General features: G+C 42.9%; 2 protein-coding genes across 2 annotated transcripts; both read right to left on the minus strand.

The window, feature by feature from the left end:
* Nucleotides 1-30,855: 30,855 nt before the first annotated feature.
* On the minus strand, nucleotides 30,856-33,553 carry LOC101433104 (perforin-1-like). Its single transcript, XM_012529819.1, has 2 exons — nucleotides 33,549-33,553; nucleotides 30,856-31,504 (listed from the first exon to the last, which is right to left on the minus strand). Exons 1-2 carry the CDS (start codon nucleotides 33,551-33,553, stop codon nucleotides 30,856-30,858), a joined length of 654 nt encoding a protein of 217 aa, XP_012385273.1.
* Nucleotides 33,554-50,847: 17,294 nt separating this feature from the next.
* On the minus strand, nucleotides 50,848-55,763 carry LOC101411550 (perforin-1). The gene is made up of 3 exons (XM_004470563.3): nucleotides 55,675-55,763; nucleotides 54,111-54,676; nucleotides 50,848-52,971 (listed from the first exon to the last, which is right to left on the minus strand). Exons 2-3 carry the CDS (start codon nucleotides 54,647-54,649, stop codon nucleotides 51,843-51,845), a joined length of 1,668 nt encoding a protein of 555 aa, XP_004470620.1. The 5' UTR covers nucleotides 54,650-54,676; nucleotides 55,675-55,763; the 3' UTR covers nucleotides 50,848-51,842.
* Nucleotides 55,764-72,089: the final 16,326 nt, after the last annotated feature.

Raw genomic sequence — 72,089 nt, forward strand, 5'->3', positions numbered from 1 at the left:
TTTTTAGTAGAGAAATTTCCAGAAAAATCATGCAGAAAGTACAGAGTCTCCATATACCGTCTTCCCCCATTTTTCAGTATTATTAACTTTAGAGTAGTACCTTTATTACAATTGATATTATTAAAATATTATTAATTATAGTTCATAGTTTACATCAGGGTTCCTAATCTTGACAGCAAAGCTCCAGGGAGCCTCTATGCAGGCGGCGTAAGAGAGACATCGATGCTGTTTACAGCTACTTGAATAAATTGTATATACCACACAAACTGCAGACATGACCTGTAACCCAAGAGGTCCTTAAAGAAACGATTTCGTTTTTAATGGTTGTATATATTTAAAAGATCCAAAATGCAGTCACAGGTACTGTTCTCTTCATCCTGTGATGATTCTTTGCTCCCTTTTCTTTACAGCTTTGTGACACTTTGGGGATCTTCTTCCTCACCACACAAATGTGTTACCCTCAGTCTCATCAAATAAACTGAAGCGTGTTTCATCTTATGTATATTCTTATATGCCATTTTTGTAGCTGGGTAGAAATTCATGACTCTCTCTATTACTTCAGTGGTCTATGGCTCTATTTGGGTTTTCTTTTCTTACTTTTATTTTTTTCTGCAATGTTTTAGCAAGGTACCCTCTCCTAGGAAAGTTTCCAGTCTGCCTGGCTCTCTGGCATGAAGCCATTTACAATATTCTCTTTCATTTAAAAATTTTTCTGAATCAGTAGTTATATTTCTTCTTTGATCATGGATTTTAAAAATTATTATTATGGCTTTTCTCCTCATTCTTGATCAGTCTTGCCAAAGATTTTTATATTTTTTATTTATTTTTTTCAAAGAACATGCTTTTAGCTGTAGGGATCCCCTCTATTTTGTCATTTTTTTCTAGTTTATTAATTGATTTCTTATCCTTTCACTTCTTTCCCTCGTATCCTCTGGGTTCTTCTATTATTCTTTTTCTAATTTCTCAAGTTAGACCCTTAGTTCAATAATTTTCAGTTTTCTTTTTTTAAGGTAAGCATTTTTGACTCTACATTTTCCTCTAAAATCTTGTAAATTCTCTCTCTTATTTTGGTATGTAGTAATTTCATTACTGCCTACTTTTCTAAATTTACTAAATTTTATTGTGGTTTCTTCTATGACCTATGAATTATTTAAAAGCATGTTTTTAAAGCTTTTAAGCATAGGGGGTTTTAAATGCTACTTTGTGAATATTAATTTCTTAGCTGTGTTGTTGTCAAAATGTGGTCTAGGATACCCATCTTTGAACTGTTTTGAAATTTTTCAGTTTTTGTATTTGTTCCTGTGTGCTCTAGAAGAATGTGCATTTGGATGCAGTGTTCTTGTTCAAATCTATGGTCCCTTGATGTATTAATTACTGAGAATCATTGTGAAATTCCACAGCATGAAGATAAGCTGTTCAATTTCTCTGTCCAGTTTTGCTTTGTTTATTTTTAAGTTCTTTCATTAAAGAAGTTTAGCATTGTGTTGTCTTTCACATTAATTGAACTTTATCATTATAAGGGGGTTTCCTTTTTTTTTTTTTTGGTGCCTAATAATGCTTTGTCGCAGTCTGTTCTGTCTGATATTATCAGAGCTATCCCAATTTTCTGTAGATAGTGCTCAGCAAGGAGACCTTCCTCTACCATACTTTTTAAAAAAAATTTTTTTGTCTTCTATTTATATTTAATGTTACATTAAAAAAATATGACGTCCCCATATACCGCCCCCCATCCCCCTCACCCCACTCCTCCCATAACCACAACCTCCTCCATCATCATGGGACATTCATTGCACTTGGCGACTACATCTTTGAGCACTGCTGCACCACATGGTCAATGGTCCACATTATAGTTTACACTCTCTCCCGGGCCACCCAGTGGGCCATGGGAGGACATACAATGTCCAGTAACTGTCTCTGAAGTACCACACAGGACAACTCCAAGTCCTGAAAATGCCCCCACGTCACATCTCTTCTTCCCACTCCCCATCATCAGTAGGTACCATGGCCACTTTTTCCATCTCAATGCTACATTTACTTCCATTCCTAATCACAATAGTTCAAGAATAGAATATCAGTAAGTCCACTCTAATCCATACTCTATTCCTCCATTCTGTGGACCCTGGGATGGTTATGTCTGCTCCACCTCTGTATTGAGAGGGTGCTTAGATTCCACTTGGATGATGGACGCAATTCTCCTGTTTGAAGTTGTAGGCGCTCTTGGCTCTGTGATTTGATGGTTGACCTTGTTCACCTCCCTGTTAGCTGGCTGGGGTAAGTCCAGTAAAGCAGAGGGCAGCAGTTTCAAGTCTGTTGAGGCTCAGGGCCTGGCTATCACATGGACAGTCCAGAGATTCAGGTCCCCTGAGTATACACTAAACCCCAGCGGCAAACACATGTCCGGTAAAAGTGACAGGAGAGGCTTGTGAACAAAGATCACATCTGAGTCCAACTCCATCACACTCAAGGACACAAACTCCAAAGTAGGGCCAACTGACATGGCACTGAAGTCCATCTGCCATGATCATACAACCTGTGGGTCCCTTAGCCCTCAGAAGAACCAATACCTTGGGTTGTATCTACTTTAGCTGTCTCTGGGACTCTGCTGAGGTGACGTAAGGGCGACCCCTCTGATGATCTCCCAGCTCTTTTTTGGAGACTCATAGTCATATAAACTCATTTATCCTTTCCATTTCCCCCTTTTATTCAAGGTCAAAAGGAATTTTTAACTCCTGATATTACAAGTAGGCTGAGATATTCTGCTGGTCTGAGTTGACCCTTTTACTCAAGGTCATTTTCCAGTCACAACATCAGCTGGTACTTGGTAGTAATCCCTTGGTGCCAGGGAGGCTCATCCCTGGAAGTCATGTCCCACACTGGGGGGAAGGCAATGCATTTACATGCTGAGTTTGGCTTCGAGACTGGCCACATTTGAGCAACACGGAGCCTCTCAGGAGGTAACTGTTAGTCACCCTGCAGCTCTAGGCCTAGTTCTTATTTCAGCAGCAAAGTCATTAGCATCAAGGGCTCATTGTTGAACCATCCTTCCTTATTGGTCTTAGCCATTGCACTCAGGGGATTGTTACTATTCCATTAGGGAATGTGACAGAGCTCTCCTGGCCAGGAACTCAGCCCTCCCCCAGCCGTCGTTCCCAACTATGACCACTATGAATATATCCAAACATTTTTATGCACCCCGCATATATGTCCTGGAGAACTCCCTCCCAACCATGCACCCCCCACCAATAACACCCCTCTCTAGTATTCCTCCCCCACCACCATCGAACCCCTCTGTGGTCCAAAACCTTCCCGAAAATGAAGCTCGATATATTGCCAGGTTCCATTAATAGTAAAATGATTATAGTGATGGGTTTAGAGGGTAGATATAGAATACAAACTAATTTAGAAAACTTAAAGTAAAAATAAATTGGGGTATCAAAAAATTAAAAAATGAAAAAGTTTTGTTTTTGATATTTTGCCTTCCATCACTGCAATAAGAGTTGCCCTGTGTGCACATTGGCAAGGCAACTTCTTCCATCTCTTCCTCAGTGTCTATGTCCTTTCTTTTTCCTTTTTTTTTCTTCTAATTATTAAGCTTGTCTTCACAAAATTTTTAGACCACAGTAATTCATATATACAATATACAGTACTCCCACATATTCAACATCAGACACTTTGTCCCTTCCCCAGCAATAATCTTTTTACATGTTCATACTGTATTTATTGCAACTGATGTACAGATTTTGAGACAATAGCGTTCAAACAAGGTTACACTTGGGTTTACATTGTGGTTTATATTTTAGACTATACAATTTTCTAAATGTTTAGGTATCTTATGTTTTACATTATGATTTACATTTTTGTCTATACGGCCCTATACATTTTTGGTGTAATTTAACATGTCCTATATCCATCCTTGCATAATCTTGTGGAACACTTCCATTGCCCCACAGTTACACTGATTCCACCTATTCAATACCTCTATCCCTCTCCCCTCAGAGCCCACAGTGACAATGACTCTTCATTGCTTGAAGGGCCATGTTCAAAGATACTTGCAACACTGTTGAAGGCTTGACATGCTCGACTGCCCTAATGCATTGGGAGCCACCATTTCTCTTGAGAGATACAATTCCCTCTATTTGAGAACATGAGTCCTCCCCGGGATGTGCATATACCTTCACTCCCATTGTATGGGTCTCTATCCAATGACACAACCCACTATGACAAAATGAGCACTCACACACTCCCTAGAAGCCTGTCCTGTCAGATTCTCCCCTTTAAGCATCTTAAACAGGTAACCTTCCTTATTATATTTTTGAAACAATTTTCTCAACATTATACTCTCAACCACATACCTGACCATCTCCTATGTTCATATGTTCCCCCACCCTCCCCTCAATTTCTTGGGTCATCCCATCCTCCCATCCCTAGCCCCCTCAAGCCCACAAAGCCCCACCCAAAGGTATCCCTATGCCCCCATTTTATCCCTTCCCTGTACAAATACTTACCTCCAGCTTATTAGAGATTTCACCTGGGTAGGTGTCAGCTCGCAACCTTTCTTTACCCCCTAAATTCCTTTAAGCCTATCATCTGGTCTTAAGCTTGGTTTACTTATTTCATATCATTGAGGTCATGTAGTGTTTGACCTTCAATGCCTGGGTTGCTTCACTCAACATAAGATTCTCAAGATTCATCTATGTTATCACATGCGTTTGTCCTGTATTCATTCTTAAAGCTGAGTAGTATTCCACTGTATGTATATACCACATTTTATTTATCCATTCATCTGTTGATGGGCACTTGGGTTGATTCCAACTTTTGGCAATAGGGAACAATGCTGCTATGAACATTGGTGTGCATATATCGGTTTGTGTCCTTGTTTTCAGTTCTACTGGGTATATACCCAGCAGTGGAATTGCTGGGTCATATGGCAAATCTATAGCTAGTTTTTTGAGAAACTGCCAAACTGTACTCCAGAATGGCTGGATTCTTCTGCATTCCCACTAGCAGTGGATGAGTGTTCCTATTCCTCCACATCCTCTCCAGCACTTGTAGTCTTCTGTATTTTTCTTTTTTCTTTTTTTTTTTAATATTTACTTTTTATTTATTTCTCTCCTCTTCCCCCCCCCCACCCTAGTTGTCTGTTCTCTGTGTCTATTTGCTGCGTCTTCTTTGTCTGCTTCTATTGTTGTCAATGGCATAGGAATCTGTGTTTCTTTTTGTTGCATCTTCTTGTTGTGTCAGCTCTCCGTGTGGGCGGTGCCATTCTTGGGCAGGCTGCACTTTCTTTCGCACTGGGTGGCTCTCCTTATGGGGCGCACTCCTTGCACGTGGGGCTCCCCTATGCGGGGGACACCCCTGCATGGCATGGCACTCCTTGCGCGCATCAGCACTGCGCATGGGCCAGCTCCACATAGGTCAAGGAGGCCCGGGGTTTGAACCTTGGACCTCCCATGTGGTAGACGGATGCCCTAATCACTGGGCCAAGTCTGCCGCCTGTATTTTTCATAGCTGCCAATCTTATGGGAGTAAGATGGTATCTCATTGTATTTATTTATTTATTTATATTATTAAATTTTCACCCCCGCCCCGGTCTGTTTTCTGCGTCTATTTGCTGCGTGTTCTTCTTTGTCCGCTTCTGTTGTTGTCAATGGCATGGGAATCTGTGTTTCTTTTTGTTGCATCATCTTGTTGTGTCAGCTCTCCGTGTGTGCGGCACCATTCCTGGGAAGGCTGAACATTCTTTTGTGCTGGGCGGCTCTCCTTATGGGGTGCACTCTTTGCACGTGGGGCTCCCCTACGCAGGGACACCCCTGCGTGGCAGGGCACTCCTTGAACGCATCAGCACTGCGTGTGAGCCAGCACCACACAGGTCAAGGAGACCTGGGGTTTGAACCGTGGACCTCCCATGTGGTAAACGGATACCCTAACCACTGGGCCAAGTCCACTTCCCTCATTGTAGTTTTGATTTGCCTTTCCCTAATAGCTAGAGATTTGGAACATTTTTTCATATGGTCTTCAGCCATTTGTGTTTCTTCTTTGGAGAAGTATCTGTTTAAATCTTTTTCCCATTTTTAAAATGGGTTGTTTTTCTTTTTATTTTCAAGATATAGGAGTTCTTTATACATGCAGGACATACGTCTCCTATCAGATATATGGTTACCAAATATTTTCTCCCATTGTGTGGGTTCTCTTTTAACTTTCTTGACAAACTCCTTTGAGGTGCAGAAGGCTTTAGTTTTGAGGAAATCCCACTTATCTATTTGTTCTTTTGCTGCTTGTGCTTTCGGTGTGAAGTTCATGAAGCCATTTCCTATTACAAGGTCCTGTAGATGCTTCCCTACACTGCTTTTGAAAGTCTTTATGGTCTTGGCTCTTATATTTAGGTCTTTGATCTGTCTTGAGTTGATTTTTGTATAAGGTGTGAGTTGGTAAGCCTCTTTTATTCTTTTACATATGGATATCCAGTTCTCCAGGCACCATTTGTTGAAGAGGCCATTCTCTCTCAGTTGAGAGGGTTTGGTGGCTTTATTAAATATTATATGACTATATATATGAGGATCTACATCAGAACTCTCAATTCAGTTCCATTGGTCAGTGTGTCTATCCTTGTGCCAATACCATGCTGTTTTCACTACTGTAGCTTTGTAGTATGTTTTGAAGTCAGGTAGTGTGATTCCTCCAATTTCATTTTCCTTTTTCAATATATCTTTGGCTATTCAGGGCCTTTTTCCCTTCCAAATAAATTTCATAGCTAGTTTTTCTAGTTCCTTAAAGAATGCTGTGTTGATTTTTATTGGGATTGCATTGAATGTGTAGATCAGTTTTGGTAGGATAGACATCTTAATATTTAGTCTTCCTATCCATGAACAGGGAATATTCTTCCATTTATTTAAGTCTTCTTTGATTTCCTTGAACAGTATTGTGTAGTTCTCTGTGTATAAGTTTTTTACATCTTTAGTTAAATTTATTCCTAGGTATTTGATTTTTAAATTTACTATTGTAAATGGTATTTGTTTCTTGATTTCCTCCTGAGCTTGCTCATTATCGGTGTACAGAAATGCTACTGATTTTTACAAATTGATCTTATAACCTGTGACTGTACTGAACTCATTTATGCGTTCTAGAAGCTTTCTTACAGACTTCTCTGGATTTTCTATGTATTGGATCATGTCATCTGCAAATAATGAAATTTTGACTTATTCCTTTCCAATTTGGATGCCTTTTATATCTGGGTCTTGCCTCAGTGCTTGAGCAAGTACTTCTAAGACAATGTTAAATGGAAGGGGTAATAGTGGGCATCCTTGTCTTGTTCCTGATCTTAAAGGGGAAGATTTTAGGATTTCACCATTGTAAATGATATTGGCTGTGGGTTTTTCATATATACCCTTTATCATGTTTAGAAAATTTCCTTGCATTCCAATCTTTTGCAGTGTTTTTATCAAGAAAGGGTGCTGTATTTTGTCAAATGCTTTTTCTGCATCTATAGATATGATCATGTGATTTTTTTCCCTTTAATCTGTTTATATGGTGTATTACATTGATTGATTTTCTTATGTTGAACCATCCTTGCATACCCAGAATGAATCCCCCTTGGTCATAGTGTGTAATTCATTTAATGTGATGTTGAATATGGGTAGCAAGTATTTTGTTGAGGATTTTTGCATCTAGGTTCATTAGAGAAATTGGTCTGTAATTTTCCTTTCTTGTGGTGTCTTTGTTTGACTTTGGTACCAGGGTAATGTTGGCATCATAGAATGAGTTAGGCAATGTTCCTTCTGTTTCAATTTTTTGGAAGAGTTTCAGCAAGATTGGCATTAGTTCTTTCCAGCATGTTTTGTAGAATTCACCTGTGAAGCTGTCTGGTCCTGGGCTCTTCTTAGTTGGGAGGTTTTTAATGACTGATTCTATCTCTTTACTTGTGATTGGTTTGTTGAGATCATCAATTTCTTCTTTTATGAATAGCGGCTGCTTATATGTTTCTAGGAATTTGTCCATTTCCTCTAAATTGTCCTTCTTGTTGGAATATAGTTTTTCAAAGTATCCTCTTATGATAGTCTTTATTTCTGTGGGTTCAGTGGTGATATCTCCTTTCTCATTCCTTATTTTGTGTATTTGTATCTTCTCTCTTTTTTTCTTTGTTAGTCTAGCTAAGGATTTATCAATTTTATTGATCTTCTCAAAGAACAGCTCTTGGTTTTGTTTATCTTTTCAAGTGCTTTCTTATTTTCTATTTCTTTTAGTTCTGCTCTTATCTTTGTTATTTCTTTCTTCTTCCTTTGAGGTTAATCTGTTCTTTTTTTACTAATTCCTCCAAGTGTGCATTTAGTACTTCAATTTTAGCTCTTTCTTCTTTTTTGATGTATGAATTTATGGCTATAAATTTCCCTCTCAGTACTGCTTTTGCTGCATCCTATAAGTTTTGTATGTTGTATTATTATTTTTATTAGTTTCAAGGTAGTTATTAATTTATTTTGAGCTTTCCTCCTTGACCCACTGTTCGTCTAAGAGTGTGCTGTTTAATTTCCATATCTTGTTGTGAAATCTGGGCCTTTGGCCCTTGCAGATATCCAGCTTCACTCCCCTCTGGTCAGAGAAATTATTATGTATGATTTTGATCTTTCTGAATTCATTGAGTCTTTCTTTGTCGCCTAGCATATAGTCTATCTTGGAGAATGATCCATGTGCATTTGAGAAAAATGTATATCCTGCTGTATTTGGATGTAATGTTCTGTATATGTCGATTAGGTCCAGCTCCACTAATATACTGTTCAAAGTTTTTGTTTCTTTATTGATTCTCTTTTGAGATGTTCTGTCCAAAGTTGATAGTGGTGTATTAAAGTCCCCCACTATAATTGTAGAGGCATCTATACTTTCACTTAGTTTTTCTAGTGTTTGCCTCACGTATTTGGAGGCACAGTTGTTAGGAGCGTAAATATTTATGATTGTTCGTTCTTCTTGAAAGATTATCCCTTTCACTAATATGTAGTGTCCATCTTTGTCTCTCACAATTGTTTTGCATTTAAAGTCTATTTTTTCTGATATTAATATAGCTACTCCTGCCCTTTTTTGGTTATTGTTTGCTTGTAAGAATTTTTTCCAGCCAATCACTTTCAATCTCCTTGAATCCCTGGGTCTAAGATGAGTTTCTTGTCGACAACATATAGATGGGACATATTTGCTTATCCAATCTTCCAATCTGTGTCTCTTAACAGGTGAGTTTAATCCATTGACATGTAGTGTTATTACTTTCAAGGAATTACTTATATTAGCCATATTTTCTTTGGATTTGTGTTTGTCTTATGTTGTTTGATCCCCCCCCCCTTATTTTTTTTGTAATTTTAGTTGTTCTTATACTGTCCTCCAACTCTGTCTTTCCTGTTTGTTTCTTTCCTCATGCAGAACTCTCTTTAGTATTTCTTGAAGGGCAGATTTCTTGTTGGCATACTCTTTTAGTTTCTGTTTATCTGTGAATATTTTGAGCTCTCCATCATTTTTGAATGCTAGCTTTGCTGGATAGAGTATTCTTGGTTGGAAATTCTTTTCTTTTAGTACCTTGACTATGTCATACCACTGCCTTCTTGCCTCCATGGTTTCAGATGAGAGATCAGCACTTAATCTTATGGAGCCTCCCTTGTATCTGATGGTTCTCTTTTCTCTGGCTGCTTTTAGTATTTTCTCTTTGTCTTGTGCATTGGATAATTTGACAAGTATATGTCTTGGGGTAGGCCTGTTGGGATTTATGCTGTTCAGGGTGCATTGTGCTTCCTGGACATGTACATCCATCTCCCTCAATAGGTTTGGGAAGTTTTCAGCCATTATTTCCTCCAACACCCCTTCTGTCCCCTTTCCCTTCTCTTCCCCTTCTGGGATGCCTATAATGCATATGTTCGTGCGTTTTGCATTGTCATTCAGGTCCCTAAGTCCCTGCTGGATTTTTTCTATCTTTTTATTGATTAATTCTACTGTTTGATTTCAGATGTACTGTCTTCCACATCACTAATTCTTTCCTCTGCCTCTTCAAATGTGCTGTTATTTGCTAAGAGTGTATTTTTGATTTCTTCATTGTGCTATTGATGCCCATCACCTCTGTGATCTTTTTGTGCATGATCACAATTTCTTCTGTATGCTCTCCAAGTGTTTTCTTAATACACTTAATCTCTTCCTTCACTTCATTGAATTGGTCCATGATACATGGTTTGAGAGCTTTAATTACTTGTTTAGTGTTCCATTTCTCTTGCTGGTTTTTAGTTTGTTCATTGTATCAGGCCATGTTTTCCTGGTTATTGGTATGGTCTGTAATTTTTTGTTGCTATCTGGTCATCATTTTATCATGTTGGGTTTGTTCTGTTGATTCTCTTCTTATTCCAGCCTTGGGCTTTAATTAGTTGTTGTTTTTGCATGCATGTTTAGTCTTCTCTGTCACTTTTTTCTTCTTATTCAATTTCCTTGTTGTTGACTAAGTTCCCTCGAAGGAAAATTTTATGTCCAGAGAAAGCAAAAAGGGTAAGAAAAGAAAAATATAATAGTAGTATTGATAAGGAGTGTTAGCAGAAGAACCATGTAAGATCTAGGAGAATGGATATAGAACTCATGGAAGCTGTGTAAAGTTATAACCATAAAAAAGTAGAGTACCTATAATGAGATATTAAACTGAACATGGGGAGGAATATACTGTGAATTAAAAGGTCACTGTGATCAGGAGAGAGGGAAAAAGAAAAGAGAGGACAATAACATAAAGAGTGAATAGCCACACCCTGAACCTCAACAGACTTCAGCTCCTACACTCTGATTTATTGGACTTACCCCACTCAGCTAACATGGAGTTGAAGAATGTCAACCACCACACCATGGAGCCTAGAGTGCCTACAACTGAAAGCAGGAGGATTGCATCCAGTATCCATGTGGAATCTAAGCCCTCTCTTGACATAGATGTGCAATGGACACAACCAATCCAATGTCCACAGAGAAAATGTGGCATTGGTGTGGGAAGGGTGGCCATGGTGGCTGCTGGGTGCAGGGAATGGGAGGAAGAGATGAGATGTGGAGGCGTTTTCGGGACTTGGAGTTGTCCTGGGTGGTGCTTCACGGACAATTACGGGACATTGTAGATTCCCCCATGGCCCACTGGATGGAACGTGTGAGAGTGTGGGCTATGATGTGGACCATTAACTATGAGGTGCAGCGATGCCCAGAGATGTACTTGCCGGATGCAGTGGATGTGTCATGATGATGGGAGGGAGTATTGCTGTGGGGGGAGTGGGGGGTGGGGGCGGTGGGGTTGAATGGGACTTCATATTTTTTTAATGTAATATTTAAAAAAAAATGAATAAAAAAAAGAAAAAAACCTATAGCAATAAAATAATACTATTAAACATATTAAAAAAAGAGTGAATAAACGATAGGAAACAGATTAGAGGTATTAGAGATAAAATGTCAGAAATATTGGGGGCTAAACAGAGAGAGGTGGAATGTAAGAGAAACAATACATGATGGAGGAGAGAATGATGTAAAGGAAAGGGATAGCGTTGGTAACCAAAATCAGTACGCAAAGAAAAGAGAAAATTAAAGATGAGGAAGCACAGCAAATAAGAAATGTTGCCTGCAGCACTAATATAAAAAAAGGAAAAAAGGGGGAAAAAGAAGAAAGAAAGAGAGAAGGAAAAAAAAGCAGAAAGAGGGGAGAAAAAAGAAAAAGAAAAAAAGGGGTGATGGGGGGGATAAAGAGGAAGAAAAAACAAGAAATCAGACCAACAAAAAAGAGCAGACAAAGCCTCAGGCAAAGAATCCTCTTTGCAATTGAAGAAATTGCTTAGGAGTCTGACCTTCCCCCTTTCTCCCTTCCTCACTTCCTTCTCTCCCAAGGCAGCAGGAAGGCTGCATGAGGGCTCCTGTAGGAAATTCAAAAGGATCCCTGGTGAACCAACTCACCTGAGAAAATAATGACTTAATTTCTTGAGAGAGCACCCACCCCTTGCCAGGAACCCTAAATATGCTACTGGAAGCCTGTAAAGCACGTCCTACTGTCCCTCTCCCTTAGGTGTGCTACAAGGGGGCTGGTTAATTTTCTGACTCCGCCTTCTCTCAGACCAAGTTTCCTATTCCAGGGCATTTAGGTAAATTGGGCTCTCTCACCGTATTTGCCTCTTCTCTATTCCTAGGCTCTCCCCACGTCAGCTAATATCTCCTCCAAACTCAATGAAAAGGGGCGGGGGGGGGGGGGGCCGGAAAATTGAACCTGCACTCCATGGCCGCTCTGCACCTCCCACCTAAACTCTGCCACTCACTCCTGCAGTTAGTCTGCTTCTGGACGGGAAAGGGCAATGCCGGATTTCCGGGAGTGCTGGGCTCGGGAAACAGAGGCCCGGGAGATGTGGACTCGGGGTATTTAGTGTGGGCCCTGGGGGTTCAGGGGACACAGGCTTGGGGTTCACGCATTTGGGGGACACGGGGCTTGGAAACTCCGCCCCACGACCGGCAGTTCTAAGTGAACGCCACGGCTCTTAGCCCTAGGGGGGAGGGATTTACCTTCCCATGGCTTCCTCGTTCAGTGTTAGAGACCCGCAGTTCCACCTTGAGCAAACACCAATTCAGCTGCAGTCTCTCCAGGTCTATGTCCAGACACCTCCCGCCATGCAGGTTCCTGAAACAGCCTGCTCCGGCAGGACTCACTTCGTCACCACACAGCCGGTCTTTTGTAAGAGATGACGCCGGTGTCCTCCCTCCCACGCCATCTTGCCCCGCCCCCTACCTTACTTTCAAAGTCTCCATGTTCTTATGGTTTAGGTGGGTCTCCATTAAACATCATTTAGCTGCATTTTGTTTTGTCATCCAATCTGAGTAACTCGACCTTTTCAGCTTTGAGTTCAGTCCATTTGTATTTATTGTGATTATTGTTTTATTAGTTTTCTCCTACCATCATATTTTATGTTTTCTCTCTGTATTGCTTTTTCTGCACTTTCTTCCCCCTCCATTCTAGCTTCTTTTATTTTATTTTTAAAGATTTATTTATTTATTTCTCTCTGCCCCCCCCCCCCCCCGTTGTCTGTTCTCTGTCCATTTGCTGCGTCTTCTTTGTCTGCTTCTGTTGTCAGTGGCACAGGAATCTGTGTTTCTTTTTGTTCCATCACCTTGTTGTGTCAGCTCTCCGTGTGTGCGGCACCATTCCTGGGCAGGCTGCACTTTCTTTCACGCTGGGTGGCTCTCCTTACGGGACATACTCCTTGCGTGTGGGGCTCCCCTACACGGGGACACCCCTGGGTGGCAGGGCACTCCTTGCGCGCATCAACATTGCGCATGGGCCAGCTCCACACAGGTCAAGGAGGCCCCAGGTTTGAACCGCAGACTTTCCATGTGGTAGATGGACACCCTAACCACTGGGCCAAGTCCGCCGCCCCTAGCTTCTTTTAGATTAATCGATTTTAAAGAAATTAACATTGTGTTCTCTCTACCAGTTTAGAATGTTATACCCTCTACTTTCTAATTGTTTAGTGGCTCCCCATATAAGTGTTAAGATGCAGTCTTACCAAAGTCTAAATTTATTTGCTCTCTCTCTCCTTTGTAGGAATACAAGGACTTTTGAAGGCTTTTAAGTAAAATAACACATTCTCATTCTGAGTGCTATTTTGGTCCAGCGATTGAGTTTTAATTATTTTTTCTCTCCTGGATTGGTTATTGGTACTATTATTCAATGCAGTCCAGGTTTGTTTATATTTAGCCACATGCTTACCAATTTCTATGCTCGTCTTTCTCTTATCTCAGGGCTTCTTGTTTCTCTCCTTAGAGTGCCCCCTTTAGACGCCTCCAGCAAATAGATCTGGTGGTGTGCACCCTCTTGAACCATAATTTTTGCTGGCTGGAACTTTGAATTGTTGCTGGTTGACACCTCTAGCCCTTTGCTGTTTCTATTCCACTGTTTCTGGTTTCCAGGGTTCCTGTTGTTTAATCGTAATTCCTCTCTAGAGAATGTGTTTTTCTTTTTTGGGAGCTCTTAGGAGTTTTTCAGTTTTGGTTTTCTGAGATTTTACACAAAGTATCTGTCTAATATTTATGTGTGTTTAATTGCTCCTGTTTGGGACTGATGGTGCTCCCTGAACTGAATGAGTCACACATTTCATCAGTCTGAAAAAAATCTTGGCCTTCAACTATCTCATCTCCCTCATTCTCCTTTCCTCCTTGGAATGCCAAATGGACATGTAACAGACTGCTTCATTCTCTCCTCCGTGTCTGCTAGACTTCGTTACTTTCCACTTTTTGTCTCTCTGCACTGCATTCTCATTATTTTTGTCCCCAACTTTGCCCTAAATTCCTAATTATTGCTTCTGCTGGGTCTACCCTCCTATTTTACCTATCGAGTTTTTAAATTAGGTAATATATTTACATTTATCAAAGTGTAAAACTTAAAACAATATTAAAAATATAGTAAAATAAAAAAAGGTGGAGTGTATAATCTCTTTCCTGCCCTTTCCCCATTTGCTCTGTTTCACAGGTACCGCTACTGGTTTTTTTAAAACTTGCTTCAGCATCTTCTCAGATTTCTTCACACAAATACAAGGAAATGCTAATACAAATATTTTGTTTTCTCCCCTTTCTCATCCAAGAGGAAAAATATTCTGCATCTTACTCTATACTTTGATTTAAGTATTCTCAATAATATAGTTTGGAGGTTTCCCCAAGTCATAATTTCCTTTTTTTTTTTTAACCTTTCTTTTTTTGTTTTCAGGAGGTACCAGAAATTGAACCCAGGACCTCCAACCTGGGACCATGCTCACTAATGAGAGTTGTTTGTTTGTTTGTTTGTTATGTTTTTAGGTGGTACTGGTGACTGAACCTGTGACCTTGCACCTGGGATACAGGTGCTCAACTAGTTGAGCTATATCCACTCTCCTCCTTATTCTTTTTTTTGCTGTATTGTGACATAGCATTCCATTGTATGGGCAGACTACATGGTGGATTCAATCACTTACTCAAATTTGGACATGTTCTTCATCTTGATCTGTATTCCTGTGGTGTGAACCCATTATCAACAGTCTCTGTTGATTTTTTAAAAAAGATTTATATATTTATTTCTCTTTCCCCATCCCCCCTTTGTCTGCTCTCTTTGTCCATTCTCTGTGTGTTCTTCTGTGTCTGCTTGTATTCTTATTAGGTGGCACTGGGAACTGATCCTGGGACCTTCTGGAGTGGGAGAGAGGCGAGCATTCTCTTGTATCACCTCAGCTCTCTGGTTTGCTGCATCTCCTGTTGTCTCTCCTCTGTGTCTCTTTTTGTTGTGTCATCTTGCTGCACCACCTCTTCACATAGGCCAGCACTCCTGCACGGGGTGGCACTCCCACGTGGGCCGGCACTCCGCACAGGCCAGCCTGCCTTCACCAGGAGACCCGGGGCATCGAAACCTGGACCTCCTGTATGGTAGATGGGAGTCCAAGTACTTGAGCCGCATCCACTTCCCTCTGTTGATTATTTTAATTAAGGTTTGGCCCTCACTGTATGAAGGCCTTAATCCAGATTAGTGAAGTCCTTTATAAGCAGAAGAAATTCAGAGAGAGAGAGAAAGTCACTGGGAGGAGCTGGAAGCCACAAGGCAGTGGAACTCGGAAGAGAAAAGACAACCATGTGAAGGATGGAAAAGCCAGGCCACCACGAGGATGCTGCCAGCAGAAGTCCCCTGACCCCTGAACTGTGAGCCAAGAAGCTCCTGTTGTTAAGCCCAAAGCAGCTTGTGGACTCTGCCATTTCAGCTCAGGGACACTAATAAAGACATATCATAATTTATTGGAAGTGTAGCTTATGGATGGACCGTTGGGTTTATAATCTTTTGTTCTTACAAACAATGTTGCGATGAGGAAGCTCGTACATACCTCATTTTGGATATGTGCAAGTGTATTTGTAGAATATATTCCCAGAAGTTGTATTAGGGGGTCAGACCTTTATGCATGTCAATTTTCTTATAAATTACATATATAGAGCCTCCATAGGACTAGCACCAGTTTTCATGCCTATCAGCAATGTATGGTTGGGCCTGTTTTCCCTCAATCTTACCTACAGAATGTGTGGTCAAGCTTTGAGATTTTTGTCTAGCTAATTTTTCCTTTCAATGAATTTTTCCTTTCAATTACTTACTTTTTATTTTATAAACTCTATTTCATTCTTTTCCAAAAGTTGTGATTGTACTGGCGAGTCTGCACTCTTGGTGGCTTGTTTCCCTTAGTGTTTTGTTTTCATTTAAAAAAAAATTTATTGAAATATATCATTCGTACATGAACATAGAGAAACAATAATCATATAATAGAAGTTGTGAACTTACAAACAAACATGCATAACCTCATACATGGCTCACTTATCTGACCCCACCAAAAATACCTTGCCTTGTTGTGAAACATTTGTAAAATTTATGAAAGAGCATCAGCAAATTATTGCTATTAACTATAGTCCATATCTTACAGTTGGTTTATTTTTCACCCAACCTACACTATTTTTTTTTGTTCATAAACAGTATAATTTATCTAAAGTGGACAATGAACAGCATTTGATATAATCACTGATTTGTGCTCTCATCACTTCAATGTTAGAGCATTCTCATTACTCCAAAAAAGAAAAACCACACCCCAAACCACTAAGCTACCCATGTATTAGCACTACTAATTACAAATCTTATGCTGTGTTTTCGCTATTTCTGTTCATTTGCAAACATTTACAAACAACTCTCTACCAATTCTGCACAGATTAAACCTTAGCTTTTCATTTTTCTAACCCCATTCTACTCTCTTGTGACTTATATTCTAGCTATTGACTCCATGAGCTTGCTCATCATATTTAGCTTTTAATAGCTAAATCGTACAATATTTGTCCTTTTATGTCCAGCTTGCTTCACTCAACAAAATGTCCTTCAGGTTCATCCATGTTGTCGTAACTTCACGACTTCATTTCTTCTTACAGCTGAATAGTATTCTATCGTGTGTATGTGTCACAGTTGTTTTTTGCATTTATCGGTTGATGGACAGTTGGGTTCTTTCCATTTTTCGACAATTATGAATGTTGGTGTGCAGATGTATGTTCATGTCACTGCTCTCAGTTCTTCTGGGTATATGGCTAGTAGTGGTATTGCTGGGTCACCTGGTAGATTTATATTTAGCTTCCTTAGGAACGGCCAAGGAGATTTTCACAGTGGCTATACTCTTCTACATTCCCCTCAACAGTGAATAAGTATTCTTGTCTCTCTACATCCTCTCTAAACTTGTAGTTTTCTGTTGTGTTAATAGTGTCCATTCTAGTAGGTGTGAAATGCTATCTCATTGTAGCTTTGATTTGCATTTCCCTAATAGGCATGATGTTGGACATGTGTTTTTTGTGGGTTTTTTTTTTTTTTTTACCATTTGTATTTCTTTTTTGTAAAAATGTCTATTGAGGTCTTCTGCCCATTTTTGATCGGGACATTTGTGCTTTTATAGTTGTCATAGGATATTGTTATATATCATGGTATTAGACACTTGTTGGATGTGTGATTTCCAAATATTTCTTTCCAGTAGGTTGTCTTTTTACCCTCCGCATAAAGTCCTTTGAGGTGCTCCTTACTAGTGCATAGAAATGCTACTAATTTTTGCATGTTGATCTCATATCCTGCCATTTTGCTGAACTCACTTATTTGCTCTCATAGCTTTGTTGCAGACTTAGGGATTTTCTAAATATAGGATCATGTAATCTGCAAAAAGTGAGTGTTTGACTTCCTCCTTCCAATTTGGATGCCTTTTATTTCTTTGTCTTGCCTAATCGCTCTAGCTAGAACTTCTAGCACAATGCTAAGTAATAGTGGTGACAGTGGGCATCCTAGTCTTGTTCCTAATATTAGAGGGAAAGCTCTCAATTTCTTCCATTGAGTACTATTAATATGTTGACTGTGGGATTTTCATATATTCCCTTTATTTATGATGAGGAAGTATCCCCGATACCTATCTTTTAAATGTTTTTATCAAGAAAAGATGCTGGATTTTGTCAAATGCCTTTTCTGCATCAATTGAGATGAGCAAGTCATTTTTTTCCCTTGGATTTGTTAAGGTGGTGTATTACAGTAATTGATTTTCATATGGTGAAGCACTCTTTTATACCAGGAATAAAACTTATTTGATTGTGATATATAATTAATTTTATATCTTCTTGTATTTGATTTGCATCATTTTTTGGCTCATTTTTGCATCTATGTTCATTAGAGGGATTGGTCTGTAATTTTCTTTTCTTGTAGTATCTTTATCTGGCTTTGCTATTAGGGTGATGTTCGCTTTGTAAAATGTGTTAGGTAATTTCCCCTCCTTTTTAATTTTTGGAAGAATTTAAACAGGATTGGTATTAATTCTTCTCAAAATGTCTGGTAGAATTCAGCTGTAAAGCCATGTGGTCTTGGACTTTTCTTGGAAGCTTTTTGATGACTGATTCAATCCCTTTACTTGTGATTGGTTTGTTGAGTTCCTGTATTTATTGTGGGAGTCAGTGTAGGTTGTCTGTGCATTTCTAGGACTTTGTCCATTTCATGTAGGTTGTCTATTTTGTTGGCATACAGTTACTCATACTATTCTCTTATGATCGTTTTCATTTCAATGGGGTTAGTTGTAATGTCACCCCTCTCATTCCTGATTTTATTTATTGGCATTTCTCTCTTTTATTCTTTGTTAGTCTTGCTAAGAATTTGTGGATTTTATTGTTTTTCTCAAAAGAATCAGGGTTTGGGTTTGTTGATTTTCTCTATTGTTTTTTTTTGTTCTCAATTTCACTTATTTAACTCTAATCTTTATTATTTTATACTTTCTGCTTGCTTTCAGTTTCTTTGTTTCTCCTGTTCAATTAGACCTTTGATTTTAGATCTTTTTTCTTTTTTAATATAGGCGTTTGAGGCTCTAAATATCCCTCTCAGCTCTACTTTAGTGTTATTGCATAAGTCTTGATAAGTTGTGTCCTTCTTGTCATTCGTCTCTCCTTATCTATTAATTTCTCTTGCAATTTTTCTCTGATCTGATGATTGTTTAGGAGTGTATTATTTACCCTCCATATATTTGCAAATTACCTCTTTCTTATCCGATTTCCAGGTTCATACCATTATTATCAGAGAAGGAGCTTCGTATAATTTCAATCTTTTTATACTTATTGAGAGCCATATTGTGTCTCAACATGTGGCCTATCCTGGAGAAAGATCTATGAGTCCTTGAGAAGAATGTAAAACCAGCTGATGTGGGGTGCAATGCTCTGTATGTGTCTGTCAAGTCCAGCTCACTTATCATATTGTTCAAGTTCTCTGTTTTCTTGTTGATCTTCTGTCTAGTTGTTCTATCTGCTGATGTGAGTGGCATGTGGAAGTCTCCGACTATTATTGTAGAGATGCCTATTTCACCTTTCAGTTTTGCCAGAGTTTTTCTCTTGTATTTTGGGGCACCCTGGTTAGGGCTTTAGATATTTATTACTGTTACTTCTTCCTGGTGGATTGTCCCTTTTATTAATATTTAATGGCCTTCTACATCTCTTATCACTTTTTTTTTGTATTTAAAATATATATTTTTTCTGATTCCTGTATAGCTAGCCCTTCTTTCTTTTGGTTACAGTTTGGGACAAACATCTTTTTCCAGCCTTTCACTTTTAGTCTATTTGCATCCTTGCGTGTAAGGTGGGTCTCCTGCAGTAAGCATGTGGATGGCTCATGTGCTTTTATCCATTCTATTAACTTATGTCTTTTGATTGGGGAGTTGATCCATTAGCTTTCAATGTTATTATTGTAAAAGCCTTACTTACTTCAATCATTTTATCCTTTAACTTGTATATGTCATATATTTTTTGTTTCCATCATTTCTCCCTTTTGGTTAACCTTTCTGATAGTCTTCATTTCTACTCTCTCTCCAGTCCTTTCTCTTTTTTCTTTTCTGGCTGCAGAACTCCCTTTAGTGTTTGCTGCAGAGCTGGATTTGTGTTTATGAATTCTCTTAGTATCTGTTCATCTGTGAATATTTTAAGCTCACCGTCATGTTTGAAGGACAGTTTTACTGGTTAAAGAATCTTGGCTGGCTGCTTTTGTCTTACAGTAGCTTAATTATATCATACCACTGCCTTCTTACTTCCATGGTTTCTGAGGAGAAATTCGCAGTAAGTATTAATGGACAACCCTTGTATGTGATGTTTCACTTTTCCCTTGCTCCTTTCAGAATTTTCTCTTTATCTTTGGCATTCTGCATATTATGTGTCTTGGTGTAGGTGTATTTGCATTTATTCTAATTGGTGTACGCTATTATTCCTGGACACATGTATTTATGTCTTCCATGAGAGTTGGGAATTTTTTGGCCATTATTTCCTCGAATAGTCTTTCTGCCCTTTCCCCTTCTCTTCTCCTCCTGAAACTGCCGTAACACGTGTGTTGGTGCACTTTGTGCTATCATTCAACTCCCTGAGCACCTGCCGAATTTTTTCCCTCTTTTCTCTGTTCTTCTTTCCTTTCCATTTAGTTGTTCTTTCTCTACATTATTGATATTCCATTATTTCAAATCTGTTGTTGTGTGCCTCTATTGTCTTTTTAATTGCACATATTGTGTCTTTAATTCACATAACCACTGTTATTTTTATTATTTCAAATTTTTCTTTGTTCTCACCCAGTGACTTTTTTAAAAAAGTTTTATTTATTTATTTATTTATTTTTAATTTCTCTCCTCTCCCCCTGCCTCCACCCCCACTGCCACCTCCGCTCCCCATTGCCTGCTCTCTGTGTCCATTCGCTGTGCATTCTTCTGTGACCGCTTCTATCCTTATCATTGGCACTGGGAATCTGTGTTTCTTTTTTGGCGTCATCTTGTTGTGTCAGCTCTCTGTGTGTGTGGTGCCATTCTTGGGCAGGCTGCACTTTCTTTTGCACTGGGCGGCTCTCCTTACGGGGTACACTCCTTGCGTATGGGGCTCCCCTACACAGAGGACACCCTTGCATGGCATGGCACTCCTTGTGTGCAGCAGCACTGCACATGGGCCAGCTTCACACTGGTCAAGGAGGCCTGGGGTTTGAACTGCAGACTTCCCATGTGGTAGGTGGACACCCTATCCATTGGGCAAAGTCTGCTTCCCCCAGTGTCTTCTTAATATCTTTTATTTCTCTAGCTATGTTGCCCTTCAGTGCCATGATTTGATTCAGGAAATTTGTATGACCTTTACTGATTAGTTGTTTCCAGTCCTGTTTCTCAGCTGGAGCTTTGATTTGTTCCTTTACCTGGCTTATACCTTCATTTTCATAGTATGACTTGTACTTTTTGCAGATGTCCAGGCATCTGGTTTTGATTCTGAGTTTACTCTTGTTCTTAGTTTCTCTCTCTTGCCTAGGGATTTATTGCTAAGTAGTGTGTACTACCACTGCTCTTTGATACTGGTTCAACTTGTTCTAGATATTTAGGACTGCCCCTGTTCAACTGCTCAAACCAGGTCTTAGGACCTAGTAACTGGGTGTAGGCCAGTTTCCAGGGGCTTTGGAGAGGGGGGCAGTAATGGCACCTGCCTGCCTCTTGTATTTATTATTTTTCCCTTTTCATGCACTTTTCTGGTCTGCCAGCTGCTGGTGCTCTTTGGCAGACCTCTCAGCTCAGACCCCAGGTGCTGGGGGGAAGGTCTTCAGTGAACTTCCAGTGGTGGAAAGTGAAGAACGACGTGCTCAGGGTGAGCCAAGCCTCACGATGAAACTTTCTCAGAAGCTTCTCCCTGCTTGGCTGGCTCCACCCTCCGTGCCTCTATCTCCTCAGCAACCAGCCCAGGGCAGTGGGGAGGGTGTTTGAGAAGGCACACGATCTTTAGCTTCCTGCTGGCTGTCTGCAACCATTGTCACAGCCCCACATTGCGTGGAAGTGTGGGACCCCTCCAATGCAGCAGACCAAGTTTGCTGGCCCAAATCTGAATTTGCTGTAGGCTATGTCCCTCCACCTCCCCTTTCTTGGGGAAAAGGACCCCAATAACCCCCTCAGTCTGCAGCCAATGCATTCCATAGCTGCTACAGGCTGCAGACTGTTGTCTGTGCCAAAGATGGTGGTATGGGCACCAGTTGCTCCTTCTGCATCTCATGGGAATTCTCAGTCAGCTGAGACGTGTCTCCTTCATCCCTCTCTCTTCCGGGTGGTGTCTCACCTGCCCCAGGTTCCCTGACCCCAGCCAGTCCTGCAGACAGTCTCCAACTGTTCTCTAGCTATTTTTTCTAGGAGAGATGTGATCCCTCTGCTTCTTTAACCCTCTGTCTTCCTGGAAGTCCCTGGAGTGTTGTAGTTTTCGGTTGGGAGCTCATGCTTGCTGGGCTTCTCTATGTGGGAATCCTGCAGAGCCTGGGCTGAGAGCTTTCCTGCAAACCAGGTTTGCACTTACCGTGTGAGGATCCCCACGTTTTACCAGGTCAGCTCTCTTTATGTTTATTTTTTGGCTTGGCATGCCCTGACCCAGGCAGGTGGTATAAATTTGAATTACAAATGTATGAGAATTAGGTCAGTGGTTATGATGTTTTAGGAGAGACTCTGTCCATCCACCCAGCCGAGAGGCTGAGACACATTTCTTTCTTGGATTCCTTTCCCAGTAAATAGATCCTTTCTCTAGTTTACCCTTTCATTGATGTGGCTAGCCCTTTCAGTATTTATTTAGATTTTATTGGGGGCAATCTATGCTTTAATTCCCCTATTCCTTGCCCCTAAAAACTACCCCCGCCATTTCTTGCTGCTCAGGATCACATGAGGCTCTGACTTCCCTGACTTTCGCATGCCATCAGGGCATCTGTGGGCGGTCTAATTCATTTAGTCATTAGTGTTTGTTTCTTTGGATTCTGGCTCCTTGGGAGGCCCATTCTATTCTGTTTTTAAAATTTTTTTTAATTAGAGAAGTTGTATATTTACAGAAATTCATGTAAAAAATTCAGTGTTCTCATATACTACCCTATTATTAACAGCTTGTATTAGTGTGGTATATTTGTTTCTATTCATGAAAGAACATTTTTATAATTGGACTATAAACTATAGTTCATTGTTTGCAATAGGGTTCACTGTGCTATATCATCCTTTGATTTCTTTTAATTTTTATTCCAGTAACATATATATAACCTAAAATTTCCCCCTCTAACCACATTCCCATATATAATTCAGTTCTGTCAATTATACTTTTAAAGTTTAAAAACCTACTTTAAAATTTTTATGGTTTTTTATATATGTTATCTTTAATTCAGCCTGACTAGGTGTTTCGTAGCAGAGGAACTTTGAAGGATAACTATTCTATTATATTTGAAATCTCTTCTTTCAATTAATATTTATTGATTTTTTCCTATGTGCTAGACTCTCTTCCAGTCTATCCCATTCTATTGTATTCTATTCTATTCCAAAAAACTCAAAAGACTGTGAAATATAGCAACCACCAGTTATTTCATGCTATTAAATAGAAGAGGGAAAAGTTCCTACTTTAAACGAAGTGATCTAAGCTGATGGTAGATGATAGCTATGAACAGGTTTATGGTGGTTGCAAACCCATTTTGACAATATTTTCATATGAGATCACCCGCAACTATCACACTTGTGATACCCTTGTTTGAGGCTTACTTCTACCATATTAATGTCTATTGGTTAATAAAATATTAATCTAGAATGCTAATGAGTATATCATAGAAGTGAGGAGTAGAAGGAGAATCTCATGCTCTGTTGTTTTGAATCAATGAAAAAAATGAGTCGCTCCAAGGATATGGCAAAATCTCTCTGAATACAGCTGTTACTTACGGAACTAGAAGGACATCAGGCCCCACTCCTTCACCTGCCTCTCTTTTCTGTATTTCTCTTTCAGATTTCAGTCTTTCTGCTGCTCTTCTTTCTCTGCTTCCTTCTTCACTTCCGCTGAGTTCCTTCTTGGCTCCCTGACCTGCTCTGACGGCCCCATCAGTGCCGTTTACAGATGGCAGCCCCAGCTCCCCATTTGGCCCCCATGGCTTACACTTGATCCGGGATAACACAGACTTCATAGTTCACAACGACCTTTACATACATTATTTCATCGAAGCTTAACAAATTTCTACCATAATGACGTTCAGTGCGATTTTAAATGAAAAACGAACAAATGAACAGAGACCCAGCAAGAAGTACTTCCCCGACATTTCAAGGCCAACAAAGGCAGAGCAGGGAGCAGACCCAGGTTTGTTGGTTTTTTTCTTCCCCGCCCCCTCCCCACCCTGCTGAGGTCCATTCACTGTGTGATCTTCTGTACTTATTTCTCTTTTTATCTTCTTGTTTTTCTCCTCTAGGATTCACTTGGATTCTGTCCAGGGGACCTCTGATGTGGAGAGAGGTTTCCTGTCAATTGCACCACCTCAGTTCCTGGTCTCTGCTGTGCTTCACCTTGGCTCTCCCCTTTGTCTTTGGTTTGTTGTGTCATCATCTTGTTGCATGACTCACTTGGACGGGCACAGCTTACCCCGCGGGTTCCTGGCTTTGCTGCGTGGGCCCTGGCTCACCTCGCAGGCACTCACGCGGGCACTTGGCTCACCATGTGGGCACTTGCTTTGCTGCACGGGCACTTGACTCACTGTGGGGGCACTTGGCTCACCACGTGGGCACTGGCTTGCCAAGTAGGCACACTTTCCCTTCTTCTTTTCCACCAGGAGCCCCAGGGATCGACCTCGGGTCCCCCCATATGGAAGGTGGAGACCCCATCAGTGCAGCCACATCTACCTCCACATACCCAGGTTTTTTGACTTGAGGCCAGAGACTTGAGGAGCCCAGCTGACACACGGCTGCCTAGTAATTTCACATTCATTTAAAATTCCAATGTCTGGAAATTGGATTTTCACCTGAGTGAGCTTTCAGTTTTCTGATTTTTCTATTAAAGGACAGTAGGTGTAGGATTTTTTAGCTGTAAGAGAGTGTGACCTCATAGTGCACCACTTAATAAAATGAGTGTAGGTTTTGTGAATGTTCTAAGGGTCTACCTGCCGTGTGTGGCCGTGCCTGGGTGTTTTGTGATGGATTAGAAGAGGCCAATGGCTTGTGAAAGTAGAAATGTCTTACGGAGCTCAAACCAGAAGGGAAAGAAAATGTTGAGTAAGAGTGTGACTAATGACTCTTTGGAAGAAAATGAGCAGTGTCTGAGACTTTTCCATCTGTCTTTCAGGTAGAAAGGTTTCTTCCTGAAACCCCACAGCCCTGTGTGTTGGACCAGCACGGTTCACTGGGCACGTGCATCTATTACGTGGCTCATTGATGACGTCGTTACTGAACACCTACTGTGCGACTGGGGCTCTTAGCTCCTGCTGGTCAGAGCAGGCTACAAAGACACAGAGGACAGGGCTCCCTCCTTGACAGCACTTACCATCCAGTTAGAGGTGTCGCACCACCATGATTCGGTGATGGCATCTGGAGCCAGACCCCCTGGTCAAAATCCCTTCTCCACTCACAACTAACGAGCAACCTGGGATAAATTATCTGATCTCGTTAAGCTTCAGTGTCCCCATCTATAAAATAAGCCAGTCGATGTACCTACCTGATTATAATTCAAGAGTGCTGTTCTGGAGATTTAATGCAATGATGCGTGTAAAGGGACCAAGTAAAAGATTTAAATAAAAAGTTACAGCCCATAATGAGGAGAGGTCCTGACATCCAGTCGTAAAGGTGGTTGAGGTTGTGTGGCTCAGAACTGAGAAGTTTAGTGGTCCATAGAGGGCAGCAATGATTTTGGGCTGGGTAAGTCCGTCGGTCCCACCAGACTACGATGCCCTGGCAGGGCAGGGAGATGACAGAGGCTGGGCAGAGGTCTCTAGGGAGAGGGCCAGCAGGAACAAGGGTGTGGAGGCAAAAAAGGGATTCGCATGAAGGAAATAGCAGGTGTTTATTGGTAGGGCTAGAATGGAAGGTATAGGTAGTGGGGTATTGTAATTATAGGTATTGTAACTACCCCATAGTTAATACTATCTACAGGGTACCTTACAAAATGCTTTATAATTATGACATAATTCCAACAACACATGAAAACTACCTAAGAAATCTCAAAACTAACCAGCCAATATCCATTCCAAGAGGAGAGGAGAAATTGCAGGGAGTAGAATTAAAGTGAGCAGGACAGTGAGGAGCCAAGTAAAGAGAAGGTCCAGATAAAAGTGGAGAAGGGCAAGCAAGGAAACAATTCTGAAACTCCTCTGAGCCACATTTTAAAAGCGTTTTCAGTCTAACAGAAAAGCAAGTCCTAGAGGCATGAATCTGGGCCAAGATATACTTGCCCATTCTCTCCTTTGAAGAGTGCTGGAAAAACGATCCCACTTAAACATGGACAAGAAAGAAAGAATTGCAGAGGAGGAACCTGGTCCCGTTCAGAGGTATTATGAGAAAAGTGAGACAAATGACCACAATGCAAGTCTACAGGCAAGGAAAATCTCTAGAAAGACTTGTCATAAAACAAATGAATGATTTCATTTAATATTTCAAAATAAGCCTGAAGAATTTAAGAAATGACAGAGCTACAAAATTAAAGCAAAAGTCAGATTAAAGAAATTCAGAGGGAAGCGGATGTGGCTCACGGGATTGGGCTCCCGTCTACCATATGGGAGGCTCCAGGTTCAATTCCCGGGGCCTCCTGGTGAAGGCGACCTGGCCTGTGCTGATGACACCTGCACTGCCGTGGAGACCTGAGAGCAGACAGTGAGTGCAAGCAACAAGGGGAGGGGTGATAAACAAATAAAGTAAAATAAATATTAAAAAAAAAGGAATTCAGAGAGGAGATAAATGAACGAAAGGAAGATTTGAAAAGAGCTCATATGGAATTTTCTCTATAGAAAATCTATTTCATAAAGGAAAACAAAACTAGCATGACTACAAGAGTATGTGAGCAGCGCAAATAATGTCAAGAGAAATAGAAGGTTAAAAGGAGAAAAATTAAAAAGCAGTTAACGGGGAGCGGATGTAGCTAAAGTGGTTGAGCACCTGGTTCCCATGTATAAGGTCCTGGGTTCAATCCCCAGTGCCTCCTAAAACAAAACAAAACAAAAACAGCCAAGGAGCAGTGTGAAGAAGAGGTGAGAACGACCCCCAGACCAACCAAACCCACTGCATCCCTGCATCCACCGCTCAAGTCTCACTGCCGCCACCTCGCCCAAGAGAAAGCTGAAGAGGACATTGAAGGAGAGAAACTCAAGGTAAAGTACAAACCACAGAGAAGATCTGTACGTTTATCTGCTAAACCTGCTCCTCCAAAACCAGAACCCAAGCCTAAAAAGGCTCCTGCAATTAAAGGAGAGAAGCTACCCAAAGGGAAAAAGGGGGAAGCTGATGCTGGCGAGGATGGGAATAACCCTGCAGGAGATGGAGATGACAAAACAGACCAGGCACAGAAAGCCGAAGGTGCTGGAGATGCCAAGTGAAGTGTGTGTGTTTTTGATAACTGTGTACTTTGGGTGAGTGTACAGTTTGAAATGCTATTTTTTTAAATCAAGATTTCTAAAAATGCAGAATTTTGTTTTCTTTTTTTGTAATGTGTGAAATTGACACATATTAGCCATCTAGATACAAATGCCTTGTGGTGTGGAAAAACTAAAATTGGTTTTTATGCTCTCATGTCCTCGTCTCCCTCTCTGCCGTCAGCACAGACTTGGTTCCCTTAAACCCAGAGACCTGTTGAGGCCTGACCCAAATAAATTGGTGACCAGGATGTCAGGGAATCTGGACTTTCCAATGATGCCAAGGAGATGGCATCCCTCAAAAGAGAAGAGATTCCTTTTTTAGATTGTGGTTCTTCAGATTGATAATTCTGCCATTTTCATTTCATTCCCTGAAAGTCAGGGTGGGTTTGTGAAAAGTTGTTAAACAACATATTAAATATGAAATGTCAACCCTCACTCTAAACTTCCTTGTTTAGAGCATCAAATGAAGACTTCATTGGGTTTTGTAGTGGCTTTCTGATTTTGGTAGTCCCTTGAAGAAGGAAGTTTGAAAGTTGTTCTTTACTATTAATGATTCTCTGCCATGGTAGTTTATGCAAATTATCTTTAATAAAACTGATACAGGGAAGCAGATGTGGCTTAAGTGATAGGGACTCGGCCTACCGTATGGGACGACCCAGGTTCGATCCCTGGGGCCTTGTGATGAAAAAGAGGAAGAGAAAGTGTGCCTGCATGGCGAGCCAGTGCCCACGTGGTCAGTCGAGTGCTTGCATGGTGAGCCGAGTGCCTGTGTGGCGAGCCAAATGCCTGCATGGCGAGCCGAGTGTCCACATGACAAGCCAAGTGCCCACACGGTGAGGCGAGTGCCTGCGTGGCGAGCCGAGCGCCCGCACGGTGAGCCAAGGGCCCGTGCGACAAGCCGAGTGCCTGCACGATGAGCCAGTGCCCGTGCAAGTGAATCACACAGGAAGAAGATGATGAAGAGAGATGAAGGGGAGAGTCAAGATGAAGTGACCAGGAACTGAGGTGGCCCAATTGACAGGGAACCTCTCTCTACATCAGAGGTGCCCAGGATCGAATCCTGGTGAATCCTAGAGGAGAAAGATGAGAAGACAAAAAGAGAAATAGATGCAGAAGATCACATAGTGAATGGACACAGACAGCAAAAAATGCAAGGCAGAAAAAAAATAAAGCTCAATACAGTTTGTCATGGGAAAAAAATTCCAAAATAAAATGGAGAATTGTTAAAAAAAAAGTTACATGAGAAAGTGGCTATGGAAGATAGAAGAGAAGATCTAACCTGTGTATAAAGAGAATCCAAAGAAGAAAACAATGGAACACAATAAATATACAATCATAATGAAAGATTTTAATTTACCTCTCCCTGTAACTGTTAAAATAAGTAGGCAAAAATAAAATCAGTAAAGATACAGAAGATTGATTTGAACCACACAGTTGATAAGCTTGAGCTAATTGACATATACAAGACACTGCACCCATGCAGTTGAAGACTACATCTTCTTTTCAAGCACATTTAGAACATTTATCTGAACTGATCACACATTGAGCCATAAAATAAGTCATAGCACATTTCAGTGGATTGGAATTTATAGAAAGTATTCTATAAGTTAGTGGATTAAGGTAGAAATCAATTTTTTAAAAAAGGAAAATAAAATCTCGAAATGTTTGGAAATTAACCACTACCCTTCAAAATTACCCCCAAGTCAAAGAAGAAATTAGGAAATACTTTCAACTGAATGATAATGAAAATACGAACTACTAAAATGTGTGGAATGTAACTATAGTTGTGTTAAGAGAGAAATACATAGTTTTAAATGCATATATTAGAGGTAAATGGATGTGGCTCAACCAAGTGGGCTCCCGTCTACCATACTGAAGGTCCAGGGCTCGATGCCCAGTGCCTCCTGGTGAGGGCAAGCTGGCCCATGAGGAGTGCCGGCCCATGCGGGAAAAGCCGCCCCATGCAGGAGTGCGGTCTGACGTGGAGAGCTGGCACAGCAAGATGACGCACCAAGAGACACAGAGGAGAGAAAATAAGAAAATGTAGCAGATCAGGTAGCTGAGGTGGTGCAAGAGAGTAATCGCCTCTCTCCCACTACGGAGGGTCCCAGGATCAGTTCCTGGAGCTGCCTAATGAGGATAAGAGCAGACACAGAAGAATACACACGAATAGACAGAGAGGGTAGAAAAAGGGGGGAATGTGGGCAGGGAGAAATAAATAAAATAAATCTTAAAAATTAAAACCTAAAAAAAAATGCATACATTAGAAAAGAAGACTATCAATAAAAGTATCCATTTGAGGATATTAGAAAAAGAACAAAAAAAATAAAGAAATCCAAACAGCAGAAATAATTAAAGTCCAGAAATTACTGAATAGTAAACAAATATATAATTCAGAAAATCCATAAACCCATAAATTGTTTTCGAAATGAATAAAATTTTTTAACTTTTAGGAAGGCAGATAAAGAAAAACGAGAAGGCGTACATTATCAATGTCAACAAAAATCAAAAGAAAATATTTTGAACAATTTTATATCAATAAATCTAATAGTTTACATGGAAACAATAAATTTTCTAAAAACAATAACTTATCAAAACTGACGTGAAAGGAAGTAGAAAATCTGGATAATCCCATATCCAGAAAAGGACCCACTGGGGAGGCTTATTAGGACCTAGGGGAGACGGGGATGGGGAGGCAGGGGCAGGGAGGCTGACGCAAACCTGTGTGGTTCCCAATCCAGGATGAGGTGGAAGGACAGAAGGACAGTAAGTGGGTTTGAGCAGTTCCCTGGAGCCGCTCCATGCCTCGGGCAGCGAGGGGCTCAGTGCAGGCCAAGCAGGGCCAGAGAGCTGCCCAAAGTCCAGGGTGCAAAGCTCCACAGTGACAGCTGCCGTCCTCACTCCCAGAGCCCAACAACTCTGTGCACCTGGTATTGGAGAGTCCAGTTAAGAATGTTGTAAAAATTATGCATTCATTTCACAGCCAGGATTTCTGAGCAAGGTGCATTTGCAGATAGCACCTGGTGGAATGAAAAGTGGGGGAGGTCCCATTCCTGTCCCCTCCGCTTCCCAGGGCCCTTGGTCTGCCCTGTAACAACTTTCGTCAGCACCTACAGCCAGGTGGCCTGCCCAGGACCTGGCATCTGGGAGCAGCCTGGTGCCCTGCTTCCAGCTTCCCAGGAACCCAGACATCCCCGGGGCTCTTGGAGAAGCCAGGGGCCAGGCTTCTGGGCCAGGCAGCACGGCCTCCGGCCGCTGTCACACGGCCCCACTGCTGTTCCCCGGGGGCTCCCCAATGCTCCCTGGGGATGTACTGTAGGCACTTGGCCCCTCTCAGGTGTGGGGTGCACGTCACCTTGTATGTGAATGCCAGAACCCCATGACTGAGGAAACAGGTGTCTTTAACCTCCGAGTTCTGGGCCGTAAGCTTTCTGTCACAGGTGCTGAGGAGGTCATCGTCTCAGCCAGAGTCCATGTCCCAGACCTGCACCCTCAGGACAGGGCCGGCTGCAGTCCCTCGAGCATTCCCTGTCCGTCACATACTTGCTCACGGCCCACCTCAGCGCCTCCTGCCGCGGGTCCTGGCTGTCCAGGAGCAGGTGCAGAGGCTGCAGGCTGTAGTCCACCAGGCCGGGGCTGTCCTGCAGCGAGCTGACCCAGGCCGAGAACTGCTTGCGCCCTGCCTGGCTCCCGAACAGCAGGTTGTGCATGGAGGCGAGCCCGCCGCCCACCACTTCAGAGTAGCGTTCCCAGTAGGCCTGGTGGAAGGTGGTTGTCATCTTGTGCTGCTTCTTCTTCTCCTGGCAGTGCTTGTACTGTGCCGAGGAGCTGGCATGACCTCCTATGCTGAGCGCTGCCTCGACGGCCAGGCAGTCGCCCACTTCGTCGGCCGTGAGCCCATCCAGGGCCAGCTGGCAGGTGTGAAGAGCAGTGACGGTCCACGCCCGGCCCCCCAGATGCACGGCCTGGGTGAAGTGGGTGCTGTAGCTGGAGATGAGCTGGACATAGTGGGGCTTGGTGGAGGTGTTGAAGTGGGGGGGCAGGGCCTGAACAGCCCGCCTGAAATCAGGGTGGCGGGGGGGAATGTGTACCAGGGGAGAACTTCAAGGGGAGAAAAGAACAGATTTTAATTCATTTGCACAAATTTGAGCACCAATTCTGTGCAATTTAGCAAGATATGGACAATACTGAACCTATTTTCCAATGGACTCAAGGGAGGAGATGAGCAAATGCCTGTGTCACCTTAAGAGTGACATGGGGAGCGGATATGGCTCAGTGGTTGAGCATGTACTTCCCATGTAGGAGGTCCAGGGCTCAATTCCTGGTACATCCTTAAAAAAAAAAGTGACAAATGCTACAACGGAGGAAGTCACACATTGTTAGGGATTGCCATCTGCTATCAAGTGTGACTGGCAAATCTCCATGGAAGAGGTAGCAGTTTAATATGGTTTTGATGGGCGTATAGCCTTGATTTGGTTCATTCCTTATCAAATTTATGCCTAGGGATGGACTAGTTGATTCAACCATGAATAAGGTAGAAATGGCCCCTGACTTCACAGCACTGTCATGGGGAAGTACTGGGGAATGTGTTTGTGTGTGTGTGTGTGTGTGTGTGTAGATGAATAATTTAGACCTGGCAGCTGGGGAAGTCTTCCTGGAGGAAGTCACCTCTGAAGCTGAAAGCTGAAGGCTGAGGAGAACTTAGGGTGGAGGAGAAAATTGTTCCAGAAAGAGTAACGTGTGAAAGGTCAGAGGGAGAAAGCATGGCCAATAGAGCACCCAGGAAGTGCAGAGAGCTAGGGCTTAGTGAGATGGGGGCAGAGTTGAGAGAGGTAAACATGTACAGCCATGTGGGTGAGACTAGGGAGATTGCACTTTATCCCAAAGGCTGCAAAGAACTGATGAAGAATTTTAAGCAAGACAATGACATGATCAGGTGTGTATGTCTTACCTGGGCTTCTCTAGAGGCAGACCCCAAAATAAGGATCTATAAGTAGTTTATGAGGGAGATGATACCAGAAAATACCAGCAGGGAAGTGTGGAAGTGAGACAGGGAAGGGAGGCAGCCAAAAATGCCTGTGTGGGACCCTGGCCTGATCAAGATGGTGGAGTGAGATGCTTCAGAATTCAGAAGTTTTAAACACCCAGGCAGATCTGGCAGAAGCATATTTCTTAAAGCTCCAGAAAAACAGTTAAAGGGCTGTAGCAACAAAGCGAGTGCTGAATCAAGAAAAAGGCCAGTTACAAGCAGTAGGATCCCCTGGCACCGGCCTGGCTCCTCCCATATCTCTTATTGTGTTCCCAGTGTGGATGCCTGGTCCTGGTTAGGAGGAAGTGCTAGAGGCCTCGTGCACATAGTGGGAGCTTGTGTGTCTTGCCCAATCTGCATGCTGGTGGCCTGAGGTATTTGCCATCTCAGAACTCACCCTCCATGTATGAGCAGCTCACTGAGCCCTCCTACAGAATGCTGTGGAAAAGCAGTCAAGTGGCCGCCTGGGGAAAAGGATTGCTGGTTGTCGGACTTAGAGTGCAGTGCTCAGGACTGTGAGGAAACTGTTTCCTAAGAAAAGGAGACCCTTGGAATCATATAAATGGGGTAGGGTCAGGATTCCTAGGGCCAAAAGCATATACCCAAGAGAAGACACATGTGCAGAAAGAACTAGGGAGGCCCTGACACCTTGGTCAGCAGCTATTCTCTAAACTCACTGTATGGATTAGCCCTGAAGGAGTGCTCTCCCACAGCTCAATCTGCAAAGACTGGGAAAGGTGTTTTCTTTTTTTTCTTTTTTTTTCTTAGCTCCTCCTGCCATTCAAGGAAAGTTCTGTATAACACTAGCTGGATACAAGCTTAAGAAAAAGAGTCTCAATTCCAGTGATAACACATTAAAATATCAAAATATCCAGGTTTCAACAAAAGATCATGAAACACACAAAGAATCAGAAATAATGGTCCAGGCAAAGGAGATTAAACCATTAGAGACTATCCTTGACTAGGATCAGATCTGGGATATTCCAGAATAAGACTTTTAAAAAGTGGTCCTAGGGGTAAGCGGCCATGGCTCAATCAGTTGGGCTCCCGACTACTGTATGGGAGGCCCTGAGTTGACGTCCCAGGTCCTCCCTGTGAAGGCAGACTCTCCCGCACTCCATGGCGAGCCACAAGCTCACAAGTGTTGTGAAGTGCCAACTCAGCAAGGTGACACAACAAAAAGGGAGACAAACAGAAACACAGGAGAGCATGCAGCAAGTGGACAGAGAGCAGCAAGCAAAATCCGCAAGTGGGGCGGATTTAAAATTAAAAGTGGTTGTAGGGAAGTAGATGTTGTTCAAGTGATTGAGTGCCTGCTTCCCACATGAAAGTTCCTGGGTTCACTTCCCAGTGCTTCTTAAAAAAGCAAAAAACAAAAACAAAAACAAAACAAAGAAACAACAAGCAAAACAAATGAGAAAACCAACTCAGGCGAACAAATGTGACTCAGAGGTTGAGTGCCATTTTCCCACATATGAGGTTGCAAGTCCATTCCCCAGACCCTGGCACATCAGAAAAAAAAAAAAATGTCCTAAATATGCTCTAAGAGTTCAAAGGAAACATGAACATAAAGGAAATCAAGAAAATGATGAAGAAACACAAAGAGAATATCAATATCTTTGGAAATGGTGTTTATGTGTGATGAATCTGGACTCAGATGGGATCTCTCTTCATAAGACTTTCATGCTAATGTGCTGGAGGTGCAGTTAGTGTTGGGGTTTAAGATATATTTAGGGGATTTGAATCTCTGGACTGACAATGTGATAGCCAGGTCCTGAGCCTCAACAGACTCCAGCACCTACAATCTGATTCATTGGACTCACCACACTCAGCTAAGATGGAGTTAAAGAAGGACAACCACCACACCATGGAGCCTAGAGTGATTACAACTGAAAGTGGGAGGATTGCATCCAGCATCCATGTGGAATCTGAGCCTCCTCTTGACATAGAGGTGCAATGGACACAACCAATCCAATGTCCACATAGAAAAGGTGGCATTGGATTGGGAAAAGTGGACATGGTGGCTGATGGGTATGGGGAAGGGCAGGAAGAGATGAGAGGGGGAGGCGTCTTTGGGACATGGAGCTGCCCTGGATGGTGCTTCAGGGGCAATCACCGGACATTGTAAATCCTCACAGGGCCCACTGGATGGAATGGCGGAGAGTATGGGCCATGATGTGGACCATTGACCATGAGGTGCAGAGGTGCCCAAAGATGTACTAACCAAATGCAATAGATGTGTCATGATGATGGGAATGAGTGTTGCTGGGGTGGGGAGAGGTGGGGTGGGGGTGGTGGGGTTGAATGGGACCTCATATATATATTTTTTTAATGTAATACTATTACAAAGTCAATAAAAAAAAAAGGGCTAGGAAAAAAAATAAATCAGATCATTGTCCATGTTTATGGCAAAAAAAAAAAAAAAAAGAATATCAATAGAAAGATGGAAATTATGAAAAAGAACCAAAGCTGAAGACAACAGTAAAAGAAATTAAAAATTCCCTAGATGGGGTTCAACAGGAAATTGGAACTTGAAGATAAGACAATAAGATCATCCCGTATGAGAAGCAGAAGGAAAAAGAGTGAAGAGAAGTGAACAGGACCTGAGGATTCTGTGGGACAGCATCACAGTTTCCAATATACTCATTATGGGAGTCTCAAAAGGCTAAGGAAGGGAGAAAGGGGCAGAGAGAATATCCAAAGAAATAATGGCTGAGAAATCCCCAAATTTAATGAAAGACATGAATGTGCATATCTAAGCTGCTGAACACACTCCAAACAGTACAAACCCAAATAGACCCACACTGTGGCATATTATAATCAGACTGCCAAATGCCAAAGATATAGAACTCTGAAAGCTCAGAGAGAAGGAACATGTCATTTACAAGAATGCCTCCATAAGTTTAAGTGTCAATTTCTTATTGGAAACCACAGAGGCAAGAAAGCAGTGGGAGGACATATTTAAAATACTGAAAGCAAGAAACTGTCAGCTGAGAATTGTGTATCGGGCAAAGTTGTCTTTCAAAACGGAAAGGGAGATTAAGACATTCCCACATAAACAAAAGCAGAGAAACTTTGTTACCACTAGACTGGCTCTATAGGAGATGCCAAAGAGAGCTCTGCAGGTTGAAAAGGAAAGAACAGTGTAAAACAGAGCAAAGCCACATGAAGGAGCTTGAAGAAATAAAGATCTCTGGTGAGGGTAATGACAGGAAAATGCCAGTATTATTGTATATTTGGTTTGTAACTCCACTTTTTACTTTGTATGGATCTAAAAAGCAAACTCTCAAAATATGAGAGAAAACAGTGAATTTGGACTCATAATATATAAAGTGTACAAACAAGTAATTTATGATAAGAAATATGTAAGAGTGGTTGGAGGAGAAAAGAGGTATAGGAATGTAGTTTGCATAGACTATTGAAGTTAAGTTGCTAGCAAAGCAAACAAGACTGTTAGGGATTTAGGATGTTAAATTATACAAAGAAAATAAGGAAAACATGCAAGCTGATAGAGACAGAAATTAGAGTACAGGCTTGTATATGTGTGTGGTGGGGGGAGCGGGAATGGGGAATTAATGCAAAATGAATGTGTGGTTTCTTTTTGGGGGGATAGGAAAGTTTTAGTAGGAGAAAGATGTGAAGGTAGAACAACATAGTGAATGAGATCAAACACACTCAGTGGTATGCTGGGAGGACTGGAGAAGGGAAAATTCATTTTACATAAATGTTCCCCCAATTAAAAAAAAAAAGAGACAAGTAAAGAGACAATGGCAATGAAAGGCAATGCATGATCCTGGAAAGGATCTGTTAGGGAAGAGAGAAGGTTCAAAAGGACTTAATGGGATATATGAAAAAAAAAAAAAGAAATATAGACTTTAAACTTTATTGCTATCCATGCTAAATTTCTTGAACTTGATAACTGCACTTAAGGCAGTTACATAAGTGGATATCCTTGTTCTTAGGAAATGTACATGGAAGTATTAGGTGTTCAAGAAGTACGATGTGTACAACATACACTTAAGTGTTCAGGAGATGGATTGATTGAATAGACAGATAGATGGGTAGACAGAATTATATGGCAAATGTGGCAAAATGTTAAAATTGGGGAATCTGGTTCATTTGGAAAAAGACCTTGACCAAAAGGGGGAAATATTAAGTACAAATGAGTGTTTATGGCCCAGAGATTTCAAAGTGAGTCAGGAGGTCATTCCAGAGGTTATGCTTATGCACGTCTCGGCAGGATCTCACTGAGTGCCACAGTGAACAGGGCCTCAAGCAGAGGACCTCCTGAGGGCTCTAGAGACACCTGGACACTATAGGCAGGGCAGACAATTTCAGGAATTCGACACCCTGTCAGTGGTCCTCACTTTGGAATATATCATATCCTATACACCCAATGTATAGGAGTTAGATTCATCTATAATTTTCCTGTGCTTGGCTCTTAGGCCCTTTTATTTGAACCTATAATTAGCACTATAACCATTAAATATATGTTCCAGAGACTTAAATCTTCCTACTGTTCCCATGCTGGTTGAGCCCTGAATCTCAGCAGAGTTGCAGCCAACACCTATTCTCTAGTTCATTGGACTTGCCCAGGACAACTAACAAAAGGCTGATGATGGGCAATGCCCATCCTTAAAAACAGTATCTATAACTGCAAGCAAGACAGTTCCACCCATCTGCCCCATGGGATCTAAGAGCTCTCTCAACTGGAAGCAGAGTGGGCGTCACCATCCCCAAATCCTCAAGAGTGAGGGGTGAACAAACGTAAGGGGGGAATGCCACTATGGATAAAGTAGACTCATTATTATCCGAGTAATGGAAGAACTTGTAGCATTGATATAAAGGTAGTGGTCACCAGAGGTTCTAAGGGGAGAGAGAGGGAAGAATGGGTGTAATATGGGGCATTTCTGGGCCATTGAAATTGTTTTGCAAGACATTGCAATGACGAATATGGCCGTTATACATTTTGTCAAAATCTTTAAAATTGGGTGGCACAAAGTATAAACCATAATATAAGCTATAAACCCTGGTTAGTAGCAATGCTTCAGTATGCGTTCATCAATTGTAACAAATGTAGCACACTAATGAAAATGTTAATGGGGGAGAGTGGGGGAGGGGTAGGGTGGGGTATATGGGGATCCTGTATCAGTTATGAGGTAACAGTTATGTAATCTAAAGATTTTGTATTTTTTAAAAATATTTTTTATTATTTTTAAAAGATTCATAGACCACACAAAATGTTACATTAAAAAATATAGCATGGGGAAATGGATTTGGCTCAATGGATAGAGTGTCCACCTACGATATGGGAGGTTCAGGGTTCAAACCCAGGGCTTCCTGACACGAGTGGCAAGTTGGCCTACTGCAAGGAAAGCTGTGCCACGCAGGGGTGCCCCCCACATAGGGTAGCCCCATGCTCAAGTAGTGCGCACCTCAAGGAGATCATCCCTGTGAGAAAAAGGTGCAGCCTGCCCAGCAGTGGTGCCGCACACACGGAGAGCTGACGCAGCGAGATGATGCAGCAAAAAGAGACACAGGTTCCTAGTGCCGCTGACAAGAATGTGAGCTGACACAGAAGAACACACAGCAAATGGACACAGAGAGTAGACAACTGAGGGGCAGGGGGAGGGAAAGAAAGAAATAAAAAATAAATAAATAAAAAAGAAGAGGTTCCCATGTACCCCACTACCCACAACCCCTACATTTCCCACATAAAAACTTCTTTCATTAGTGTGGCACATCCATTGCATTTGATGAATACATTTTGGACGACTGGTACACAGGATGGATTATAGTTTACATTGTAGTTTATACTCTCTCCCAGTCCATTCAGTGGGTTATGGCAGAATATATGATATCCTGCATCTGTCCCTGTGATATCATTCAGGACAACTCCAAGTATGGAAAATGGCTTCATATCACACCTTGTTTTCCCTCAGCAACAGCGGTGGCCACTGTCTCCACATCAACGATATAATTTCTTCCATTGCTAGAGTCACAATAATTCTGTAGTAGAATACCAGTACGTCCATTCTAGTCCATGTTTTATTCTGCCATTCTGAGGACCCTGAGATAGTGATGCCCACTGCACCTCTAATTGAGAGGGGGCTTCAACCTCCCATGGCCACACTCTCGGTTCCCTGGTGTGGTGGTTGTCCATCCTCAGCTCCCTGTCAGCTGACCTGGGTAAGCCCAACGAACTGGGGAATAGGTGCTGTAATACTGCTGAGTTCAGGGCACAGCTGGCAATGGACAGCCCAGAGATTCAAGTCTCCTGGGCATACACCAAACCCCAGTACCCCAATACCAACCACAGGTTCAATAGAAGTGAGAGAAGAGGTGTGTGTAGAGATGTCAATCTGAGAGCAACTCCATCACAGTCAGGAGCACAAATTCCAAAGTAGGTCCCACCAACAAGACACAGAACTCCGGAGCCATCTGCCATGACTGTAGGACCTGGGTGTCTCCGTGGCCTTCAGGGGCACCACTACCTGGGGTTGGATCTACTTTGGCTGTCTCTGAGATCCTGCTGAGAAGTGCATAAGTGCGACCTCTCTGATGACCTCCCGACTCAAATTGGTGGATCTGGGTATCTAGAGGGTAGAAGTATATTGGAGTTCTCTGTAGGGTTTGTATTATTTTGTAACTGTCCTGAAAGTCTGAAAGTATTTCAAAACAAAAAGTTTAAAATTACAAAAAACAAAACAAAACAGGTCATCACTGTGGGCAGCTGGGGCCTGATCTTTGTGGAGAGCCCTGGGAGCTGCACCTCTGAGCTCTTTCACCCCAAGGACGCCACCTGGTGTTTCCTGGATCACCTCCCACTGCAATCACTTGTCTCAGGGCCTGGTCCTCAAGGGTCCCCAGGCCTGGGGTGGGGCCTTTCCTAGTTACAGGGGAGGTTGGCGAAGCAAGAATCGGGCACTGATCTACCGGGCAAGATGGTGTCTGAGTGAGTGCACCTTATAATCTCTCCTGCAAAGAAGCGGCTAAATAGGGTTGGAATCCTGCTGGACCGGGCTGTTTCGGGTGTTTGCAGGGCAGGAGGTGTCTGTACATTGATTTGGTGGGACAGTGACAGAGAGATTCTTGTAAGAGGTAGAATTTTGGGTCTCTTTCATGGAGGTCGGGGTCGTGCACAGGTCCCTTCTCCCTGGGGCTGGCGGCCCGGCGGCGGCAATTCCTGGAGACTTTGCTGTGCTGGGGAGTTCCCAAGCTCTGAGTGGGCTGTTTCATGGGCCTGCAGGGTGGGAGGTGTCTGGAAGTCGATTTGGTGAGACAGTGATGGAGGAGATTCTTGTGAGAGGTGGAATTTTGGGTTTCTGCCTCAGAGGTCAGAGGTTCTGGCTGGAGCCCCTCCCCCTAGGGCTGGCAGCCGGGCCACCGCAATCCCTGGGATCTTTGTCCTGTGGGGGGTCCCCAAAGCCTGAGCGGGCTGCTTTGGGGGCTTCCAGGGCAGGAGGAGACTGGATGATGATTTGGTCAGACAGTGACAGAAGAGATTCTTGCAAGAGGTGGAACTTTTGGTTTCTGACACGGAGGTCAGAGGTCGATGGAACCCTTCTACCTCGGGCTGCCAGCCTGTCAGTGGCGGTCCCTGAACTATTTGAAGTGCAGCGGTGCCCTAAACAGGCTGTTTCGGGAACTTGCAGGGCAGGAGGTGTCTAGATGTTGAGTTGGTGAGACAGTGACAGAAGAGATTCTTGTGAGATGTGGAATTTTGGGTTTCTGACACAGAAGTCAGAGTTTGTAGGCAGGACCCCATACCCTAGAGCTGGCACCCAGCTGCGGGGATCCCTGAAGGCTGTGTTGCGTTACGGTGCTCCCAGACCCCCTGTTAACTGGATGCGTGGTTCCCAGGTCTGTGTCCCCTAAACCCTGGTGGCCCATGCTCGAGACACTCACACACCTTGAGTCTGCAATATCACAGACTTCCCATCCCTGAATCCACCATGCCCTGAGGTGCACCTGAGGTCCTTGATTATCCTAGCCCTCGGCGTTTGCATTTTTTTTTTCCTTTCTTTTTTTTTGGTCTTGGATGCTAATATTGCATTATATCCTGATCTTTTCTCCCATTTTATGCCTCAAGGTCCTTTTTCATTTAATTAGTTTTTCTTCTCCTTTTCTTTCTCTTGCTTGTTTCCCTCTCTTTTCTTTGCCCACCCCCTTTTCTTCTTCTCTCTCTTTTTCTTTTCTCTCCTTTTCTACTTATTTTATTTTATTTATATAATAGGTGCTGCAGGGAGCACTTCACGTTTGCTGTGTTTCCTCATCCTCCATTTCCTATTGTCTGTGTGAATTGATTTTGACCACCTACATTATCCCTGTTCCCCCACATCTTACTATCCTTCATCATCCACTGTCTCTCTCACATTCTACCTCCCTTTCTTTGGCCTCCAAATTGTCTGACTTTTAATTTCTAATACCTTTGTTCTGTTTTCTGTCTTTCATCCACTCTTGATATTATTGTTTTTCTTTGCTCTTTCCCTCTCTCATGAAAACACTGGCTTTCTAATTCATACTATATTCCTCCCCATATTCAGTTGACTGTCTCATTATAGGTACTCTACTTACTGCTATAACTCTATACAACTTACATGAGTCTAATATCCATTCTCCCAGATCTCACATTGTTGCTCTGTTAACATTTATTACCAATATTACTTTACACATTTGCTTTTCTTACTCATTTTGCTTCCCCTGGCCCTAATATTTTCCTTCAAAATGAACTTAGCCAGCAACAAGAGAATAGAGTAAGAAGAACAAAGTGATAAAGAGAAGACCTAACACTTATGCAAGAACAACAACTAATTAATCCCCAAGACTAGACAAAAAAGCTAAGGAACTGATTAAACCCATCAAGACAAAATGATGACCAGACAGAAACAAAAAACTACAAACCAAACCAATAATCAGGAAAACATGGCTGAATCCAATGAACAAACTGAAAACCAGGAAGGGGAGCAGAACATCGGACAAGTAATTAAAGATCCCAAAACATATATTAGAGACCAACTTAATGAAGTAAAGGAAGAGATTAACACTATGAAGAAATCACTTGGAGAGGAAATTGCAGACATACGCAAAAAGATAACAGATATGATGGTGATGAACACCGCAGTTCAAGAAATCAAAAATACACTCTCAGCAAAGAGTAGCAGATTAGGGGAGGCAGAGGACAGAATTAGCGATGTGGAAGACAGTACATCTGAAATCGAACAGATAGTAGAACTGATTGATAAAAAGATACAAAAAACCTAGCTAGGACTTAGGGACCTGAATGACAATGAAAAATGCACAAACATGCGTATTATAGGCATCCCAGAAGGAGAAGAGAAGGGGAAGGGTACAGAAGGGGTATTGGAGGAAATAATGGCTGAAAACTCCCCAAATCTACTGAGAGAAATCAATGTACATGTCCAGGAAGCACAACACACCCCAAACATCACAAATCCCAACAGGCCCATCCTAAGACATATACTTGTTAAATTATCCAATGCTCAAGACAAGGAGAAAATTCTAAAAGCAGCAAGAGAAAAGAAAACCATCACATACAAGGGAGGCTCCATAAGATTAATTGGTGATTTCTCATCTGAAACCATGGAGGCAAGAAGGCAGTGGTATGATATAGTCAAGGTACTAAAAGTAAAAAACTTCCAACCAAGAATACTCTACCCATCTAAATTAGCATTCAAAAATGATGGAGCATTCAAAATATTCACAGATAAACAGAAATTGAAAGAGTATGCCAACAAGAACCCTGCCCTTCAAGAAATACTAAAGGGAGTTCTGCAGGAAGAAAGGAAAAAACAGAAGAGGCAGAGTTGGAGGAGAGTGTAAGACCAACAAAAAAGACAAAAAGAGAAGGAAAAACAAACAAACAAAATATGACAAACACAACTCCAATCAAAATATGGCTAACGTAAATAATTCCTTGAAAGTAATAACATTGAATGTCAATGGATTAAACTCACCTATCAAAAGATTCAGACTGGGAGATTGGATAAGGAAATATGACCCATCTATATGCTGTCTATAAGAAACACATCTTAAACCCAGGGATTCATGGAGGTTGAAAGTGAATGGTTGGAAAACAATCTTACAAGCAAACAATAACCAAAAAAAGGCAGGAGTAGCTATATTAATATCAGACAAAATAGACTTTAAATGCAAAACAATTGTGAGAGACAAAGAAGGATACTGCATATTAGGAAAGGGACAATCTGTCAGGAAGAATGAACAATCATAGATATTCAAGCTCCTAAGAAAGGCACCTCCATATATGTGAGGCAAACACTGGGAAAACTAAGTGAAAGAATAGATGCTTCCACAATTACAATGGGAGACTTTAATACACCACTATCAACTTTGGACAGAACATCTCAAAAGAGAATGAATAAAGAAACAAAAACTTTGAAAAGTATATTAGAGGAGCTGGATCTAATAGACATATACAGATCATTATACCTGAATACAGCAGGACATACATTTTTCTCAAGTGCACATGGATCATTCTCCAAGACAGACCATATGCTTGGCCACAAAGAAAGGCTCAATGAATTCAGAAAGATCAAAATCATACAAAATAATATCTCTGACCACAGTGGAGTGAAGTTGGAAATCTGCAAGGGCCAGAGGGCCAGATGTCACATCAGGATATGGAAATTAAACAGCACACTCTTAGAAAAACAGTGGGTTAAAGAGAAAATCCCAAAAGAAATTAATAAATACCTTGAAACTAATGAAAATGATAGCACAACATACCAAAACTTATGGGATGAAGCAAAAGTAGTACCAAGAGGGAAATTTATAGCCATAAATTCATACATCAAAAAAGAAGAAAGAGTAAAAATTGAAGAACTAGTTGCCCATTTGGAGGAATTAGTAAAAAAAAAAAAAAATGTAACCCCATAGAAAGAAGGAAGAAAGAAATAACAAAGGTAAGAGCAGAACTAAATGAAATAGAAAATAAGAAAGCACTTGAAAAGATAAACAAAACCAAGAGCTGGTTCTTTGAGAAGATCAAGAAAATTGACAAACCCTTAGCTCGACTAACAAAGAAAAAGAGAGAGAAGATGCAAATACACAAAATAAGAAATGAGAAAGGAGATATCACCACTGACCCCACAGAAATAAAAACTATCATAAGAGGATACTTTGAAAAACAATATTCCAACAAAAATGACAATTCAGAGGAAATGGACAATTTCCTAGAAGCACATAGGCAGCCTATTTTGACGAGAGAAGATATTGAGGATCTCAACAAACCAATCACAAGTAAAGAGATAGAATCAGTTATGAAAAACCTCCCAACTAAGAAGAGCCCAGGGTCAGATGGTTTCACAGGTGAATTTTAAAACATTCTGGAAAGAACTAACACCATTCCTGTTGAAACTCTTCCAAAAAATCAAAAGAGAAGGAGCATTACCTAACTCCTTCTATGATGCCAACATTACCCTAATACCAAAGCCAAACAAAGATACCACAAGAAAGGAAATTACAGACCAATTTATCTAATGAACCTAGATGCAAAAATCCTCAACAAAATACTTGCTAACGATATTCAAAAAAACATTAAATGAATTATACACCATGACCAAGTAGGATTCATACTGGGTATGCAAGGATGGTTCAACATAAGAAAATCAAGCAATGTAACGCACCATATAAACAGATTGAAGGGGAAAAATCTCATAATTATATCCATAGATGAAGAAAAAGCATTTGACAAAATACAGCACCCTTTCTTGATAAAAACACTGCAAAAGATTGGAATACAAGGAAATTTTCTCAACATGATAAAGAGTATATATGAAAAACCCACAGACAACATCAGTTACAATGGTGAAGTCCTAAAATCTTTCCCTCTAAGATCAGGAAAAAAGACAAGGATGCCCACTATCACCTCTTCTACTTAACATTGTCTAAGAAGTACTTGCTCGAGCACTGAGGCAAAAACCAGATATAAAAGGCATTCAAATTGGAAAGGAAGAAGTCAAAATTTCATTATTTGCAGATGACATGATCCTATACATAGAAAACCCTGAGACGTCTACAACAAAGCTTCTAGAACTCATAAATGAGTTTAGTAAAGTCGCAGGTTATAAGATCAATGCGCAAAAATCAGTAGCATTTCTGTACACCAATAATGAGCAAACTTAGGAGGAAATCAAGAAACAAATACCATTCACAGTAGTCAATAAAAAAATCCAATGCCTAGGAATAAATTTAACTAAGGATGTAAAAAACTTATACACAGAGAACTACACAAGACTGTTGAAGGAAATCAAAGAAGACCTAAATAAATGGAAGAATATTCCGTGTTCATGGATAGGAAGATTAAATATGATTAAGCTGTCTATCCTACCAAAAACTGATCTAAACATTCAATGCAATCCCAATAAAAATCAACACAGTATTCTTTAAGGAACTAGAAAAACTAGCTATGAAATTTATTTGGAAGGGAAAGAGGCCCCGAATAGTCAAAGACATATTGAAAAAGAAAAAGAAAATGGGAGGAATCACACTACCTGACTTCAAAACATACTACAAAGCTACAGTAGTGAAAACAGCATGGTATTGGCACGAGGAGAGACACACAGACCAATGGAACCGAATTGAGAGTTCTGATATAGATCCTCATTTATATAGTCATATAATATTCGATAAAGCCACCAAAACCTCTCAACTGGGAGAGAATGGCCTATTCAACAAATGGTGCCTGGAGAACTGGATATCCATATGTAAAAGAATGAAAGAGGATTACCATCTCACACCTGATACAAAAATCAACTCAAGATGGATCGAAGACCTAAATATAAGAGCCAAGACCATAAAGACTTTGGAAAGCAGTGTAGGGAAGCATATACAAGACTTGTAATAGGAAATGGCTTCATGAACTTCACACCAAAAGCACGAGCAGTGAAAGAACAAATAGATAAATGGGACCTCCTGAAAATTAAAGCCTTCTGCACCTCAAAGGAGTTTGTCAAGAAAGTAAAAAGGGAGCCTACACAATGGGAGAAAATATTTGGTAACCATATATCGGATAGGAGACTTATAACCTGAATATGTAAAGAACTCCTATATCTTGAAAATAAAAAGACAAACAACCCATTTAAAAAATGATAAAAAGATTTAAACAGACACTTCTCCAAAGAAGAAATACAAATGGCTAAAAAGCACATGAAAAAATGCCCCAAATTTTTAGCTATCAGGGAAATGCAAATCAAAACTACAATGAGATACCATCTTACTCCCATAAGATTGGCAGCTATGGAAAAAACAGAAGACTACAAATGCTGGAGAGGATGTGGAGGAATGGGAACACTCATCCACTGCTGGTGGGAATGCAGAAGGATCCAACCATTCTGGAGGACGGTTTGGGGGTTTCTCAAAAAACGAACCATAGATTTGCCATATGACCCAGCAATTCCACTGCTGGGTATATACCCAATAGAACTGAAAACAAGGACATGAACCGATATATGCACACCAATGTTCATAACAGCATTGTTCACTATTGCCAAAAGTTGGAATCAACCCAAAAGCCCATCAACAGAAAATGGATAAATAAAATGTGGTATATACATACAATGGACTACTACTTGGCTTTAAGAACAAATACACTACAAACACACGTGATAGCATGGATGAATCTTGAGAACCTTATGTTGAGTGACAATCCAGGCATTGAAGGACAAATACTACATGACCTCAATGATATGAAATAAGTAAACCAAGCTGCCTCAGAGAGCTAGAGGCTGGATGATAGGCTTACAGGAAACTGGGGGGTAGAGGAAGGATGTAAACTGACACCTACATTGGTGAAATCTATGATAAGCTGGAGGTAAGTGTTTGTACAAGGAAGGGATAAAATGGGGGCATAGGGTTACCTTTGGATGGGGCTTTGTGGGCTTGAAGGGGGGCTAGGGATGGGAGGATGGGTAATATTGCCCAAGAATTTGGGGGGAGGGTGGGGCAACATACTAACATAGAAGATTGTCAGGTGTTTGGTTGAGAGTATAATGCTGAGAAAACCTTTTCAAAAATATAATAAGGGAAGTTACCTGTTTAAGATTCTTAAAGGGGATAATCTGATGCAGAACAGGTTCCTAGGGAATATGTGAATGCTCACTTTGCCATAGTGGGTTATACCATTGGATAGAGACCCATATAATGAGAGTGAAGGTATACCCACATCCTGGGGAGGACTGTGCCATCAAATAGAGGAAACTGTATCTCTCAAGAGAAACGGTGGCTCCCAGTGCATTAGGGCAGTTGAGCATGTCAAGCTCTCAACACTGTTGCAAGTATCTCTGAACATGGCCCTTTAAGCAATGAAGATTGACTGTCACTGTGGGCTCTAAGGGGAGGGGGAAACAGGTATTTAATAGATGGAACCAATGTAACTGTGTGGGCAATAGAAGTGTTTCACAAGAGTACACCAGGATGGGCATAAGACATGTAATATTACACCACAAATATATAGGGGCTGATAGGCTAAAATGTAAATCATAATGTAAAACATAAGACAACTAAAAATTTAGAAAATTGTATAGTCTAAAATAGAAACCACAATGTAAACACAAATGTTACCTTGTTTGAAAACTATTGTCTCAATATTGTACATCAGTTCCAGTAAATATAGTATGACTATACAAAAAGACTATTGCTGTGAAAGGGAAAAGGTTTTATGTTGGATATGTGGGGGTACTGTATATTGTATTTATGAATTACTGTAATCTAAAACTCTTGTGAAGACAAGCTTAGTAATTAGAAAAAAGAAAAGAAAAGGACATAGACACTGAGGAAAAGACGCAAGTAGTTGTCTTGCCAATTTGCATACAGGGCAACACTTATTGCAGTGATGGAAGGCAAAACATCAAAAACAAAGCTTTTGCATTTTTAAATTTTTTGATACCCCAATTTATTTTTACCATAATTTTTCCAAATTAATATCTATTCTATATATAACCTTTAACTCATCGCTATATTCCAATTTACTATTAAGGGAACCTGGCAATATATTGGGTTTCACTTTTCAGGAAGTTTTGGATCACAGAGCAGTTCAACAATGGCAGCGGAGGAATACTGGTATGGGATGTTATTGACAAGGGACACATGGTTGGCAGGGAGTTCTCCAGGGCATATATCCAGGGTACATAAAAATGTTTGGATATTTTCATAGTGGATACAATGAAAAACAACAACTGAGGGAGTGCTGAGTTCCTAGCCAGGGAGCTCTATCACAGTCTCTAAAGGAACAGCAACAATCCCCGAGTGAAACGGCAATGACCAAAAAAGAATGAAGGTCCAACAATGAGTCCTTGACACTAATGACTATGCTTGTGATCCTGAACACCTGAAATAAGAACAAGGCCTAGAGCTGTAGCGTGCCTAAAATTACCTCCTGAGGGCCTCCGTGTTGCTCAAATGTGGCCAGTCTCGAAGTCAAACTCAGCATGTAAATTCGTTGCCTTCCCCCCAGTGTGGGACATGACTTGTGGGGATGAGCCTCCCTGGCACCGAGGGATTACTACCAAGTACCAGCTGATGGTGTAACTAGAAAATGACCTTGAATAACAGGGTCAACTCGGACCAGTAGAATATCTCAGTCTACATATAATACCAGGAGTTAAAAATGCTTTTTGACCTGAATAAAAGGGGGAAATGGAAAGGACAAATGAGTTTATATGGCTATGAGTCTCCAAAAAGAGCTGGGAGGTTGTCAGAGGGGTTGCTCTTATGCACACCTCAGCAGAGTCCCAGAGACAGTAAAGTAGATAGAACCCTGGGCATTGATTCTTCTGAGGGCTACAGAGACCCACAGGTTCTATGGTCATGGCAGATGGAGTTCAGTGCCATGTCAGTTCTTTGGAGTTTGTGTTTCTGTGTGATGCAGCTGGACTCAGATGTGATCTTTTTTTCACAAGCCTCTCCTGTTACTTTTACCAGAACTGTAGTTGGTGGTGGGGTTTAATGTATACCCAGGGGACCTGAAATCTGGACTGACCATGTGATAACCATGCCCTGAGTCTCAACAAACTTCAGCTCCTACACTCTGGTTTGTTGGACTTACCCCACTCAGCTAACATGGAGTTGAAGAAGGTCAACCACCACACCATGGAGCCAAGAGTGCCTACAACTGAAAGCAGGAGGATTGCATCCAGCATCCATGTGGAATCTAAGGCCCCTCTTGATATAGATGTGGAGTGGACACAACCATTCCAAGGTCCACAGGATGGAGGAATAAAATATGGATGAGAGTGGACTTACTGATATTCTATTCATGAACTATTGTGATTAGTAATTGAAGAAAATGTGGCATTGGTATGGAGAAAGTAGCCATGGTGGCTGCTGGTTGTGGGGAATGGGAGGAAGAGATGAGATGTGGAGGTGTTTTTGGGACTTGGAGTTGTCCTGGGTGATGCTGTAGGGACAGTTACCGGACATTGTATGTCCTCCCATGGTCCACTGGGTGGACTGTGGGAGAGTGTGGGCTATGGTGTGGACTACTGACCATGAGGTGCAGCGGTGCTCAGAGATTTATTCACCAAATGCAATGAATGTCTCGTGATGATTGAGAAGATTGTTGCTATGGGGGGAGGAGTGGGGTGAAGGGTATATGGGGACCTAATGTTTTTGGAATATAATATAAAAAAAAAAAAAAGACAAAAAAAATTTTAAAATCATAAAAAAAAGAAAAAGTAAGTGTAACCCTTCCTGTTGAGGGAGCAAGGAATTGAGCACTTGTTTATGCTATGGTTGAAGTATCAAATTGGTGTATTGTTTAGAAAAGTAGTTTGAAAAGTAAATAAAAAAAAGAATGGGCACTTCGAGCCTCTGGGGAGGTGGGCTCCACTTCCCGCCAGGACTCGGAAGGTGGGTGCTGTTCAGGGTGCCAAGAGCAAGCGGGTGGTGTATTCAAATCATCCTGTTGGAGGAGCGCTCATCCATGTGGGTGGCAAATGTGTCCACGTGCAGCAGGGGAGCTGTTACATGCCGGGGCTGGAGGGATGGGTGGTGGGGTGGGGAGGTGACTGGAAGCCAGGAGAGCTGTGACAGGCCCCGGAGACAGGAGCAGTGGCCTTAGCAGGAGGGACACAGCCAGCCCATGGCCACCACCCAGACACTGCGGGGAGGAAATCCGTCTCTGCCTCGACCTTCCCTCCCTGCCACCTCCTGCACAGATTCTCCACTGGCTGAGCCAGAAGCAGCCAGAGGGGAGGGAGCCTGCAATGGGGCTCAGTAGGCTGGGGCAGGGCGAAGGGTGGGGAAGGGCTGGAGGGCAAATGGAAGGTCCGGCTCCACCAAGAGGGGCTCTGGTGTGGCAAAGTATCCCAGTGTCCTCGTGTGGGGGAAGGGAGAGGTCCCGTCGGGCCTCGAGTTAGGCTGAGGCTTACCACGGGCTGCCTCCGAGTCTATGGTTCCTTCGCCTTCCCCCAAGAGCCGTCCTCCCCCAGTTCCACTGGCCTCTTGGGAGCTGTGCTGAGTTAGTGCCCAGGACAGGGCCTGGTGCTTCCTGCCCTAACACTTCTGTAGCTGCAGGGGGATCCCTTCCTCTTTCTGAGCCTCAGTTTCCCTACATGTAAGAGCAGGAGGGCTAACCAGATGAGGTTTTGGGACCCCTTCAGTAGCACAGAGTTTCTAGAAAGGCTCACGACCCCTCTTCAAATAGTCCTGAGAAGGGAGTGAAACAAAGACTGTCCTTGGGTGGGCACCGAGGCCTGGAGAGCAGAAGTCACTGAGCAAATGGGCATTGAACACGGCTCCCGTCTCTTGTCAGACCTGTCCCCTGAGCCAGGCCTGCCCTGCCCCAGGGGCTCTGCTTTCCCCGAAGGGCATGGCCCACCCCTGCTTGTTTTCCGCTGGCTCAACAGCCAAGGTGACTGTTTCAGGATTTCTCTTGTGCTCCTGTTTGTGTGTGGCTGTGAATGGAAACATGTGCAAGTGGTTTCCCACAGGTCATTAGACCCTGCCAGTCCTTGCGCCGGCTTGAGGATGTAGGTTCAGTGTTCTATCACGGCTTGGCTTTTGGAGCCTGTGGGTCGAGCAGAAACCTCACCGTGCTTTATCTGTGATCTGAAGGGAGTGAGGAGGGGCTGCGCCCGTTCCTGCCCTGCCCAGCCGAGGCCTGTCATGACTGGCAGGCTGCCCCGAATCCTGCCACCCCCCAGTGGGCCTGTGTGTTTCGTGTCAGAGCCCGAGGCTCTGGGGTTTCCTGCATGCTAAGGCAGGAGGAGGCCCTCAGGGACCACCTTGTTGGAGTCACTGCCCCTCCCCAAATTGTGAGACACGGCGAGAGCCCTTCCAGCATGTGCAAGTGGGTTCTGGTGAGATTGCTGTTTTCAGATTGAGAGCCCAGATTCACTGTGGCCCATATACATGCACTTTCAGGCTTGTACCATTTTTGCACATACAAGTTTATTGTTTACAAAGTGAGAGTAATTGCCAACAGCAATCAGGAAGGAGACTTTCCATAAAAATTTGAGGTTTCTGTTCCTTAAAAATAGAAGAGCTAGAAGATCTGACAGCACTAGGCTCACAATTCTGCCTGGGAATGCTTGTCTGGAGTGCAACCGCAGGCACCCCTCTAGATCAGAAGTGTGCTCTGCAGAGCACCACAGCCCTTACCACTCTATTGTCTCCCAGCTGGAGGTGAATGTCTCTTTCCATTTGTCATTGAAGTTATGCTACTATTTCTGAGAGTTATAAGGAAAGCAAAATATTGGGTGCCCAAGTTTCCATCAAAAGTGGGAACGTTATTTACATTCTCTGCTTGCTCACAGGGTAATCCACCTGACCCATTGTGTATGGATTGCTAACGTAGATGTTTCCTTCTGGGGCTGTGTTTGTTCCCATCTTCTCCTCTGCCACAATCACCACCATCATAGCCACCACCATGTCATATTTGTTGACCCCTGTGGGTGACAGGCACAGCAAGACAGGTCAAGGCAGCCCTTTACTTATCTGTGAGGCAAAGAATGGCAAGCAAAGAAGAGAGAAGCCAGAGCAGCAGGAGCAGAAGGGCTTAGATGAAATACAATGACGAATTTGCCAGACGGAAAGGGCTGCAAGAAAAGAATCCTAAAAGACAAATGCAGCCTGGGGGGATGGCCTGGTGGTCTCCTGCCTGGCTCTTGGCCTAAGCTGGGACCTGTGTCGCAGGCACCGCAGGATATAGTTCAGCGCCAGTTCATTTGCAGAGCTCAAGAATACTGGAGACCTATGGCCGTTTGGACAGGGACACTCGGGGCTGGACAGTAAATTCAGTCACCTTGATTTTAAAAAATCTCTGAACCTCAGTTTTCTGCCTATCCAGTGGGGATACAAACATATCAACACGGGTGCTGCTCTGTCCGTGAGAATCCTTCCACCTGCGTGCACGGGTCTCTCAAGACGTCTTCACCACACTGCCCCACTCCTGTTTCCTGGAGGTGCTCCCAGCAGCCCTCGGGGGGCGTACTGCAGGCACGTCTCGCCATCCAGGTGGGGCAGGCACTTGGCGTGGTAGCGGAATTTCAGGTGGCCGTGGTTCAGGCTGCAGTCCACTTCATGGGTGCCAGCCCGTGGGGACTGGTCACAGGTGCCGAGGAGGTCATCTTTTGAAATGGAGTCCGCGTCCCAGACTTGCACCCTCAGGACTCCGCCCGAGGCCAGGAGCACGTCCCCAAAGTCCAGCCGTGTCATCCACCTGGGGTTGTTGTTGTTCCACACGGTGCCTGTCCTCCGCTCCTGGCCCCCAAAGAAGACCTTCACGTAGGCGTCCGTGGCGGTGATCACGTCTCCTTTCAGATCCCACGCTTGGACGACGGTCACCTCCAGCTGGGCCAGGCCCCGCCTCTGCGGACAGCAGTCCTGGTTGGTGACCGCCGAGCCGTGGCACACGCACTGGCAGGGGTCCCTGGGGTCCTTCTGCTTGCCCAGGGGGCAGGGCCGGCTGCAGTCCCTCCAGCGCGCCCTGTCCGTCACGTACTTGCTCACGGCGCGCCTCAGCGCCTCCCGCCGCGGGTCCTGGCTGTCCAGGAGCAGGTGCAGAGGCTGCAGGCTGTAGTCCACCAGGCCGGGGCTGTCCTGCAGCGAGCTGACCCAGGCCGAGAACTGCTCGGGCCCCGCCTGGCTCCCGAACAGCAGGTCGTGCATGGAGGCGAGCCCGCCGCCCACCACTTCGGAGTAGCGTTCCCGGTAGGCCTGGTGGAAGGAGGTTGTCATCTTGTGCTGCTTCTTCTTCTCCTGGCAGTCCTTGTACTGTGCCGAGGAGCTGGCGTGACCTGCTATGCTGAGCGCTGCCTCGACGGCCAGGCAGTCGCCCACTTCGTCGGCCGTGAGCCCTTCCAGGGCCAGCTGGCAGGTGCGCAGGGCGGTGATGGTCCACGCCCGGCCCCCCAGATGCACGGCCTGAGTGAAGTGGGTGCCGTATTTGGAGATGAGCTCAAGGTAGTGGGGCTCAGTGGAGGCATTTAAGTGGGGTGGCAGGGCCTGAACAGCCCGCTTGAAATCAGGGTGGAGTGGGGGATTGTGCACCAGCTGAAAACTGAGGGGAAAGAAAAAGTTTGACCAGGACCAGCAATGGGTACTATTGAGCCTGTTCAGCAACTCCCTCAAGAATGCTCAACATCCCATGTAAGTGGTAGGAGCAGGAAGTGAACCCAAGACATCTGGCTCTAAAGGCCAAGCTCTGACTCTCAGCAGTTGGGGAAATCCCATTCTGTGGCAATGAGGGGACATGGGCACTTTGTAGGTTTTCTCTCTCTCTCTCTTTTTTTTTTTTTCTTATTGTGAAAGCAACAACACTGTACTGTTGGGACCCATCTGATTTTATTTTACTTTTTTAGGAGGCACTGGAGAGTCAACCCAAGACTTCATACATAAGAAGCAGGTGCTCAAACACTGAGTTATATCTGTTTCCCAATGATAATTGACTTTTTCTTTTGTTTGTTTTGTTTGTTTTCAGGAAGTACTGGGGATTGAACCCAGGACCTTGGACATGGGAAGCCGGTGCTCAACCACTTGAGCTACATCTGCTCCCCTCCATCTGGCTTTGGGAGCTCCTTCCTCAGCGGCCCTGACTCCCCTTCCTGCTCTGGGCCACGTGGGCAGAGGTTCCTGCCCCCCTGGGAGGAAGCCTGGGCTCCTGGTCAGGGATTCAGAGTGGGTGACATGGGGTGGCCCTTGGAGACCATGCACTTCTGTGATGAGGGACCTAGGTGCCCAGACACCAGGCCCCGTGAGAGGAGTGGGCTGGTGACCGCTGCTGCTCCCCACGGCAGCAGAGGGCTTGACACAGAACAGACAGATGTTTGTAGAATGACTGAATGAAGCCCAGACAGAGGAGACCTGCCTGAGGTCAGGCAGTGGGAGCGCCCATCCAGGCACCCAAGAAGGAGGAGTGCTTGGGTGCTCACCAGCGAACGGGGCCCCATGTTAGGGCGCTCAGGCCCAGGCTTGCTCACCCCACCCTTGTTTTTCCCTGGGCACTTCCAGACGCAGCTCTCATGGATGGGAGGAGGCCGTGGGCACTCTCTCTCCCCGTGTCTGGCAAGTAGGGTTCTGGGTTCCTCCTGGTGGAAGTGGACCCTGGAGCCCCCACCCTGCCATTCCAGGACTCCCAGAGGTTTCCCTTTTCCCATACCTTTCTGAAGCCCCACTGCCACTTGCTCCCCAGCAGCTCACCTGTATGAGCGACACTCCACCAAGTCAGAGCTGAAGCTGTACTGGTCTTGGTGCGTCTTCTGGGCAGCGAAGTTGGCTGCCTGGGAGTGCGAGCCGGCCACGGCCACCTGCACATTGGCGCCCGGCTTGGGGGTGACGTCCAGCCCAGCAGTCCAGTTGTTGCTAATGCTCCTGGCCGCTTCTTTGGCCATGCCCTCCGTGGAACTGACCCTGGCCTTGACCAGGTCGCGCTGGCAGCTGGAGCCCAAGGTGCGCCAGTGGGTGAGTGCCAGGGGCAGGCGTTGGAGAACGCCCTCCTGCAGGGTGTTTTCACAGAGGGTGCAGGTGCCATCGGGCCGCTGGAAGCGCTCTGTGTCCACCGGGAAGGAGCCTGAGCGGCGCAGGCTGGTCACGTCCACACCCTCGCCGGCCAGCCCCACACCAGGCACAAACTGGTGATTTTGCTGACACTCAGAGCGCGTGGCCGTGTGGCAGGGGGCTGGGGCGGGTGGGGGCAGCAGCAGGAGGAGGGTGGCGTGGAGGAGCAGGCGGGTGGCCATGGAGCTGCAGGGTCCGGGCGTTGGGTTCTGGGTGGAGAGAGGCTGTGAGCCGAGGGATGGGGCTGGAGGCAACCCTCCCCAGCTGTGGATCGTCAGGCGTGTGGCCCTGGGAAGGGACTGACACACCTTACATCATGAATATCAGAGCTGGAGGGCCTCTCACAGACCGGGCCCAAGTGTCAAGGGACAAATAGGCCAGAGAGGCAAGGGAGGTGCCCAGGCCACACAAGCAGCAGGAGCCCCTTGCTAGGGCTCCACGATCTAAGGCCTCGGGGCTGACTTCCCAGGTCCTCCCGATGCAAGCCTCCTTGTCAGCGTTCCCCAGAAACCCTGTGGGGCTGTGGCCCTGACGGGAGCTACCTGCGGCCACCTGCTGGACAACAGCGCTGGTGGAAGGCGCTTCCTCGTTCTGAGGCGGCGCTGCGCCTCACCCGGGCCTGCTCATAACCTGGAACCATCTCTTCCCCTCTGCCCCATGCGCCCTGAGCTTTTCTGAGGTTTCCCCCCTCGGCCCCTGCCAAAGGAGCAGCTTCCTTGGGTCAGGGATTATGCAGGGCAGGAAGGTCCCGTGAATTTTCGCTGGACACTTCTGTGCCTTTACCCAAAGGACTGACTTGATAGGTGGAAACCCAGGCAACACGGGATCCCGGAAGGGTCTTTCAGAGGTCCCCCATGGTTCCATGTAGAGAGCCAGCACAGCGCCCTTAACCAGGGTAGTTCCAGGTACCTTGGTCTCTGCCCTATATTTCCCAGGGAGTCCCTCTTCAGGTTTCTTCGTCAGCATTTGAAAAGAACTCAGAAACTGTATTCTGACCCTTTGTTTTATATATGAGGAAACTGAGGGCCAGAGTGGACTCAAGACCTCCCAGCAAGTTGACGGCGCACAGTCTGGAACTCTGTTCTCTCATAGCAGAGGACACAGCACGTCCTGCATTGTCAGGCTCTTCCGCTGAGGAGCAGCCCCTACACCCATCCCCCTGTCCCTTCCCAGGGTTCCTGGCCTCCCCAGCCTTCTCCCTCCTTACCTGGAGTCCTATGCTGAGAAGCTCCTGCAGACACCCTCTGTCCCTCAAAGCTCCTGGAACAGTGGTGCCGGCCCCGGGCCGCCTCCCCACACAGCTTATCACCCAGGCCACTGTTGTCATCAGTTCTGCTTCTGGTCCCGCCCCTCATGCTGTGGTCGTGGGTCCTCATCACCCCCTCCTCCCACCGGCACCCACCCTGTCACCACCTCCTTCATCCGGCCCTGCTGACAGCTGTCAGGAAGCTGTGAGGGCCAGAGGCTCTTCTGTGGAGCACCTTGTGGCCCAGGGTCCCCCAGCCAGGCAGGAGGTGCTCAGGATGCAGCCAGGGACCTGAGGACTTGGTGGTTCAGTCTGACGGTGACGACAGGCCAGCAGGGGCCATGTGGCTGCTTCTGACCCACGGCGCCGTTGTGGTTTTTCAAGCATGAGAGTCAGTGTAGACTGACTTGAGAGCAAGGGCGCCGACCACAGGCTACCCGGCTTGGGGCAGGACCAGCAAGTTTCTTAAGCCTCCCTGTGCCTCAGTTTCCTCACCTGAAAGCAAGGCTAATACTGATGTAGGCCCCTATGGTTGCTGGGAGGGCCGGGAGGTGATAGCTGTGAAGGGCTTAGCAGTGCCTGGCCCTCAGCAAGTGTTCATAAATGTGGCCATCCCTCCTCCCCGAGCAGCATGGGAAGAAAACAGACCTTGATCAGAACCTGCTGCCCCTTCCTGCCCACTCCTACACCCCAGCCCTGGCCCTGACCCTGAACCTGCTCCCCCAGGACGGGCTGTCTTGCCGCCCCTCTTTGTGAGGTAAACCAGTGGCTCTCACGAGGGCCCTGGCCTGAGGCTGCCGCCACAGGTGGGACCCGCTGGTGAGAGGGCCTGGGTGGGATCAGAGGCCCAGGGTCTCCTTGACCTTGGACCTGCCTGAGGTCAGTGTGGGTGAGGTTCCTCTGGGTGCAGTGACTCTCGGAGGAGACTTTGGGGGGCAAAGTCCTGGTCCTGAGGTGAGGTGATCGGGCAGGTGTGGGGACTGTTCTCACACACTCAACCTCCAACTGCCTCTGTGACAGGAACAAAGAGCCACAGGACCGACCACGAGTGACACCACGGGATGGCTCATCCCTCGAGGTCGTGTCCACCGTCGTCTCCCCTGCTCTTCCGGGAACAGGGCCTTAGCTGCCTCCTCAGAACCGGCCCCGCCTCCCAGAGCCTGCAGCCTCCAGAGCCTGCAGCCGCCATGGCCTGCCAGGAGGCCTGGGCCCGAGGAGGTCAGTTCTGACAGTGCTGAGAAGACCATTCTGAGGGAGGGGGGCCCCGCAAATAAAGAGAAAATCCACAGAAGAGAGAAGGGAGGTGGAGGGAGCGGGTTCCAATACCCACAGCTCTGCCAGAACCCCGCCGTGGGCCTGTGGCAGGAGGCTTCACTCCTTTCTGGGCTGTTTCCTCTTCCCTGAGGTTGCGGGTGAGGCGTGAGGGTCGCCACGGGTCCTTCCAGGGACTGATGGAACGTGCGGTCAGCAGGTTTCAGGGGGCCCATGTCCAGGAGCTGCCGGTGGGGGCGGCCCCCCAGGAGCAGTGGCAGCTCCGTGTACCACGACTGCCGTGGCTCGTGAGCCTGAGGGCCTCTGCCCTCTGGAGCTGAACAGCCCCGAGAGACGCTCGCAGCCCAGCTTTTCCTCAGACACGAGTGTCAGCAAGAGCGCGGCTCTCAGCTGTCAGGCCCTGTCAGCGTGGGTTTCAAAACTGCTTCGTTGAAATATAATTACATAGCACACGATGCACCCATTCGAAGGGTTCAGCTAGTAGTTTTTAGTATTTCCACCGATTGTGTGGTGTCCCTCTGTGGTTTTTATTTGGATGTCCGCTTGTCGAGGGTCTTTTCATGTGCTTATTGGCCATTGCATACCTTGGTGAAACGGTTATTCAATTACTTTGTCCACTTTTTAATTTGTTTATTCGTCTTTTTATTAATGAGTTGTGGTAGTTTTCATATTTTCTCAGTATTCGACCCTTATTGGATATATGATTTGCAAATGTTTTCTCCTGTCCTGTGGGATGTCTCTTCACTTTCTTGATGACATCCTTGAAGGACCAAGTTTTTCATTTTGATGATGCCCAATTTATCTATTTTTTCTTTTGCTGCTTAGGCTTTTGGTGTTGTGTTTGAGAAGGTTTTGCCAAGGTCATGGAGATTTACTCTTACGCTTTCTTTTAAAAATTTTATACTTTTAAATAATATAGGTCTATAATCCATTTGTAGTTAATTTTTGGTTATGGAAAGGGGTACTACTTGATTTTCTGGCATGTGGATATCCTACGTGATTTTTACAATTTTGTTTATTAGAGCAGCTTACCAAAAAAATCATGCAGAAAGTACAGAGTTCCCATATAGCCATCCCTCCTACAGTTTTCACTATTCTTAACATTTTACATTAGTGTGGACCTTTGTTACAATTAATGAAGCATTATTATTATTATATTATTAATTATCGTCCATTATTAGTTTACATTAGGGTTCTTGATGAATTCTGTCTCTTTAAATACCTAATCTTGTCTGGAAAGCTGCATGGATCCTTATGTAGATGGCATAATAGAGATATTTGTCCTGATTGTAGCTACTTAAATAAATTGTATCTTCTACATAAACTGCAGACATGAACTGTAATCCAAGAGGTCCTTAACGAAACGATATTGATTGTAATTGCTGCGTATATTTTTAAGATCCAAAATGCAGTCAGAGGCGCTCTTCTCTTACCCTGTGATGGTTCTTTGGTCCCTGTTCTTTACAGGCTTGTGAAGCTTCGGGGATCTTCTTCTTCTCCTCCCAAATGAGCCACCCTCAGTCTCACGGAAGGAGTTGAAGCATGTGTCATCTTATGGACACTCTTATACACATGCCATTTTATAGCTGGGTAGATTTTCAATGACTGAGTCCATTTCTTCCATAGTTATGGCTCTATATGGGTTTTCTTTTCTTTTCTTTTTTCTGAAATGTTTTGGCAAGTTATACCCTTCCAGGAAAATTTGCAGTCTGCCTGGCTGTCTGGCATGAAGCTATTTGCAATATTCTCTTCCATTTTTTAATTTTTCTGAATCAGTAATGAAATCCCCTTTTTGATCATGGGTTTTAAAATTATTATTATGGATTTTGTCTTTATTCTTGATCTGTCTTGCCAAAGATGTTTATATTTTTAATTAACTTTTTTCAAAGAATATGCTCTTAGCCTTATGGATCCTCTCTATTATGTCTTTATTTTCTAGTTTATTAATTGCTTTCTTATCCTTTCATTTCTTTCCTTCCTTCTGTATTCTCAGGGTTTCTTCTATTATTCTTTTTCTAATTCTGAAGTTAGATCTTTAGTTGAATAATTTATAGTCTTTCTTCTTTTTTAAATGTAAGCATTTAAAGCTCTACATTTTTTTCAAGAATCTCTTGAATTACATCTGCAAAATTTTGGTATGTAGCAGTTTCCTTATTGCCTCCTTTCCTAATATTACTAAATTTCACTGTGGTTTCTTCTTTGACCTGTGAATAATTTAAAATCATGCTTTTGAATCTTTCAAGCATAGAGGGTTTTCGATGTTATCTTTTGACTACTGGTTTCTTAGTTCTGATGTTGTCAGAACCTGTTCTAGGACATCCATCTTTCACCTTTCTTGAAATTGTTCAGTTTTCATATTACTTCTGTGTGCTCTAGAAGAATGTGCATTTGGATGCAGCATTCTATGTTCAAATCTACGGTACCTTGATTTATTAATTACTGAGTATGTTGTTAAAATCTCCCACTATAAAAGTAAACTGTTCAATTTCTCTCTACAGCTATAGTTCTATCCAGTTTTGCTTTATATATTTTGAAGCTGTTTTATGAAGAGTTCAGCATTTCTTTGACTTCCATAGCAACTGAATTCTATCATTATAAAGTATATTTTTTGGTGCCTAATAATGCTTTTCTGCAAAGTCTGTTCTGTCTGATACTAACAGAGCTATCCCACCTTTCTGTAGATAGTGCTCAGCAAGGAGACCTTCCTCTATCTTCCTTTCAAAGTCTCCGTGTTCTTATGTTTTAGGTGGGTCTCCCTTAAACATCATTTAGCTGTGTTTTGTTCTGTCATCCAATCTGAGTAACTTAAACTTTTTAGCTGCTAGGTCAGTCCTTTCGTTTTTATTGTGATTACTGTTTATTTGATTTTTTCTATCATATTTATGTTTTCCCTTTGTATTGCTTCTTAAAATTTTTAAAAAAAATTTATTTTTTTAAGATTTTATTTATTTCTCTCCCCTTCTCCCCCATTGTCTGCTCTCTGTGCCCTTTTGCTGTGTGTTCTTCTGTGTCTGCTTTCATTCTTGTCAGCGGCACCGGGAATCTGTGTCTCTTTTTGTTGTGTCATCTTGCTGCATCAGCTCTCCGTGTGTGTGGTACCACTCCCGGGAGGCTGCGCTTATTTTCGCGTGGGGCATCTATCCTTGCAGGGTGCAATCCTTGCCCGTGGGGCTTCCCTACGCAGGTGACACCCCTGCATGGCATGGCACTCCTTGCGTGCATCAGCACTGCGTTAGGCCAACTCACCACACGGGTCAGGAGGCCCTGGGTTTGAACCCTGGACCTCCCATGTGGTAGGTGGATGCTCTATCAGTTAAGGCACATCCGCTTCTCTGTATTGCTTTTTCTGTACTTTCTCCCTCCTCCTTTCCAGCTTATTTTAGATTAATTGAATTTTGGAAAAATTAATATTGTGTTCTCTCTACTAGTGTAGAATCTTATACCCTCTAATTTCTAATTGTTTAGTGGTTACCCATAAAAATGTTAAGATGCAGTCATGACAAGTCTAAAGTTATTTGCTCTCTCTTTCCTTTGTAGGAATACAAGGACCTTCGAAGCCTTTTAACTAAAATCAGGCTTTGTCATTCTTAGCGTTATTTTTGTCCAGTAATTTAGTTCTATATATTTTTTACTCTCCAGGATTAGTTATTGGTACTATTATTTAAAGCAGTCAGGGTTTGTTTATACTTAGCCACATGCTTACCAATTTCTGTGCTAATGATTCTTTTACCTCAGGGCTTCTTTTTTTCCCTGAAGTACTCCTTTTCATTTTTTAAAAAAAGACACTTAGATTACATAAATGCCACACAACAAACATAGGGGATTCCACATGCCCTGCTCTCAACCCCCTCCACATCTTCCCAAACCATCATCATCCCTCATCAGTGTGGTACATTTGTTACAATTGATGACACAATTTGGAGCATTGCCACTAAGTGTGGACCCCCGTTTACACTGTAGTTCACACAGTCCCCCACAATCTTGTAAGTTAGGACAAGATATATTATGGCCTGTACCGGTCATTGCAATGTCACCAGGACAATTTCCAAGTCCCAAAAGTGTCAGGGCTTCTTTTTTTCTCTCCTTAGAGTGCCCCCTTTATAAGCTTCCAGCAAGCATTTCTGGTGGTGTGCACCCACCTGAACCACAATTTTAGCTGAATGGAACTGAATTATTGTTGACACCTCTTAGCAGTTTGTTATTATTCCACTGTTTCTAGTTTCCACTGTTTCTGTTGTTTAATTGTAATTCCTCTAGAGAATTTGTTTTTTCTTTTTGGCTATGTTAAAGAGTTTTTCAGTTTAGGTTTTCTGAGATTTTACAGAAAGTATCTGTCTAATATATGTGTATATATATTTAATTGCTCCTGTTTGGGAATGATGGTGCTCCCTGAATTGATGATTCACACGTTTCATCGCTCTGAAAAATTCTTGGCCTTCATATGTGACATCTCTCTCATTCTCCTTTTCTCCATTGGAATGCCAAGTGGGAATGTAACAGACTGCTTCATTTCCTCCTCTATGTCTGCTAGCTCTTCTCATTTTCTACTTTTTGTGTCTCCTTACTGCATTGTCATTACTTTTGTCCCTAACTTTGCCCCAACTTTCTAATTATTGCTTCATCTAGGTCTACTCAGCTATTTTACCTATTCATTGAATTTTAAATGATCAAATTTAAATTTTGGACTTTTATCAAAGTCCAAAAATTAAAACAATATAAAAAGGTATAGTGAATAATCTCACTCCTGCCCTTTTCCAATTTGGTCTGTTTCACAGATACCATTTTTTTTTTTAAACTTTCTTTGGCAGCCTCTCAGACTTTCTTCACACATATATATGCAAATGCTAATATAAATATTTTCTTATTTCCCCCCTTTTCTCACTCAAGAGGAAATATATTCTACATCTTGCTCTGTACCTTGATTTTGTTTTTCAGTAATGTAATTTGTAGATCTTTCCAAGTCAGCCCACAGTTTCCTTATTATTATTATTATTTTCTTTTTTTTTTTTTTTAGGAGGTGCTAGAGATTCAGCCCAGGAGCTCCTACATGGGAAGCAGGTGCTCAACCACTGAGCTACCATGTTCCCTAATGAGTCTAGTTTTTTTAGTTTGTTTCTTTGTTCTGTTTTTAGGCAGTACCAGGGATTGAACCTGGGACCTTGCACATGGGAAGCAGGTACTTAATCACTGAGCCACAGCCACTCTCCTCCTCATTCTTTTGCTATATTGTGGCATTCCATTGTATGAGTAGATCACGTGGCGGGCCCAGATTTGGATATGTTCTTGGTCTTGATCTGTATTCCTGTGGCATGAGCCCACTGTCCATAATCTTTGTTGATTATTGTATTTAAGGTGTGGCCCCCACTGTACTAAGGCTTTAATCTAGATTTCTGGGGTCCTTTATAAGCAGAAGAAATTCAGATAGAGAGAGAGAAAGTCACTGGGAGGAGCTGGAAGGCAGAAGGCAGTGGAACTCAGAAGAGAAAAGACAGCCATGTGATGGGTGGAAAAGCCAGGCCGCCACGAGGATGGCTGGCCAGCAGAAGTCCCCTGACCGCAGCCTGTGAACTGTGAGCCAAGAAGCTCCTGTGGTTAAGCCCAAAGCAGCTTGTGGAATCTGCCATTTCAGCTTAGGAACACTAAGAAAGACATACCATAATTTATTGGAAGCGTTATCTTATGGATGAACCTTTGGGTTTATAGTATTTTGCTCTCACACACAATGTTGCAATGAGTAAGCTTACACATACCTCATTTTGGGTATGTGCAAGTGTATTTGTAAATAAATCCCTAGAAGTTGTATTAGGGGGTCAGACCCTTATGCATTGTCAATTTTATTATGAATTACTTATATCCACACCCTCCAAGGGGCTAGCACCAGTTTTCATTCCTATCAACAATGTATGGTTGGGCCTGTTTTTCCTCAATCTTACCTACAGAGTGTGTGGTCAAGCTTTGAGATTTCTGTTCAGTTCATTTTTCCTTTCAATGAGTTTTTACTCTCAGTGATTTACTTTGAATTTTGTAAACTCTGTTTCATTCTTTTCCAAATATTGTGATTATATTGGTGAATATCCTTTCATGTTGGCTTGTTTCCCTGAGTGTTTTTTTCAATTTTAAAAATAATTTATTGACAGATATCATTCATACATGTACATAGATAATAAAGTGTCTAGTAGAATTTTTTACTTGCAAAACAAACATGTGTAACATCATACAAGGCTCCCTTCCATCTCCCCACCACAAATACCTTTCATTGTTGTGAAACATTTGTAACAAATTATGAAAGAGCATCAGCAAGATATTACTACAAACTGTAGTCCATATCTTACATTTGGTGTATTTTTTTCCCTGACCCACACTATTACTGTTTTGGTCATAAAACATGTTATTTATCTAAAATGTACAATCACTGGCATTTGGTATAATCAGTGAGTTGTGCATTCTTCACTTCCATCAATGTGAGAGCATTTCATTACTGCAAAAAATAAAACAAACAAACAAAACCCCACAAAACCACTCTCCTACCCATATATTAGTGCTACTAATTACAAATCCTCTGATGTACTTTCGCCATTTCTAGTCACGTCCAAACATTTCCAAACAACTTCTTACCAGTTCTGTACAGATTAGATCTCAGCTTTTTATTCTCTAACCACATTCTTTTCCCTGGTGACTTATATCCTAGCTATTGACTTCATGAGTTTGCTCATTACATTTACTTCATAAGAGCTAAATCATACAATATTTGTCCTTTTGTGCCTGGTGTGCTTCACTCAACATAATGTGCTCCAGGTTCTTCACAAATTCATTTCTTCTTATAGCTGAGTAATATTCAATTGTGTGTGTATGTACCAGTTTTTTCCCATTTGTCAGTTGATTGACACCTGGGTTGTTTCCATTTTTTGGCAATTATGTACATGGGTGTGCAGATGTCTTTTCGTGTCTCTGCTGTCAGTTCTTCTGGGTGTATACGTAGGAGTGGTATTGCAGGGTCCGTGGTAGATCTATATCTAGCTTCCTTAGGAACCGCCAAGCAGACTTTCACAGTGGCTGTACTATTCTACATTCCCCCCAACAGTGAATAAGTGCTCCTGTCTCCCACATCCTCTCCAACACTTGTAGTTTACTGCTTTGTTAATGGCGGCATTCCAGTAGGTGTGAGCCAGCATATGGATGGCTCATTATAGCTTTGATTTTAATTTCCTTAATAGCTAGTGATGTAGAACATTTATTTCACCATTTGAATTTCTTTTTTATAAAGTGTCTATTCAGGTGTTTTGCCTGTTTTTTAATCAGGTCGTTTGTGTTTTCAGTATTGAGTTGTAAGATCATGTTTTATACCAGGATATTAGACTCTTATCAGATGTGTGATTTCCCAATATTTTCTCCCATTGAATAGGCTGCCTTTTTACCCTCCTTACAAAGTCCTTTGAGGTGCTCATTCCTTGTGTATAGAAATGTTACTGAGTTTTGCATGCCGTCCTGCCACTTTCCTGAACTCATTTAATAGCTCTAAATGCTTTGTTGTAGATATTTTGGAATTTTCTAAATATGGTATCATGTCATCTGTGAATAGTGAGTTTTACTTCCATTTTTCCAAATTAGATGCCTTTTATTTCTTTTTCTTTAGCTATAGCTTCTAGCCCATTGTTGATAACAGTGGTGACAGTGTGCATCCTTGTCTTGTTTCTGTTTTAAAGGGAAAGCTTTCAACCTTTCCCATTGAGTACAATGTTAGCTGTGGGATTTTCATATATGCCCTTTAGTATGTTGAGGGCCTTTCCTTCTGTACATATTTTTTGAAGTGTTTCTATCAAGAAAGGATGCTGGGTTTTGTCAAATGCTTTTTCTGCGTCAATAGAGATGATCACATTTTTTTTTCCCCTTGTATTTGTTAACGTGGTGTGTTACATTAATTGCTTTTCTTATGGTGAACCACCCTGCATACCAGGAATAAAATCCACTTGATTGTGATGTATAATTATTTTTATATACTGTTGGATTTGATTTGCAAGTATTTTGTTGAGAATTTTTGCACCTATGTTCATTAGAGGGATTTATCTGTAATTTTCTTTTCTTGTAGTATCTTTTTCTGGCTTTGCTATTAGGGTGATGTTGGCTTTGTAAAAGGTGTTGGGTAATATTCCGTTCTTTCCAATTTTTTGGAAAGAGTTTAAACAGGATTGGTCTTAATTCTTCCCAAAATGTTTGGTGGAATTCACCTTTGAAGCCATATGATCCTGGACTTTTCTTTGTTGGAAGGTTTTTGATGACTGATTCAATCTCTTTATTTTTGATTGGTTTGTTGAGTTCCTGTATTTATTTTAGCATCTATGTAGGTTGTTTGTGTATTTCTAGGAATTTGTTCATTTCATCTCGGTTTTTTAATTTGTTGGTATAGAGTTTCTCATAATATTGCCTTATGATCCTTTTTATTTCTGTGCAGTCAGTCATAATGATCCCTTTTTCATTCCTGATTTTATTTGCATTTCTCTCTTTTTTATTTGTTAATCTTGCTAAGAGTTTATTGATTTTCTCAAAGAACCAGGTTTTGGTTTTGTTAATTTTCTCTATTTTTTTTTGTTCTCAATTTCACTTATTTTGGCTCTTGTCTTTGTTACTTCTTTCTTTCTCCTTGCTCTCAGTTTCTTTCTTCTTCTAGTTTCCCTAGTTGTTCAATTAGATTTTTGATTTTAGCTCTTTCTTTTTTAATACAGACATTTAGAGCTATAAATATCCTTCTCAGCACTGCCTTCACTGTATTCCATAAATTTTGATAAGTTGTTTTCTCTTTGTTATTTGCTTTTTTTTTTAGAAGATTTATTTTTTATTTATTTCTCTCCCTTCCCTCCCTGCCCCTGACTTGTCTGCTCTCTGTGTCCATTTGCTGTGTGTTCTTTTGTGACTGCTTCTATCTTTATCAGCAGCCCCGGGAATCTGTGTTTCTTTTTGTTGCTTCATCTTGTTGTGTCAGTTCTCCTTGTGTGTGGCACCATTCCTGGGCAGGCTGCACTTTCTTTCATGCTGGGTGGCTCTCCTTATGGGGCGCACTCCTTGAGCATGGGGCTCCCCGATGCAGGGGACACCCCTGCATGGCATGCACTCCTTGGGCACATCAGCACTGATCATGGGCCAGCTCCACACGGGTCAAGGAGGCCTGGGGTTTGAACCGCGGACCTCCCATGTGGTAGGTGGACGCCCTATCCGTTGGGCCAAGTCCACTTCCCTGTTATTTTCTTGAGATATCTACTAATTTCTCTTGAAACCTCTTCTTTGACAACAGATTGTTAAGGAGTTTGCTATTTACCCTCCCTAAATTTGCAAATTTCCCATTTCCTATTATTGATTTCCAGGTTCATTCCATTAAGATCAGAGGAGCTTTGTATAATTTCTATCTTATTGTATTTATTGAGAGTCCTATTGTAGTCCAACATGTGGTCTTTTCTGGAGAAAGATCCATAGCATTTGAGAAGAATGTATAACCTGCTGATTTGGGGTGCGATGTTCTGCATCTCTCTGTCAGGTCCAGCTCATTTATCACAGTGTTCAAATTCTCTGGCTCCTTGTTAATCTTCTGTCTAGTTGTTCTACCTACTGATGTGAGTGGAGTGTTGAAGTCTCCAACTATTATTGAAGGGACATCTATTTCTCCTTTCAGTTTTGCCAGAGTTTGCCTCATGTATTTTGGGGCACACTGGTTAAGTGCATAGATATTTATGGCTTTTACTCCTTCCTGGTGGATTGTCCTTTTTATTAACAGATAATGGCCTTTGCATCTCTTAACACTTTTTTTTTTTTCAGTTAAAGTCTTTTTTATCTGACACCTCTATAGCTACCCCTGCTCCCCTTTGTTTACTGTTTATGTGAAATATCTTTTCCAACCTCTCACTTTCAGTCTATTTGCATCCTTGCATCTAAGATGAGTCTCTTGCAGACAGCATATGGATGTCTCATGTTTTCTCAACTATTCTGTCAGCCTATGTTTTTTGATTGGGGAGCCTGATCTATTAGCATTTAATGCTATTTCTGTAAAGGCATTACATAATTCAGTCATTTATCCTTGACTTTCATTTGTCATATCTTTTTTTGTTCATCTTTTTACCTTTTTGGTTACCCTTTTCTGATAGTCTTCACTTCTACACTCTCCTCCAAGATTCTCTCTTCTCTTTCCTTTTCTGGCTGCAGAATTCCCTTTAGTGTTTCTTACTGTGCTTTATACTTGTTTATGAACTCTCTAAGTTTCTGTTTATCTGTTCTGAATATCTTAAGCTCACCGTCGTGTTTGAAGGACAGTTTTGCCTTCAAAACTCTTGGCTGGCTGTTTTTCTCTTTCAGTACCTTACCTATATCATTCCACTGCCTTCTCACCTCCATGGTTTCTGAAGAGAAATCCAGTGTCTCAATGCACATTCCTTGTATGTGAGGTTTCACTTTTCCCTTTTGTTTTCAGAATTTCTATTTATCTTTGGCATTCTGAATATTCTGTATCTGGGTATAGGTATATTTGGGTTTATTCTAATTGGAGTATGCTGTGCTTCCTGGACATGTATATTGTTGTCTTCCATGAGAGTGGGAAATTTTGGCTATTCTTTCCTCAAATGCTCTTTCTGCCCTTTCCCCTTCTCTTCTGCTTCTGGAACTGCCGTAACATGCACGTTATGCACTTCATGCTATCATTCAACTCTCTGAGCACCTGCTCAATTTTTTCCATTCTTTTCTCTCTCTGTTCTTCTTTCCTTTCAATTTCAGACCTCCTTTACTCTACTTACCAATTCTTTCTTTCATGATTTCAAATCTGCTGCTGTGCGCCTCTACTGTCTTTTTAATCTCACTTAATTTGTCTTTAATTCACATAAGATCGGTTATTTTTCTATCAAAGATTTCAAATTTTTCTTTGTATTCACCCAGTGTCTTCTTAATGTCTTTTATTTCTTTAGCTCTATTGTCCTTCAAATCCATGTTTTGATTTATGAGATTTGTATTTGTATGACCCTCATTGATTAGCTCTTTCAAGCCCTGTGTCTCAGCTGAAGCGTTGATTTGTTCCTTTACCTGAATCATATCTTCCTTTTACTTAAAATAGTTTATAATTTTTTTGCAGATATCTGGGCATCTAATTACGATGATGAGTTTACTCTGATATATAATTTCTTTCTCTTGCCCAGGGATTTACTGTTTAGTAGCTCTATACTACCATTGTTCTTTGACACTGATTAACTAGTACTAGAGATTTAGGATTGTCCCTGCTTAACGGCTCAAACCAGGGCTAAAGGCCTGGTTTCCAATGGCCTTGGAGAGGGGGGCCAGTGAAAGCAGTGTTCTCAGGGTGGTCGAGCCTCAAAATCAAACTTTCTCAAAAGCTGTTCTCCCTGCTTGCCTGGCTGCACCCTCCCTACCCTGCCTCATCTTCAGCAACCAGCCCAGGGCATTAGGGAGGGTGTTTGAGAAGGCAAATTATCTTTAGCTCCCTCTTCACTTTCAGGTCAGAGCCCTGCTTCCGTCCCTGAACCTGCTCCCCCAGGACGGGCTGTCTCGCCACCCCTCTTTGTGAGGTAAACCAGTGGCTCTCACGAGCGCCCTGGCCTGAGGCTGCCACCACAGGTGGGACCCGCTGGTGAGAGGGCCTGGGTGGGATCAGAGGCCCAGGGTCTCCTTGACCTTGGACCTGCCTGAGGTCAGTGTGGGTGAGGTTCCTCTGGGTGCAGTGACTCACGGAGGTGACTTTTGGGGGGCAAAGTCCTGGTCCTGAGGTGAGGCGATCCGGTAGGTGTGGTGACTGTTCTCATACACTCAACCTCCAACTGCCTCTGTGACAGGAACAAAGAGCCACAGGACCGACCACGTGTGACACCACGGGATGGCTCATCCCTCGAGGTCGTGTCCACTGTGGTCTCCCCCGCTCTTCCGGGAACAGGGCCTTAGCTGCCTCCTCAGAACCGGCCCCGCCTCCCAGAGCCTGCAGCCTCCAGAGCCTGCAGCCGCCATGGCCTGCCAGGAGGCCTGGGCCCGAGGAGGTCAGTTCTGACAGTGCTGAGAAGACCAGTCTGAGGGAGGGGGGACCCCGCAAAAAAAGAGAAAATCCACAGAAGACAGAAGGGAGGTGGCGGGAGCGGGTTCCAATACCCCCAGCTCCGCCAGAACCCCGCCGTGGGCTCGTGGCAGGAGGCTTCACTGGGCTGTTTCCTCCTCCCTGAGGTTGTGGGTGAGGCGTGAGGGTTGCCACGGGTGGGGACTGATGGAACATGCAGTCAGCAGGTTTCAGGGGGCCCATGTCCAGGAGCTGCTGGTGGGGGCGGCCCCCCAGGAGCAGTGGCAGCTCCGTGTACCACGACTGCCGTGGCTCGTGAGCCTGAGGGCCTCTGCCCTCTGGAGCTGAACAGCCCCGAGAGACGCTCGCAGCCCAGCTTTTCCTCAGACACGAGTGTCAGCAAGAGCGCGGCTCTCAACTGTCAGGCCCTGTCAGCGTGGGTTTCAAAACTGCTTCGTTGAAATATAATTACATACCACACGATACACCCATTCGAAGGGTTCAGCTAGTAGTTTTTAGTGTGTCCAGAGAGTTGTGTGGTGCCCCTCTGTGGTTTTGAATTGGATGTCCTCATGGCTAATGATGTTAAGCATCTTTTTAAGTGTTTTTTGGCCATTGGTATACCTTGGTGAAATGGTTATTCAATTACTTTGTCCACTTTTTAATTTGGTAATTTCTTTTTATTCATGAATTGCAGTAGTTCTTATGTTTTCTCAATTATAGACCCTGATCTGATATCTGATTTGCAAATATTTTCTCCCATCCTGCAGCATGGCTTTTTGCTTTCCTGAGAGCTAGTCTGGAGGTTGTAGCAGGGGAGCGCAGCCACTCGTATGCCCTTGACCCAAGCAGGGTCCTCCTCTAGCGGGAAGGTCGGCCTCTTCGAGGAGAGCGTGGCTTTGGGAGGGATGCACGTGGGGGGTGAGGGAGGAAGGGGACCCCCGCCTTGCCAGCCAGGTCAGCCGGTCAGCCGTATCAGCTGATATGCAGACAGATTGGATGTGCAAACAGATGTCGCAGCCAGATTGCCCTCACATCCTCTTTTTGCTTTCTTGCTGGCATGCTTTGAAGCACGTACATTTTTCATTTTGATAATGCCCATTTGCCTTTTTTTTTTTTTGCTTTTGACTCTGGTGCTGTATTTAAGAAGGCTTTGCCAAGGTCCTGAAGATTTTCTCTTATGTTTTCTTTTAAAAACTTTATACTTTTAGATAATGTAAGTGTATAATCCATTTGTAGTTAATTTTTGGTTATGGTAAGGGGTAAAACTTCATTATCTGGCATATGGATATCCTACATGGTTTTTTACAATTTTATTTTTATTAGAGAAGCTTACAGAAAAATCATGCAGAAAGTACAGAGTCTCCATATGCTCCCCCATTTTTAAGTATTATTAACTTTAGAGTGGACCTTTGTTACAATAGATGAAACATTATTATTGTATTATTAATTACAGTCCATAGTTTACATCAGGGTTCCTAATCTTGACAGCAAAGCTCCTTGGAACCTCTATGCAGGTGGCATAAGAGAGACATCAATGCTGTTTGCAGCTACTTGAATAAATTGTATATACCACACAAACTGCAGACATGAACTATAACCCAAGAGGTCCTTAAGGAAATGATTTCGTTTTTAATGGTTGTATATATTTCAAAGATCCAAAATGCAGTCACAGGTACTGTTCTCTTTATCCTGTGATGATTCTTTGCTCCCTTTTCTTTACAGGTTTGTGACACTTTGGGGATCTTCTTCCTCACCACACAAATGTGTTGCCCTCAGTCTTGTGAAATAAGCTGCAGCATGTGTTGTCTTATGTACATTCTTATAGACCTCCATTTTTGTAGTTGGGTAGCTATGCATGACTCATTCCATTACTTCAGAGTTCTAAGCCTCTATTTGGATTTTCTTTTCTTTCTATAATTTTTTTCTGCAATGTTTTAGCAAGGTACACTCTCCTAGGAAAGTTTCCAGTCTGCCTGGCTCTCTGGTATGTAGCTGTTTACAATATTCTCTTTCATTTTACAATTTTTCTGAATCAGTAGCGATATCTTTTCTGTGATTATGGATTTTAAAAATTAATATTATGGCTTTTCTCTTCATTCTTGATCAGTTTTGCCACAGATTTTTATATTATTTATTTATGTTTTTCAAAGAACATGCTTTTAGCTGTAGGGATCCCTCTATTTTTCCTTATTTTCTAGTTTATTAACTGATTTCTTCTGCTTTCACTTCTTTCCCTCTGTATCCTCTGGGTTCTTCCATTATTCTTTTTCTAATTTCTCAAGTTAGACCCTTAATTCAATAATTTTCAGTTTTCTTTTTTTAATGTAAGCATTTTTGACTCTACATTTTCCTCTAAGAATCTTGTAAATTCTATCTCTTATTTTGGTATGTAGTTATTTCATTACTGCCTAGTTTCCTAAATTTACTAAGTTTTATTGTGGTTTCTTCTATGACCTATGAATTATTTAAAAGCATGCTTTTAAAGCTTTTAATCATAGGTGGTTTGAAATGCTCTCTTCTGAATATTGATTTCTTGCTTGTGGTGTCAAAAAGATGGGTGCTCTAGGGCACCCATCTTTGACCTTTATTGACATTTTTCAGTTTTTGTACTTGTTCCTGTGTGCTCTAGATGAAAATGTGCATTTGGTTGCAGTGTTCTTGTTCAAATCTATGGTCCCTTGGTATATTAATTACTGAGAATCATGTTAATATCCCGCACTATAAAGATAAGCTGTTCAATTTCTCTCTACAGCTACAGTTCTGTCCAGTTTTGCTTTATTTATTTTTAAGTTATTTTATTAAGGAAGTTTAACATTGTGTTGTCTTTCACATTAATCAAAATATATCATTATAAGGGAGTTTCTTTTTTTCTTTGGTGCTAATAATGCTTTGACCCAAAGTCTGTTCTGTCTGATATTAACAGAGCTATCCCACCTTTCTGTAGATAGTGCTCAGCAAGGAGACCTTCCTCTACCTTCCTTTCAAAGTCTCCATGTTCTTATGTTTTAGGTGGGTCTCCCTTAAACATCATTTAGCTGCGTTTTGTTTTGTCATCCAATCTGAGTTAACT

This window comes from Dasypus novemcinctus, chromosome 6 (genome assembly GCF_030445035.2).
Source record: "Dasypus novemcinctus isolate mDasNov1 chromosome 6, mDasNov1.1.hap2, whole genome shotgun sequence".
Classification (NCBI taxonomy): domain Eukaryota; kingdom Metazoa; phylum Chordata; class Mammalia; order Cingulata; family Dasypodidae; genus Dasypus; species Dasypus novemcinctus.

Excerpts from the sequence above, each read along its gene's own strand:
- LOC101411550 (XM_004470563.3), bottom strand. The coding sequence starts at position 54,649 with ATGGCCACCCGCCTGCTCCTCCACGCCACCCTCCTCCTGCTGCTGCCC. Across the intron at positions 52,972-54,110 it reads GTGGAGTGTCGCTCATACAG|TTTTCAGCTGGTGCACAATC; the intron begins GTGAGCTGCTGG and ends CTTTCCCCTCAG.